Source organism: Babylonia areolata, chromosome 25, assembly GCF_041734735.1.
Source record: "Babylonia areolata isolate BAREFJ2019XMU chromosome 25, ASM4173473v1, whole genome shotgun sequence".
Classification (NCBI taxonomy): domain Eukaryota; kingdom Metazoa; phylum Mollusca; class Gastropoda; order Neogastropoda; family Buccinidae; genus Babylonia; species Babylonia areolata.
Genome location: NC_134900.1, coordinates 5,702,139 through 5,774,227, shown reverse-complemented (window position 1 = coordinate 5,774,227; position 72,089 = coordinate 5,702,139). Strand labels below are relative to the sequence as shown.

At 41.0% G+C, this 72,089-nt stretch overlaps 2 protein-coding genes across 3 annotated transcripts in view; one reads left to right on the top strand and one right to left on the bottom strand.

The window, feature by feature from the left end:
• The window catches only part of LOC143299693 (uncharacterized), a 55,694-nt gene extending 16,699 nt beyond the window's left edge, over positions 1 to 38,995 (top strand). For both annotated transcript variants that reach the window (XM_076613051.1, XM_076613050.1), the window contains exons 10-20: positions 1,137 to 1,335; positions 1,866 to 2,034; positions 2,984 to 3,959; positions 6,896 to 7,219; positions 21,187 to 21,340; positions 22,426 to 22,575; positions 26,712 to 26,821; positions 28,604 to 28,696; positions 30,190 to 30,846; positions 33,999 to 34,479; positions 36,475 to 38,995. In XM_076613051.1, the coding sequence (XP_076469166.1) occupies positions 1,137 to 1,335; positions 1,866 to 2,034; positions 2,984 to 3,959; positions 6,896 to 7,219; positions 21,187 to 21,340; positions 22,426 to 22,575; positions 26,712 to 26,821; positions 28,604 to 28,696; positions 30,190 to 30,846; positions 33,999 to 34,479; positions 36,475 to 36,766 (3,605 nt within the window). In that variant the 3' untranslated portion in view covers positions 36,767 to 38,995. The remainder of the gene's footprint in view (positions 1 to 1,136; positions 1,336 to 1,865; positions 2,035 to 2,983; positions 3,960 to 6,895; positions 7,220 to 21,186; positions 21,341 to 22,425; positions 22,576 to 26,711; positions 26,822 to 28,603; positions 28,697 to 30,189; positions 30,847 to 33,998; positions 34,480 to 36,474) is intronic.
• A 5,984-nt stretch (positions 38,996 to 44,979) lies between these two features.
• LOC143299435 (EGF domain-specific O-linked N-acetylglucosamine transferase-like) lies at positions 44,980 to 71,641 on the bottom strand. The gene is made up of 17 exons (XM_076612631.1): positions 71,503 to 71,641; positions 66,344 to 66,563; positions 65,747 to 65,844; positions 64,936 to 65,044; positions 64,104 to 64,204; positions 62,694 to 62,798; positions 60,942 to 61,048; positions 58,897 to 59,000; positions 57,538 to 57,630; positions 56,880 to 56,951; positions 56,224 to 56,310; positions 55,502 to 55,570; positions 53,383 to 53,441; positions 52,761 to 52,788; positions 51,953 to 52,044; positions 51,413 to 51,515; positions 44,980 to 48,755 (listed from the first exon to the last, which is right to left on the bottom strand). The coding sequence occupies exons 2-17, from the start codon at positions 66,497 to 66,499 to the stop codon at positions 48,501 to 48,503; spliced, it is 1,638 nt and encodes a 545-aa protein (XP_076468746.1). The 5' UTR covers positions 66,500 to 66,563; positions 71,503 to 71,641; the 3' UTR covers positions 44,980 to 48,500.
• Positions 71,642 to 72,089: the final 448 nt, after the last annotated feature.

Below are 72,089 nucleotides of genomic sequence, written 5' to 3'. Positions count from 1 at the left end.
AGTTTATGTGATAAGAAACTCTAGGGAGAGCTGGACAGTACCAAGTCTTCAGAGAAGAAGCCCCCCTCAGACAAGTGTTTTGTCCTTTAACTCCTTACACTGTAAGGGGGCCGGGCCGCACCCAGGTCATGACTCCTGGATGCCCTTGTATTGCCACATTTTCTTTTTTCTGTTTTCCTGGTCCTCATCAGGTTCAAACCCACACCTTCAAGGTGGTCACCACTTCAGGACTAAGTCACCTTTTCTGGCAGACATTTTAACCACTGAGCCATAGTACGCCTAGTTTCAGTAGGGAAATTTAATCCTTATGAAGTGTACTTTCATTCCTCCTCGACCAGATCCAGCTGGAAGTCTTTTCTGCTGCTTCTGCCATTACCTTGAGAGCCCGTGTCCTCTCTCTGCCAGAAATCGACAGCTGTTTCATGAGGCTGTGGGCAGATGCGCCCACAAACCCTCTTGCACCAATCTCTATGGCGAGGACTTTGGCTTGGAAGCCAGATTCTCTCAGGTTGCTGGCTAGGCTAACATACTTCTCTGTCTTGTAGATGTGGGCTTCCTCCATTCTGCTTTTGTATGGCACAGTGAGCTCAATCAGAATCACTTGTTTTGTTGCCTTGGAGTGGAGTACTATGTCAGGTCTCATGCCGCTCTTGCTGATGATTTCCGGGTGTTTCTCCCCCTCTGGAAGGTCAGCTGTGCATTCCCAATCTTCGGCACCATCAAGCAGCCCACGTTTCCATGCTTTGGAAACTTTGGATGCTGTTCCTGGCCAGACTTTATTGCCTTCTGCCGAGTGGAACTCTACTGGAACTTCTGGTGGGGTTGGTGCTCCTTGGACAGTGCTCACCATGTGTGCAATTTCTTTTAGGACTTGGTTGTGCCTCCATGTGTACCGTCCTTGGCTCAACACCACTTTGCATGAGCTGAGGACATGTTTGTCTGCCACTGTTTGTTTGCCATGGCAGAGTGGGTACGCAGGGTCATCTGTACTCACTGAAATAGTGATGGCCTATTGAAAAAGACATGGAAGAGGAAGTTTATAACTTACATGTGTGTGTGATATTTGAAACCAGAATAAAGAAGATGACTTCTTGTCGCTGACGACTGTGTCCAGCCATAACCCTGTGTGTGTGCAGGGTCTGTATCCTTCACCTCCAGTGACCTTGACCCCAACTGCCAACTGCCCCACCAAAGCAGCAAGCGCAAAGTGCACCAGCAACTGGCCAGCTTCTTCGCCCAGCAACCGTTGTCGTGGAGACAGGCCCAGGAGTTGCCATGGCACATGATGATGTGTGGTGACCTTCAGGGCCTCCTGTCCTACGTCACACACAGCAGGTCAGTCATTGTATTGTGTTGTGGTGTGTTGTGTTGTGTTGTGGTGTGTTGTGTTGTGTTGTTTTGAATTACTCTTTGTCACAACACATTTCTCTGTGTGAATTTTGGGCTGCTCTCTTCTGCCCCCCCCCCCCCCCCCCCCCCCCCCCCCCCCCCTCACCCCTCCCAACCCTTTTTTCTGCCTGCAAGTTATTCGCTTACCCATCAAAGTGGATATCTTTGTACATAATTCTCCCAGGGAAAACCCTTTTGTTGTCTTGGGTTCTTTTACATGCACTAAGTGCATGTTGCACACAGGACCTTGGTTCATTGTCTCATCCAAATGGCCAGTGTCTGTTAATTCTGTTCTTTACATTTTTGCATTGTGCCTCATATTTAGTGGATATGGTGCATAATGTAAAAGAAATGAAAAAAAAAAAAATCTGAACATAAAACATAGTTATACATAATACATAAAATCCTACATATTAACTGAAATGAGGAAATCTATTGTGACGCAACATTCACCAGTATGTTTGAACGTGGCACAGGGTGGTCCACCTGTTTCTAGCCAGACAGAGCCAGTACCCCGACGCCCACCATGATCTGCAGATGTACTGGAACATTCTGGAAAAACACAGCATGAATGCCGGAGTTCAAAACATACAGATGCTGAAAGACCTGGGGCTCTACACTCTGCCAGCTTCCTTCACACTGTCGGTAAGTCCTGCGTGTGAAGGTGCTCTTTTACACAGTTTTACAGTTTGACTAGGAGAATGATAAGTCAGTCACATGTTGTTCTGGACTTTTAGCAAAACATTACTTCTTGATTCCAGAAAGAAGCTTTTCCGTTGGCAGTTTTGCCTTCATTAGACATATTTGCCTGTGGAATTTTGCTGTCCAGTCCTTACTTTGGTATGTCAGGCCTAGCCAGAATGTGTGTGTGTGTGTGTGTGTGTGTGTGTGTGTGTGTGTGTGTGCGTGTGTGTGTGAGTTTGTTTGTGTGTGTGTGCGTGTGTTTGTGTGTGTGTGTGTGTGTGTGCATGTGTTTGTGTGTGTGTGTGTGTGTGTGAGACCTGTCTTTATAGCGGCGGGTTGGCGTTGTTGAGAGGGCCAGATGTAGAGGGCCCAGAGTGTCCGCGAATCGATAGCAATCACGCCTTAATTTTAGCCCTATCTCTCAATCAAACCATATAATTATGTGACCTGGTTGAAGACATAATTTGACAAAAAACAAGAGAATCGACAGACAGACAGAAAATACGAAAAACTTAGCCGCATGAAGAGCACAGGAACAGGAGTCATAATGGCTGCTGGAAAAAGAGGGCGCTAGTCAGGGGGGCAAAGGGGAGGTTACCTACTTCCGGGAGGTTATCGGCCATAGCTACTTTCTTTTCTCCGCATAGGCAGATAGTAGTTTGCACAGGACAGAAATGTCAGACCCCTGCCCGAGTCTGCACTAGTGGTTCATGGTTAAGTATGTGTAATTAAAATATTTTTTTTCTGTTTGTTTTCATTCCTGTTTGCCCTTAATGTGAGTCTGCACTGTGTGTGTGTGCGCATGTGTGCTTGCGTGAGATCTGTGTTTACATATATTCCGTCTGTCTTCATTCCTGTTTTCCATGTAACATGAGTGTGCACTGTGTTTGTGGGGGGGGTACTATGACAGGATGGCTATCCAGAAGACGGGCCAGTAGAGGCCTGGCTTCACACCAATCCCGGCATCACCATCACCGACCAGACAGACAGTGCTGCGACACTGGATGTCAAGCCTTCCATCACCTTCAGCACCACACAAGCTGACAGCGACGCTGCAGCACCGCAAGGCACTGGCAGAAGTGATGACGATGGTTCCACCCCAGCCCCCAAACTGTCTGCATCATCCAGACACGGCCTGACCCTCAACATGACCTCAGGGGGGGAGACCACTCCCAGAGTGAAACTGTCCTCAGACACACCCAGGACTCCCAGCACGGGGCGAATGGGATCAGGCAGACTGCAGACAGCCCAGGAATCACACTCTGCAGCACCACTGCGAAAGACTTCCAGGCATTCACGAAAGACCAGCTGGTCTCCACGGCGAGAGCCCGCCTCAGACACCGCCGGTCTTCAGCCGCCAGAGGAATCAGAGTCCAGCGAAGACAGGGTGTACGGGCGACGACCTTTGTCCTCCCCTTGCACCTATCGCTTGAGCATGCAGCTGGCTGTGAAAAAGGAGGCGACAGTCAGAGAGCCGTCGTCAAAAACGCACGGTAGTGTACTAGCCAAGAGAAAAGTGTCGTCTGCTCCTGGTAGACGCCAGTCATCGGCCACTCAGAAACAGTCAGTTCTGAAGTATCGTAGCGCTGCCAGTACTGTGCAGCAGTGTGAGGAGAGCACCAGACCCACCACCCGATTCACAGCATCCCCTTCCAAGCCGATGAGCAGACCCATGTCAGCCTCCAACAATCCCAAGACGGTCACAGTGACCCACACACAGAAGGGTGTGAACAGAGGCCTTGGTCAAGGGGTCAGACCTGTGTCTGCTCCCCAGCACCGATCGTCGGTTGCGGGTGCCGGTAGAAAAGGAGTGTTGGGGTCCTCTGGCTTTGTGGGCTTCTTCCTTACAGCAGCTGATGTGCACTTCTCTTGTCCTAACCTTCTGGGTAAGCAACTTTTTTTTTTCTTTTTTCTTTTTTTCCTTTTTTTTTCTGAGTAAGCAACTTCATATAGCAGATTATTTGTCAGATGTTTATGGTATGCTGCACTGAAACAGCAGAGAACCCTTTTCCTGCACAATCAGAGAATTAAAGATGAGGAGGGTGGCATGGAGGGATTGAAAGGAACAAGGCCATGGCCCCATTTGAAGGGGTGATTACATATTTTGTATCAGTTGATTTGCATAAGGATATAATCTTACTACAAATATGCTCAAACAAAGGTCTGTTCTGTTTAACTCTCTCCGGACAAAGGAATGCATGAGCATTCCTACATAAAATGTATTCGGTTTCAGACGACGGAATGGAATAGCATTTTCAAGAAATAAAAATCCATCACGCACTGTACACGTGATTTTGTGATCAGCTAAGCAGAGTGTGCTATTCTGGGTCACTCCACAATCGAATGGTATGATTGGCCAGCCTGCCATATGTTGCCCATCTCGCACACACTCTGACAAAGTCACTGACCGGTCGTCTGCTCACGTTCCAGCCTGTTAGCAAAGCGGGCTCCTCTCAAATGTTGTGGAGCGAACAAGGCAGCGACGGCAATGTTTTTAGTGTTGCCGAAGTACTTGAAATGCTACAAACTGAAGGGTCGGACATTGAAGAGGTGGATGATGATGAAGAAGAAAGTGAATTTAATGCAGAAAGCGAGCATGGGTATGGTGATTTGGGGTGAAAAATTGGCATTATTTTCTACATATGGCAAAACTGTAAAAATAAGATGAGAAATTTGATTTTTTTTAATATGTAATAGCTCAACATGTAATAAACCAGTTCTGAAAGTTTCATTTTCTTACTCTGTATTTTGTATTTTTTGTAATTTTTTTCCAAACCCTTACAAGTGGGCCGTCTGTGGGGAAAAGCAAGGGAGAAAACTTGTCGTCCCGAGTGAGTTAACCAATCATGAAACTACGTATTTTTAATGACTTGTAAATAAATACAGCAAGATTCGAAAAAACATTATCATTTGTAGAAGACAGGAGTAGTACTAACTGAAAATTACTTGGTCTGCTGTAGTATCTCATCGGAATATATCTTTGTCTTAAGTCATCTAATACAGGACAACATAATACGAAATGGACTTCATCTTCTTTTCAGATCTACAAAACGGACATACCATATCATTTACAGTGCCAGTCTTGTATCTTTTACTGCATACATTGATATCAGATGCACCAAAATGAAACCTTGTTAAAGCACATCTAATGACTGCATGGAGGGATTGAAGAAAGGTAAAAAAAAAAAAAAAAAAAAAAAAGAAAATGTCATGAAAAATAAAAACCCTGAAAATTAGTCTTTCAAATGATTTATACTATGTTACTTGTGTTTTGTTTTTTTCCATTAATCATTCATTCAAAATGTATGGGGGGCTGGGGTGGGGGGTAGGGATCTTATTTGTGAATGTTTGTAGTTGGGTGCATGTCACATCCAACAACTAAATGAAGGGCCTGCTTTAAAGTGTTGCCTTTTACTACCGGAGAGCAACAAGTAACTTCAAATGAAGTACAAAGCTGTAAAGTATGATGCTAAAGTTGTGTTGTATTATGTAGTATTACTTTTTGCCACAACAGATTTTTCTGTGTGAAATTTGGGGTGCTCTCCGCTGGAAGAACACATTGCCAGAGTGCATCACCACCTTTTTTTTTTTTTTTTATCATGTGAGTATATTTGGTATTCTGTCAGTGTGTATTTTTCACATCATTTTCTTTTTCCCAGGGACAATGCTTTTGTTGTTAGGGGTTCTTTTACACATGCTTAACTCTCTCCATACGAACAGCGAAAGAGACGACGTTAACAGCGTTTCACCCCAATTACCATCATCAAAATATTGCAAGCGGAAGGCTCTTATACTGAAGACGTGAATGTTGACAAAGAATACCACAATTCTGACGACGGAAGCTAAAGGTTGGGTCATTCAAACACCCACTGGACATCCGAGGGGTCTGTGTAGAGGAGAAGAGAGGACTGGCCGTACTGAGTGAGTTAATGCACAAGGGACCTTGGTTTATCATAATTATCATCCAAACTTTATGATGAGTCACACAGCTGTGAGAGGAAAGAATATAAAGAGGAAATTTCTCCAAATTTGATACAACACTTGTCAGAGTATTTTGAGAAGAGAATGCAAGGAAGAACACCATGCCAGTAGGTGACCTCTCCTTGCTCTTCTTCTTCTTCTTCTTCTTCTTCTTCTCCCTCAACTCTGTGAAGAGTCAGTCATTGGGGCACCGCACAGAAGAACTGTTCACCAGATACCTCCAGGTCTGATGGTTGTGTCCCAAAGCCTGGGTCTCTGTAAATGGTTTTTCTGTCCCTTCTGCAATGCTGTCAGTCCATTGGGGTCCCCCCCACCCCCCCACCCCCCACCCCCGTCTCCCTCCTTGCAGCACAATGAAATCCAGAACTGTAGACACCAGACGTTCAGTCTCAGTCTCAGTATGGAGTGTGGAGTGAGTGTTGGCCTAGAGGTAATGCGTCCACGTAGGAAGCCAGAGAATCTGAGTTGCACTGGTTTGAATCACACCGGAAACTTCCAGTATTTTCTCCCCCTCCACTAGATCTTGAGTGGTGGTCTGGGTGCTAGTCATTTGGATGAGATGATAAACTGAGGTCCCGTATGCAGCGTGCACTTAGCACATGTAAAAGAACCCACAGCAACAAGAGTTGTCCCTTGCAAAATTCTGTATAAAAATCCACTTCAATAGGAAAACAAATAAAATTGCAGGTGGATAAAAAAAAAAAAAAAGGGGGGGGGGGTGGTGCTGTCAGTGTAGTGACGCGCTGTCCCTGGGGAGAGCGGCCTGAATTTCACACCAAGAAATCTGTTGTGACAAAAAGAGTAATACAAACACAAATACAGTCTCTGTCCTCTCCAACAGATGGCGTGGAAGTGGAGCGGAGAAAGGACCTGATGGCGGAGGTGGGCAGCGCCGTGGGGCTCTTCCTTCAGCAGAGGGGCCAGGCCCGCTGTGCCTTCATCGTCTACTCCTCCCTCCTCTCCTTCCTGCAGGCCACCTACCCACTCAGCGTGGCCACCCAGCTGTTGGTGGTGCGGGTACTGGAGAGGCTGGGGCGGCTGAACCAGGCGCGGGGTGATGAGGACGCCGCCAGGGAGAACTACCACCACGCCCTCCGCATCACCTTCCATCTGGACACCCTGGACGAGGACCTCGTTGATCACCGGCAGGTGGACACCTTTAAAGGTAAGGGGTCGGGGATAGGGGGTGGGAGTGTTCTTCTTCTTCTTCTTCTTCTCATTGGTTCTCTGTCTGTAAACTCATATTCAAAACTGTATGGATCTAAACCAAGATCCATTCAAACAGAGTCCTTGCACAGTTTTTTGGGAGAGTCCTTGCACAGTATTTTTCAGTGAATTTGTTTGGACCTGCTTCACTGACAAGTCAGCCAAAAGTGAGTCTCCTGGACTGTTTGATGATTCACATTTCAATAAAGTTTTTCCTCTCAGGATACACATTTATTTGTTTTAACAAGTATTGAATAAGCCATCATAACCTAAAATCTATTTATGTAAGCCATAAAGCCAATGGACTATGTGTCCCCTTAAAGGCAGATAAGAATAGGCTGTGCTGAGGACATGAGCCCTTCTGCATAATACATCATCTCCAGATTACAACAAATCATTACAAAAGGATTAAAAAAACACAAAAAACTTCAAAGCCACACAAAAAATACACACAAAAAGGTCACAAAGGCAGATAACATTGCAGAATGGACAGCCAGTGCCCATCCCAGTTTTTTTTTTCAATATCACTACCTAACCACCAGAGCAAAACAGCACAGACAGTACATCACAGACTGGAGAAGAGAGAGAAGAAAGTGTCAAGACTTGCCGGGAAAAAAAGAAATGGGGATGGACAGGGGAGGCAGAAAAAGCAGACAATCGTGGAAAAAAGGCTGAAACAAAGAGAGCAATAGAAAAGAGGAAATTTCAAGCACAGAATTTCCAGAAGGTGTGGAAAATACTGATACTGAAAAAGCACCCAGCATTCTGCATTGGGATTCATTTTACATACGCTGCATATTCAGTCTTACCTACCAGTAAGGCCGTTTCATTTAGTGAAGAGATAAGTGTGAGCAAAATTACAGGCGTGCATGTTTGCTGCTTACACTCTAAGCAGTCAGAAAGAATGTGTCTTTTTCTGAAGATATGTGTGATCAAATTCACTTACATGTATGCTGCTTACAGTCAAACCTACCTTAAACATTGTCAGATCTGGACTGTTCAGAAGCACAAGAGTGAGAAAGATGTGTTTTTATCAACATGGTGACTCATTTCAACAAACAGTGTGGCCATTAATCCCTTTCTGCTGTTCCATGTCCACACCACCATCTCACTGTTCTCTTAAAAAAAAAAAAAAAGAACTACAGCAACAGTGACAAAGCAAAGGAAATCTGATCTTGCCAGATACATTTATAGTTTGTCTGCATTGACCAAATGGCTATAGATCTCAGTTATAACTTACCAAATAGACTTGCAGCACGTTCGGTTTTTTATGCCTTGTCATGGGAAAGCAATTTCACCTGAGCGTTTTCAACTGCAACAAGAAAAACATGATATAAAATTGCTGCAAAGCATTTAAATGATGACGACAACTCTTATAATGAAATATGAAGTGACAATAATAAAGATGATAATAACAATAACGATGACATTATAATAATAATGACTATGTATGATTAAAAAAACAAACAAACCAACAACATGTTTATACTGGATTTGGATGTATACACATGCTAAGATGAAGCATTAGGTCAGAAGGCCTTGATTCATGCTGGACATAATTGTTTGATGTCTGGTTTTATCACTCACCAAAGTAACAGTCAATGGGAAACAACCCAGGTTGTATGCACTCCTCAAAGTGTGAGGATGGATTGCCTACCTTTAATAATTTTATTTTATTTATTTATTTTATTTTATTATTTTCTTATTATTATTTTTTGTACACTTATAGTTGACTTCATTAATTTTTTGTGCCTTATAAATATTATTATAGTAGTAGTAGTTCTTTTTTATGTATTTATCTTCTTTTTTTTTCTTCTTATATATATATATATATATATATATATATATATATATATATACTTTTTTTTTTTTTTTTTTCTCAAGGCCTGACTAAGCGCGTTGGGTTACGTTGCTGGTCAGGCGTCTGCTTGGCAGATGTGGTGTAGCGTATATGGATTTGTTCAAACGCAGTGACGCCTCCTTGAGCTACTGAAACTGAAACTGAAACTAATAATTTTCTCATTTTGGCAGATGATAGGCAAATGCATGAAGGGAAAACTCTTTTTTTTTTTCTTTTTTTTTTTCCTTTTAATGTTTGACATGATCCACTGCCACTCTTGCCACTCTGCCCACTAGCTCATTTGCATTATTCACAGTGTTTCATAAATTACTGCATAAAATGTGGGCAGATTTGGGATTTTTTTCTTTGAATATTTGTATAAAAAACTATTGTTTTGTTTTGTTTTTCACAATCATTATTATCATTATTTCAAGGATTGGACTCCACAGCTACCTGAAGTCCACAATCAGATGAGCAGTGCAAGCTGTCATCATCAAAACCGATGGACTTCCAAGAGGAAGTCAATCATCATTCATTCATTCATTCAGTGTCCAACAGTACATACCCATGAAAGAAATATAAAATTATGACATTTGATATTGCTGCTAACAGAATCAGCCGACAACACAGGGTTATATCAGAACTGCTCAACTAAAGAAACATTTCAACCATGGTCAGTGATGTCCACCTTGCTGCTTTCTGTCCCATATGTTTCCATAGAAACATGAGAGTTGGCTATCAGTCAATGACTTCAAAATCTCACTCCCTGCACTTGCGAGAGTGTCCACAAGTATGCGTGCATTCGCGAACTGGTTTCCTTCAGTATGTTCGTGAGTGTTTCTGTGAATGTGTGCCCAAGAGCCTGTGGCGTGAGTGTTTGTCACCGCTTATGTGTGTGTGTGTGTGTGTGTGTGTGTGTGTGTGCGTGCGCGCGCGCGTGCATTCATGTGTGGATGGACATGAAAATGTGTTGAGGAAACTAACTATCCTGCAGAACTGAATCAAACATGCTACTGGTGCTCCTCTGTGCTGGTCAATGCCCAGAAAACATGACCATAACATAGCAACGGTTAGCATCATGTCAAAAATGATGCTTTCGATAAACTGTTCATTCACCTGACAACAATTTAAATGGAAACAAAAGACTACAGTTAACAGAGTTTTGTACGCACAGAGTTGTTTGTATTTACTGTGGTCTGATGAGCACAGGCTTTGGATGATAATGCATCATTCCTCACAGTTCTGGCAGCTCAGTTCGGGAGATTTTTGGGCTGATTGGTTGCCTGCAGAATGTTTGCGATGCCTAGGGGAGACAAATAGGGAAAGCATAAAGCGTCTGATCATTTTGGGCGTGACAACGAGAATTCAAGAATTATAATTATGCGTACTCTTGAGTTGCAGTTGAAAAAAAAAGTACCAGGACATATAATACCGGGTGTTGTTAGATCGGCTGATCAAAGCCACAAAGTATGAATGAAACCTCAAAAATCTACTCGTTGAAGGCTCTAGAATACTAGAATACTTTATCATCTCAATAAGAGAAATTCATGTGGGGTGTATTTTACGTAAAGAATACACGAAAATCACAGTCAGTGTAAACACATAAAAGACATAAAATGCTGAAATGCTAATTTGATAAGGATCTTTCGTACAATGATCACAATCATACACATGTTATGATTACATACTTTCACGGTCATTCATCACTAATGCATAAAAGAACATAATATGCATAGATACAAAGTTAATGCTAAGTTATTACAAAGTTAATGCTAATCAGTCTCATACAATAATCACAAATCAACCAGTGCGATAAGCACTGTAAGACAACAGATGAAAATGTCATTCTATAATTAAAACAGTAGCGTACATGATTAAACTCGCAACTTCAGCCATGCTTTTCCGGCCCCAAACTGCAATCCCAAAAGACACTTCCGAAGAGGAGGAGGGGAGGGTGGGATGGAAGAATTGAAAATGCTGACGGTAATCATATTGGATTACAAGTCTCTCTCTCTCTCTCTCTCTCTCTCTCTCTCTCTCTCTCTCTGACATTAAAAAAACTATCAGTGAAGCCACTGTGGGATGGGGGACGGGGTGGGGGGTGGGGACAGGGGATAGAAGAAGGAAACTGCTATTGCAGATGGAGGAACGTGTTATAGATACCTGGAGAACGAAACATCTTTGTAGTTGTTAAGCAGAGTATAAAGGTCTTCGGTGAAGTGACTGTCCTGCATAACGAGCGGGGTTAGATTGAATGAGGATAGAACTGGCAGATGTTGATGATGACGGGTGGTGATAAAAAGATATTGAGGGAAAAGTTAGAGATGGATGAGGGGGAAGAGGGATGGAGAGAGGAAGGTGGGGAGGAACATGACAACTGGGGGTGAGGGTGATGGTAGAGGGTAAAGAGGAGGTAAACAGAGGGAGGGGAGGGGGAAAGGAAGAATAGTTAAAGGATAGTTACGGTGGAGAATGGAATATCATATGTGGATGGGTATGAACAGAACAATGTTTTTGAAATTGGAAACAAGTAAGTAAATTAGCTTAAACCCACGAGAATAATTATAAATGACGAATCGGATAAAACATAATTTATAAGCAATGGTTAGACTAAACTTAAAATCGTAATGTTGTAAGCATGTACCTTACATATCTGTTGGTGAATCTAACACTGATCAGATATAGTTCTATGTTTTGACTGATTTTGAATTTTCTGTCCTCCGAAAACCTATTGCTGTTATTACTGTAACTGTTCCAGTTTTGCCAAGCACAAGCAACACGTCATTGGTTGAACATCGTAATATAATCTTCATAAGAGTTTCAAGCAGTATTGAATAACAGATCAATGCCCGAGTTGATTATTCAGTTCTGGAAACCTGTCTAATTCAGTCGCGGCCATAAAAAATGGATTATTTGTTGTTCGCGGCATGCAGAAACACATGTGTTTATTCACGATAGAACGCTATACCTTGCAGCCACTCGACATGACACAGAGGATTTCAGCTCTCTGTTCCGAAGCCTTCCACTTGATCAGTCCGAGGGATTTGGATCGGTCAACCAGGTAGATTAATGAATTGCAGTACAGCAGTGAACGGGTGTCAGAGCAGACGGTGACATGGAGTTAATTCCTGTATTAGAGATTAGCGACCTTGCGGCGCGTTCACCTGTAATGGTGTGAGTGGATTTGTGTGTTGCTGGCCGATCGTGGTTTTTTTGGGTGTTTTTTTTTCTTGTGGTCGTTTTCCTGACTGGTTCTTGGGATAGGCGTGTTGTCTGTGGCATAGATACTGACATGTCGTTGATACCAGTCCCGTCCATGTCTGTGAGTGGGTGGGAGTGGCGGACAGAGCTGAGTTCAAACCGTATGGATAGATGGATGGATGGATGTATCCGGAACCCCCCTTCCACCTTTGTCTACTGGCCCGACAGCATTAAAATAAAGGTGTATTTATCCCCCGAACCCCCCCGGCCCCCCCCCCCCTGCCCCCCAACACACACACACACCCTCCCCCAATATTCGGAAATGCAAATGTGCAAGTGTGTACTGCACGATTGGCGTAGAAACACGCATGCATCAACGTGCAAACACGTGCACACACACACACACACACACACACAGAGTCACGGACTGGACCAAGGTACCGTAATTTGTCGCACCTGCCACAGCACCACTCCATAACCCCCGCCCCCCTCAATCCCTGCCTTTCTTCACGGTTTGAATCCATATCTACTCCAAAGTGCCATCTACCCAGGTGACGCTGTGATAAATGCACCCATGAGGCCTACTATCACGAACAAAGTCATCAGGGGCTGAGGCAGCCCACGAACGCGTGTATGGATGTGTGGTGAACAACTAGAGATAGTGGGGAACTGTTGACCAAAATGAACTGTCGGATTTTTGGAATTGTTTATTCTCTCTCTCTCGGCACATGACTGAAAATTACAACCGAAGAAAAACCATTAAATGATGATACTAAAAATGAAGTCGTCAGGGGAGAAGGGGAGTGTATCATGTGGTGAATTTGGGGAGCCAGGGTTAACAGAGGGTGGAATCAAATGTGAACAGTCGAAATAAATAGAAGGAAATAAATGGAAGGTGTGAGTACAATTTAAGAAAATTACATAATGGACTTGGTAAAAAAAAAAAAAAAAAAAAAAAAAAGGAAGTCATCCCATTTCGTGACACATTCACCATATCGACCTTTCAAGTTTGGTTATGTATTTTCAACACTGTATTCAGCACGATCCCAAGAGAGCTCGCCAAGGAGGATGTTGGGGAACTTAAGGGACTGGATCCACATAAGGTTCCCAACTGCTGGAGGTGTCTTCAACCTCTGAAGATTGCTTACCAACACAGAGACAATCAAGCAGAACTAGCTCGTTGGAGCTGAGCTTGTATGTGTGTGTGTGTGTGTGTGTGTGTGTGTGTGTGTGTGTGCTGACGACTGCGCGCTTTTAGCACATTTTAGCACACACGCAAAGGAAGCTCTGTTGGATGAGATCAGCCACTTTGCGAAGGCAGCCTGATAAAATATTATTCTTATTCTGATCTTCTTCCACATCGTAGAAGACTGTCTCATTATTTGTGATCCAGGTGTGGCACTGTTGGTTGGCATGTTCTTTTCTATGTGTACGTTGCGGATGGTGGTGCAACTCTGTCCTGTGTTGACAAATTTCTGGCTTTCGTTGCTGAGCTCAAAATATAAAGTAAATCTCACTCAGCCTAGCTTCCTCGACAACTTATTATCGTCGTAATGTACAGGAGGATTGGAAAGTGCAGTGTCTTGGGCATTTCGCCCCGGAACAGCCACCACTGGACATGACTAAAGCGACTCATCAGCAGTCCATTGTCTCTCCTGCTGGGTGGGCTGGTGGCCATCGAAATTGAATTGTCTGTGGCACTGAGACTGGGACATAGCGAGCCTGTGTGTCAAGGAGCCAGAATAAGCTGTGACTGACGATGTGGGAGTATTGCCTCTAACAGGATACGGAAAATGGGCAGATAATGTTGTGTGTGTTTTACAGATTTGGTCGATGACAGTGCAACTCATCAATAATAACATTTCTAACCTATGAGTCTTGACCTAAAAACAACAACCAAAAAACCCAACTTAAGTCACCAAAACCCTATGTCCAACTGATAACACATTTTATTACCAGTATCCCGGCCATTTCAATTACAGCATAAAGGGGATATGTTGTCGCGTGTTTTGCTCGAGCAAGTTGCTCTTCTAAGTTCACATCGATCAAATACATAGGATTCTGTATCAAAACACATTAACAGGTTCTTTTAAAACTGCGCAAACACTGACGCGGCTTTGCGCTGGCTGATAACCGAACTGAAGAACTGCCCAGCTTCCAATGGCATGTTGGGTGTAGTCAGTGTATATAATTATCACCCAACCCCCCCAGCCCGCACTGTATGCGCTCCGTCAACATGAATACCTTATCTCAAATATTGATCCGCTGCCCGAGCCCCTCGTTCCTGCCGCCTCTTGGCGTCACTGAGCACACACAGGGGTCTGAAATATTGACCGCCCTCTTGTCCCCTGGCCCCCCCTACACCCCCACCTCACCCACCCCGGCTCCTATAATCGAGTCCTGATTGAGGCTGTAAATAAACACCGAGGGTCGTTGAAGATCAGACAGACACAGGTGTGCCTCAGGAAGCACCGATTCGTGTGCTGCTGCCTTGAGGACCTGGACTGAAGGGGGTCAGCGATCTTAACGGTTTCACGCTTGGCGGGGAAAGAAAAAGGGGGTGATCAGTGGAGCGCGAAATGAACAGCCACTGATCGCCGTTGAAGGGTGCCATGCCAGCACACATAGAGCACGGACTGCGGGCTCCCGTGACTGGTCGCAGTTGAAGGGCATTGCCAGCAAGTGTGTGTGGTGGTGTGTGGTGGTGTGAGCACTACCTCTCATTGTTGTGGGCTTCGGGAGAGACGAGATGTGTGTGCATGTGTGTGTGCAAGTGTAAGGGGATGATACTGTAAAAGGTGTGGCGTCACCTGTGATACCAGATTGTTGCCTCCACATACGGTGCAGAATTTTACTTTCTTGGGTGGGTATACTCTCTGTCTTCCTCTCTCTGCCTCCTCCCTTTCCTAAACTCTCTCCCCCCTCCCTATTCTCCTCATCCCTCTTAGTACTCTCTGTCTTCCTCTCTCTGCCTCCTCCCTTTCCTAAACTCCCCCCCCCCACCGCCCCCCATATTCACCTCTTCCCTCTTAGTACTGTCTGTCTTCCTCTCTCTGCCTCCTCCCTTTCCTAAACTCTTCCCCCCCCCCCTATATTCACCTCTTCCCTCTTAGTACTCTCTGTCTTCCTCTCTCTGCCCCCCCCCCTTTCCTAAACTCCCCCCACCCCACATATTCTCCTCTTCCCTCTTAGTACTCTCTGTCTTCCTCTCTCTGTCTCCTCCCTTTCCTAAACTCTCCCCCCCCCTCCCTATTCTCCTCATCCCTCTTAGTACTCTCTGTCTTCCTCTCTCTGTCTCCCCCTTTCCTATACTCTCTCCCCCCCCCCACCCCCCCGGCCCCCCATATTCTCCTCTTCCCTCTTAGTACTCTCTGTCTTCCTCTCTCTGCCTCCTCCCTTTCCTAAACTCTTCCCCCCCCCCCCCCCCGCCCCCCATATTCTCCTCTTCCCTCTTAGTACTCTCTGTCTTCCTCTCTCTGCCTCCCCCCTTTCCTAAACTCTCCCCCCCCCCCGCCCCCCATATTCTCCTCTTCCCTCTTAGTACTCTCTGTCTTCCTCTCTCTTCTTCCCTCCTTCACTCCTTCACCACTCTCACTGACTCAATGGCTTTACAGCTGTCACTCGAATAACACTTGAACAATTCACATCTCATGTAAAAATGAAAATGAATTTTCTCAAGCCCGATCTTTCAAATACTCTCGTGCAATCACACACACACACACACACACACACACACACACACACAATAACAATAATAATAATAATTAAACGAAAATTCTGAATTAGGCTTCAAAGCCTCTCAATACACTGGCAGTTCGCAAATAATGATAAATACTTATAGTATTCTACTCACCAGCATGGAAAATTTCGACATAATCCATATTTCTTTTCTTGTTTTTTGTTTGTTTGTTTGTTTGTTTTGTGGGTTTTTTTTCAAATGACTGTTTGCCGCAAGCTTTGGTTTCATTTTTTTAAAAATTCTGGTTCGATAAATTCATGAAAGATGTTTTGTTGGTGACGAATAAAAACAACGTACGATTCAAATTCAGTTCGCACAAACGCAGGAAGGATACACATACAGCCCTTTGTTTATCCCATGACGATTAACAATCGAATAAGTTTATACACTGGCCAAATTATCGATATTTTTCTATATCAGCAACACTTCAGTTCCCACATTGATGATGTTACGTTCACTGTTCAATATTATAATTGGTTCTAATCAGTCTCTTTTCATAATACTGTGGAAGAGCGTTTTCTGTGATTGTAAAATTGCTATTGCATCTTGGCTATCATTTTAATGATAATATCAATGATAGAATAATAATGATAATATTAATGATCATGATAATAATAATAATAATAAGAAGAAAAAAGAAACTACTTCATGGTTTTCTTACCCATACCCAACGGAACAGAAAGCGCTTTACAAAAGCATGAACAGACTAATTTATACAGAATTACCTGTACACGACGAGAAAAACGCCGTTGTCCAAACGGCATAAACAAGCATAATTGCGTAGTTACGTCATCACTTTTCCGTTATCATCTGTTTTCTTGTTGTTTTTAGGCGGGCGGTGGTGTCCTTTTCAGATTAGAACCGGCAGTGAAAAGAAAATAATCGAGAGAAAGACGTCAGGGGAAAAGAAAGGGGAAATAGAAAAGATCATTTGAGAATTAACAAACGGAAACAACTGAAAGAGAAGGCAGAGAAAAATGATAGAAAGAAAAAGCCCCCCCCACCCCGAAAAAACAACAACAAAAAAACACACACAAAACACACACACATATACACAACCAAAAGACAAGAAACACACACACACACACACACACACACACACACACACAACCAACAACAACAAAAAACAGACCAAAAAAAAAAAAAAAAAACCCAACTTTTTTCCCATACTGTTCACCAGGCACACAGATTATTGCTAATCGACCACTTCTTCTTCTCTCTTCCTCCCCCCAGGCCCCCCCCCTCCCCACCTCCAACATCCCACTCCCCTCCCTTAACTCTGTCAGTGGGGTGCCGCACAAAAGAACTGTTCAACAGATTCTTCCAGCACTGTCGCGGGTTGTGTGTCAAAGCCTGCTAAAGGCCTTCTTTCGTGCGGGTGTGTCCTGGGCAAGTCAGATCTGGCGGAGGAGCCCCCCATCCCTATCCAGACCGAATTTTCTGGAAGAGTTCGTTCCCCATACAGATGCGGCAGGTAGTGACCTACTGGGTGACATGAATTACCAGATGATGGGGACCACTGACGTGGCATGCGTATGCATGTTAGAGATCTATATGGAGATATATTCAGAGATCTACACAGGTTAGAGATCCCGTCATTGAACCAGCTCAGGTGGATTACGGAAACAGGAGCGGCAATTTTTAGCACTAAACAAACACCCACCCTTCAGCAGGGGGAGATTCGCCGGTTCCGCCCAATAGATGTGGTGTGGCGTTTGTGGAGTTTTTTTTCCGAGAACAGTGACGCGGCCTCCTTGAGAAACTGGAACTGAAATAAAAAACGGTCGTATACACCGTGTGATATAAAAACCTGGGAAACCTACTTCCCAGGGAGGAAAGAAGCAGTTGCTGTCCGCGAACACAGAACCACCATGGACGGATTTGGGCATGGATCCCCAATGCTCTTACCATTTTGGCTTGCCGGGTCTTACACACACACTCTGTGTGTGTGTGTGTGTGTGTGTGTGTGTGTGTGTGTGATCAATCTTTCCTTTTACGTCTGTTCACTGAGAGTATTGTTAAACGGGGGAAAAAAGGAAAAGAAAAGAAAAAAAAAAAAGAAAAAAAAAAGAAAATGAAAAGGTGGCGCGATGTAGGTGTGAGAGTGTATGGATTGATGGGATTGGGGGATTTTGAGGTTAAAGGGGAGTGGAATAAGAGTCCCACCCCCTCTCTCTTTCACTCGAGAGAGAGAGAGAGAGAGAGAGAGTAGTACGCGCGCGCGTGTGTGTATGCGTGTGTGTGTGTGTGTGTGTGTGTGTGTGTGTGTGTGTGTGATTGTTTTAATGTGAAAACATTTAAGGCTATGTGAATGAAAGAATGATATGGACACTTATATAGCGCCTATCCTCGGTCGGAGATGAAGCTCTAAGCGCTTTACAAACACGGTGCCATTTGCACAACAGGCTGCCTATCTGGGTAGAGCCAACTGACAGCTGCCATTGGGCGCTCATCATTCGTTTCCTGTGCCGTGTAATTCAATCATGTTTCAGTCATACACACATACATACTCATAAAGACATGTAGCATTTTACGGGTATGATCATTTTGTTTATTTACCCCGCCATGCAGGCAGCCATACTCCGTTTTCGGGGGTGTGCATGCTGGGTATGTTCTTTTTTCCGTAACCGACCTAACGCTGACATAGATTACAGGATCTTTAACGTGCGTATTAATTTTGACCTTTTGCGTACGTGTACACACGAAGAGGGTTTAGGTACTAACAGGTCTGCACATATGTTGACCTGGGAGATCAGAAACAGTCTCCACCATTTACCCACCAGGCGCCGTTACCGAGATTCCGAGCGAACCCCAGGACCCTCAGATTGAAAGTCCAACGCTTTGACCACACGGCTATTGTGCCCGTGTGTGTGTGTGTGTGTGTGTGTGTGTGTGTGTGTGTGTGTGTGTTTGATATGGTTTGTCTTTGTTTTAATATGAAAGCGTTTCAGGCTATCTGGGGGGAAAAAAAACACAATATAAATCTGCAGGGTACCCAGCTACGGCGTTGCTTGACTCTGATAAGGCGGCGGACACTCATGGATTAGTGTTCAATGGTGAATCAAAAGATACACTGAATATCGTGTGTTATGGGAATAAACCACTTTACGTCGGTGTGTGTGTGTGTGTGTGTGTGTGTGTGTGTGTGTGCACGCGCGCGCGCGTGGTGTAAGGGAGACGAAGTAGAGGTTTAAGTTTTTACATCACAGAAAGAGGGGGAGAGAAGGGGTAGGGGCGGGAATTTAGTTACACGTAGTAATAAAATTCCCATTGTGAAGCCAAAGCACTTAATTTCTGGCAACACTAAGCTAGAAGTGTCCCACACTGAGAGAGAGAGAGAGAGAGAGAGAGAGAGAAGAAACATAATAAGTCTTTTCAGTCCGAATACACACGTTCTACTGTCTGGCTTCCAGTCAATTGACTCAATCAGCTTGTACTTTTTTTTTTCTTTTTCCTTTTTTTTTCTGTTGCTGGTTGCACCCAGTGTATTATACCCTCTCACCCCGTTCCCAGGGCCGATCTCCATTGCACGTATACCCACGGTGGGCTTTCTCACCTGTTTGAACCGTTGATTGACTTGTTCTCTTACAGCACGCACACCTTTTGGCCCCAGTGCCGCACCTGCATGACGTTTCAATGCTGTCTGCACACTGGTTCAGTTACCTCAGGGGTTTTTGGTTTTGTTGTTGTTGTTGTTGTTGTTTCTTCTTATCCTGTTGCTGATTGCGTGACTGCACCAATCTATCGACTGTCTGTCTCGTGGAGAGAGAGCGAAGGAGAGATAAACACACACACACACACGCACACACGCACGCACGCACACACATACACAGGTGCGCGCACGCACACACACACACAGATAGACGCGCGCGTGCACACACACACACACACAGAGATAATTATACGCGTGCGCACACACACACACACATACACGCGCGTGCACACACACACACACACACACACACACACCTCACTCCCTTCCCATTTTTCTTTTTACCTTAGAGTGGTAAATAACAGTCTTTGTGAACAGAGTGGAAAGACGTAAAATTGAAGACAACCACAACTAACTACTACTACTACTGCCAACACCAACACCAACACCGCTTGAACGCACTTAAGCGCACATGTGCACGCTCGAGAGTTAAAATGACAAGGAAAGCTAAAAAAGCTACAGTGAAGAACTCAAACCACTGCAGTCGCGATTGCCACGGTGCCGCGCGAAGGTCGAACATTAAACAAACCAATCTGGAACATTATGCGGTCGGTTTGAATTACTACAACCGACGGAAAAGGTCGTCGATCGATTGATAGGTTTTCAAGCCGGGTCATTAGGATTGTGTTTAACCTCGAGGGTTTTTTTTTATGTTATATCTTTTTTTTATTTTTTGTATTGTTTCATGCAGTTTATTCCACGCAGAGGGGAGCTGATAAGAAAGGATATCTGGCCTTGTGTTTTTGAAACGTTGTCTGCTTGTACAGTCAGGTTTTTCGTTTGCTTCGTTTTTCTTGCACAGTGCATTGTTAAGTAGATCTTTATCACCCCCTGCTTACAGCCAACTCAACAAGTGGGCACTCAATCATGGAACGAGACATTCGCGATGTGGATCAAGAACACCGACAAAACACTTTACATGGACACCTCTGAAGGAAAACTGGGTTGATTGATTAATGAGTTGCTCTGACAATTTTCGATTGCTTCAATTTCCGTTGGCCCCACGTTCACTTTCAGACCTTCACGGTCCTCCCCCCCCACCCCCACCCCCGCCTGATTAAGCGCGTTGGGTTACGCTGCTGGTCAGGCATCTGCTTGGCGTATATGGATTAGTCCGTGTGCAGTGACTCCTCCTTGAGTAACTGAACTGAACTGAACTGAACTGACCTTCAGACTTGGTACAAAAGGTTTGCTTTATTCAGACGTTCAGACACTATTTTTCTTTCTTTCTTTTCTTTTTGTTTTGAAATGATGTAACTAATCTCGGTCATTCCATCAGCCTTATCTGTCTCCCCTGTCAGTTGAATTGTCTCTTATTTCCACTCTTGATTTAGGTTTTGGTATCATAATCAACGCTCTTAAATTTACAGCAGTGAGGGAATCATTAACGAACTTTCTAAAACACATGTGTGTGTGTATGTGTGTGTGTGACAGGCGTGTTGCTGGGTCACCATGGGTACCAACACCTGGTGGAGGGGGACGTCGCGGAGGGGGGAGAGCTGCTGAAGGAAGCCACAGAGAGCATCTCTCACCTGACCGGTAACCACGTGCTGCGGGCCTCGCTGCTCTTCCACCTTGGGCTGTACAGGTATGCAGGACGGCCGACGGAGTGGAGCGGCCACTGAGTTCTCTGCTCTCTCTTTCTCTTCCAGTCATCGCTTGGCCTATACTGCTACCTGCGCTGTTGAATTGTGGCTGTGTGTGTGTGTGTGTGTGTGTTTTGTCTAGGACTATGCATGTAATATACTACTACTACTATTGATAATAATAATAATAATTGATGCATTTATGCAGCGCCGAACTTTCGTGTTAAGGCAGATCAAAGCGCTTTCAGCATTCATCCAAAAGCTCCCTGTAGACTGCCAGCACCGGGACTGTGGGAGCAAACAAGCCTGGGTGTGGCTGTGTTTGGGATGACTGGCACTGGTGGATCGTCAGTGAAACAGAGCAGACAAAGTTCCTGGCTGCCTTAACTCTTCCACTACCCCCAGTCCTCCAACCAGAGAAGAAGAAGGAGGAGGAGGAGGAGAAGAAGGGAGGAGGAGCAGAAGAAGAAGGAGAAGGGAGGAGGAGCAGAAGGAGGAGGAGGAGCGGAAGGAGGAGGAGCAGAAGGAGGAGGGAGGAGGAGAAGAAGAAGAAGAAGGGAGGAGGAGCATAAGGAGGAGGAGGAGGAGAAGAAGGGAGGAGGAGCAGAAGAAGAAGGAGAAGGGAGGAGGAGCAGAAGGAGGAGGAGGAGCGGAAGAAGAAGGAGAAGGGAGGAGGAGGAGAAGAAGAAGAAGGGAGGAGGAGCAGAAGGAGGAGGAGCAGAAGAAGAAGGAGAAGGGAGGAGGAGAAGAAGAAGAAGAAGAAGAAGGGAGGAGGAGCATAAGGAGGAGGAGGAGAAGAAGAAGGGAGGAGGAGCAGAAGGAGGAGGAGCAGAAGGAGAAGGGATGAGGAGCATAAGGAGGAGGAGAAGAAGAAGGGAGGAGGAGCAGAAGAAGAAGGAGAAGGGAGGAGGAGGAGGAGAAGAGAAGAAGGGAGGAGAAGAAGAAGGGAGGAGGAGGAGCAGAAGAAGAAGGAGAAGGGAGGAGGAGGAGAAGAGAAGAAGGAGAAGGGAGGAGAAGGGAGAAAGAGGAATGTACAGTGACATATTCAAGATTCCAAGAACTCACAATGCTTGTACGTCTTCATCAGGGGACAGCTGGGAGAGCTGACGCGATCGGAGGTGGGCTTACGTCAGTGCCTGGCATTACGGAAGCAGTGGCACGGGCAACAGCATCCGGAGGTGGCCGCGGTGCTGCTGGCTTTGGCCCGCCTGGTCACCACCGTGTACAGATATAAACAGTGGGTATTTCTGTGATGTCACTGTGTAGTGATATAAACAGTGGGTATTTCTGATGGGGTTTGTGCTGTCACTCTGTAGTGATATAAACAGTGGGTATTTCTGATTGGGTTTGTGCTGTCACTGTGTAGTGATATAAACAGTGGGTATTTCTGACTGGGTTTCTGCTGTCACTGTGTAGTGATATAAACAGTGGGTATTTCTGACGGGGTTTGTGCTGTCACTGTGGAGTGATATAAACAGTGGGTATTTCTGACGGGGTTTGTGCTGTCACTGTGTAGTGATATAAACAGTGGGTATTTCAGATGGGGTTTGTGCTGTCACTGTACAGATATAAACAGTGGGTGTTTCTGATTGGGTTTGTGCTGTCACTGTGTAGTGATATAAACAGTGGGTATTTCTGACAGGGTTTCTTCTGTCACTGTGTAGTGATATAAACAGTGGGTATTTCTGACTGGGTTTGTGCTGTCACTGTGTAGTGATATAAACAGTGGGTATTTCTGACGGGGTTTCTTCTGTCACTGTGTAGTGATATAAACAGTGGGTATTTCTGACTGGGTTTGTGCTGTCACTGTGTAGTGATATAAACAGTGGGTATTTCTGACGGGGTTTCTGCTGTCACTCTGTAGTGATATAAACAGTGGGTATTTCTGATTGGGTTTGTGCTGTCACTGTGTAGTGATATAAACAGTGGGTATTTCTGACTGGGTTTGTGCTGTCACTGTGTAGTGATATAAACAGTGGGTATTTCTGATTTGGTTCGTGCTGTCACTGTGTAGTGATATAAACAGTGGGTATTTCTGATTGGGTTTGTGCTGTCACTGTGTAGTGATATAAACAGTGGGTATTTCTGATTGGGTTTGTGCTGTCACTGTGTAGTGATATAAACAGTGGGTATTTCTGACGGGGTTTGTGCTGTCACTGTGTAGTGATATAAACAGTGGGTATTTCTGATTGGGTTTGTGCTGTCACTCTGTAGTGATATAAAGTTGGTATTTCTGACTGGGTTTGTGCTGTCACTGTACAGATATAAACAGTGGGTATTTCTGACGGGGTTTCTGCTGTCACTGTGTAGTGATATAAACAGTGGGTATTTCTGACTGGGTTTCTGCTGTCACTGTGTAGTGATATAAACAGTGGGTATTTCTGACGGGGTTTCTGCTGTCACTGTGTAGTGATATAAACAGTGGGTATTTCTGATTGGGTTTGTGCTGTCACCCTGTAGTGATATAAACAGTGGGTATTTCTGACGGGGTTTGTGCTGTCACTCTGTAGTGATATAAACAGTGGGTATTTCTGATTGGGTTTGTGCTGTCACTGTGTAGTGATATAAACAGTGGGTATTTCTGACTGGGTTTGTGCTGTCACTCTGTAGTGATATAAACAGTGGGTATTTCTGACTGGGTTTGTGCTGTCACTGTGTAGTGATATAAACAGTGGGTATTTCTGACAGGGTTTGTGCTGTCACTGTGTAGTGATATAAACAGTGGGTATTTCTGATTTGGTTCGTGCTGTCACTGTGTACAGATATAAATAGTGGGTATTTCTGATAGGGTTTCTCTAGTCACTCTGTAGTGATATAAACAGTGGGTATTTCTGACTGGGTTTGTGCTGTCACTCTGTAACGATATGAGTTGTATGTTTTTCAGCATGTTATTGTGCAGTCACTCTGTAGCCTACATATATAATAAACAATGCGTATTTCTGCACGGGTGTGTGCTGTCACAATGTATTGATATAAGTAATAACTTTTTCCTACATGTGATTGTGCTGTCATTCTGTAGCCTACAGGTATGATAAACAGTGTGTATTTCTGTGTGGGTTTGTGCTGTCACTCACTTTGCATGAATATTAGTACGTTTTCCTACATGGGTTTGTGCTGTCACTCTCTTTAGAAATAAGTAGTAACTTTTCCTGTCTGTCACTCTGTAGCCTACAGATATAAATAGTATGGATTTCTGACTGGGTTTGTGCCGTCACTCTGTACAGATATAAACCGTACGTCTTTCTGTATAGATTTTTGCTGTCACTCTGTACAGATATAAGCAGTGTGTTTTTCTATTTGGGTTTGCGTTGTCATTCTGTACAGACATAAACAGTACGTTTTTGTGTGTGTGTTTTTAAAAAAAATTTATTTATGTATTTGTGCTGTCACTATGTACAGATGTAAACAGTACGTTTTCTACATGGATTTTCGCAGTCACTCTGTACAGATTAAACAGTATGTTTTTCTGTATGTTTTTTTGCTGTCTTGCCATGATACACATGCATTTTACATGGGTAAAAACAAGTGCTGGCCTACACACACACTTTCATTCTGATTTATATATATTCACATGTACAGACACATCGTCAGATATGTGCATAGAGACACACATGCACATAAACACATGCATGTGCACTGATGCGTGAGTGTTACAGAATTATAAATGTTTATATCCAAAAGTTATGTGTTTGTATATCTATTATGTCTCACCAAAAACAGGTGCACATGTTTATTTTGTATCAACAGTTATTACAGGTTTTTAAATGATAAGTGGGTTAGTGAGTAAGTGAGTGAGTGTGTGCATGTGTGTGATTCGGATTAGATGATGAATCGAGGTCCCGTCTGCAGCATGCACTTGGCGCACTGAAAAAAGAACCCATGGCAATAACGGGTTGTCTTCTGGCAAAATTCTGCGAAGGAAATCCACTCCAATGGGTACACAAATATATATGCATACACTCAAGGCATGACAAAGTGCATTGGGTTATGCTGCGGGGCAGGCATCTGCCCAGCATGTGTGGTGTAGTGTAATGGATTTTGCTGTGACGCCCCCTTGGGAAACAAATTGTGTGTGTGTGTGTGTGTGTGTGTGTGTGTGTGCAAGTGTGCATGCATGCACATTGTGTATATCTACACTGAGAGGCATACCACAGTGGCCTGGAAATAGCAGGGGGAGCAGCTGTATGTACACAGTGTCCACACGACACAGTTGGTGTAAACACAGTGCTGAGAGACTTTTTGTGAAGAGGTCTCAGGAAGCTAGTGTTGGCATTTCTACTTCAACAGTTTGTGTAAACACAGTGCTGAGAGACTTTTTGTGAAGAGGTCTCAGGAAGATAGTGTTGGCATTTCTACTTCAACAGTTTGTGTAAACACAGTGCTGAGAGACTTTTTGTGAAGAGGTCTCAGGAAGCTAGTGTTGGCATTTCTACTTCAACAGTTTGTGTAAACACAGTGCTGAGAGACTTTTTGTGAAGAGGTCTCAGGAAGATAAGTGTTGGCATTTCTATTTCAGAGGGCAAACAATTGCATTGTCATAATTATCATAAACAAACAAACAACAACAAAAAATCATAAAAAGCATATATATAATATATATATATATGTGTGTGTGTGTGTGTGTGTGTGTGTGTGTGTGTGTTACACCTCCTTACCCACAAGCACAGACAAATGAAATAATTGACTAAGAGACTACACTGTGCAATGTGTGGGTACAGACGAACACTGTGTACATGTATATCCCACCCTCTACAGCTCTGCAAGTCTGACAGCACTAAATACCAATTACACTGACATAAACTCATCAATCATAGCAACTGAAATTTAAGCTGCAGAAATGGTTCCCATAAAAAAAGGACTCGAAAGGCCACATATAGAGTATTTTTTGCATTCAACTTTTTTGCTATTTAAACAAAATAACAAAAAAGGAAAAAAAGAAGAAGAAGAAGAAAAAAAAAAAATATATATAAAACCATTGCTGACGATAAGACTATTGCTAATATTTTTCTTGAGGTGTGTTTAAAACTCTCCAGACATGATTTTCACGGCTTAAGTTTGGTTATATTTTACCTCTGGAGTTTCCAGGATGGCTAAGAGTTAAAAAAAAAAAAAACATAAAGGGGACTAAATATGTGAATTTTTTTTTTATGAAACGCAAGACTCAAACATTCTCTCTGTCTCTCTGTGTGATAAAAAAACCCCATATTAATACAGAAATACTAGCATTAACAGAACATTATAAATGACTCAATCTCTTTGCTTGTTTCGGACTCACTGTCCTTCCTCTTTCCAGCCATGTCACACACACACACGCACACATAACAAAACATACAAATATCACATCATGATTATAAGCGTTGTGGTCTGTAACAGCACTGATCAGCGCCAAGAAGCAGAGTCACTGTACCGCAAGGCACTCGCTGTCAGCGAACAGTGTCTGGGCTCTACGCATCTCCAGGTTGCCGATATTCTGGCAGAGTTAGGTGGGTCAGCAATAGTCTTCTTTCTTTGTCATTTGTGGGCTGCAACTCTCGCAATGTTCACGACTGTTGGTTATTAATTTTGACTTTGAACACAGACTGCATGGTGGTGACCTTTATCAAAGTAATGGGTTATTAGTTTGTTTATTCTGTGCATAAAATCTGACACACATATCTGTTGAAATAACCTGACATTGTGGTCTGTGGGTTTGGGAAAGATTGTAATATAAAAATATTTTGCTTAACTATATACAGTGAAGTCCGGCTGTAGTGATAGACCCATGTAGTGACAGTCCGGCTGTAGTAATAGAATTTCTGGGTCCCGGTCCCAGTTGTTCATGTTCTTTGTTAACTTAGTCCGGTTGTAGTGATATTTTTCAGGCCGGATATAGTGATAGTCCGCTTGTAGTGATACTATTTTCAAGTCCCGGGGAAGCTAAAGTCCGGCTGTAGTGATAATGTTCGAGAGTAATCTCCCTTTACCAAAATGGCGAGCAAACGCCAGCAACGCAATGTGCTTACCCTGAAGCGGAAGATTGATCTCTTGAAAGACATTGAAACAAAACAACGTACACAGACGGAAATAGCGAAGAAGTACAAGGTTGCACAGTCAACAGCATGCACTATTGTGAAAAATGGTGAACAATTAAAGCAGAAGTTTTATAGTGGTGAGACGAGTGCGAAGAGGAAGCGCGAGAGATGCCCTGGGGAACCGAAAGTAGACAGTGCACTGTTGGATTGGTTTCGAATGGCAAGGGCCAACAACATGCCAGTCAATGGCTCTGTGTTGCGGTTGAAGGCAGAACAGTTTGCCAAGGAAATTGGGTTGAGTGACTGGACATGTTCCGAAAGTTGGGTTAAGCGCTTCACTACTCGACACGGCATGACGTTCAGAAAAATCAGCGGTGAGAGAAACAGCGTTGATGAGTGTGCCACAGATAGTTGGGTCAGTGATGTCCTTTTGCCTCTTCTAAGCGAGTATGATGAAAATGACATTTTCAACATGGACGAAAGTGGACTTTTTTGGCGCCTGCTGCCAGACCGCACATTTGAATTCAAAGCAGAAAAATGTCATGGGGGGAAGTTATCCAAAGAAAGAGTCACAATAGCGATGTGCTGCAACATGACAGGGACTGAAAAACGTCCTCTGCTGGTCATTGGAAAATTCCGTTGCCCTCGCTGCTTTAAAGGGATAAAGAATTTACCAGTGACATATGAAGCCAGCCCACGCACGCACGCACACACACACACACACACACACACACCGGCTGTTGAACTGCTAGGACGGGGGTAGGTTAACACAGGACATTTGCAAGCCTGACAAAGACGACAGAAGAAACGTCACAAAACGAAATCAATAGTGGTTCCAAAATCACCTTATTACTGCCTTGAAGCTAGTTTACCAAATGTGCCGCCGCATGTAGCAATAAAAGCTTTGAAGATATCACTACAACTACAAGCGATTGGCCGGATGTAGTGATAAAACCTACAAAAATATCACTATAACCGGACGTCCGGATGTAGTGATAAAACCTGCAAAAATATCACTATAACCGGACATCCGGATGTAGTAATAGTCCGGATGTAGTGATAAAAAAATTTGGTCCCGAGGGCTATCACTACATCCGGACTTCACTGTAAAGCTTCCTTAGCAGACTGACAATGGATACTTGTTTTCGACATGTGTGTGTGTGAGAGAGAGAGAGAGAGAGATACAAAAACTGCACTTGTAGTCCTGTCAGATGTGTTCAGAGACACTTCATGTGATGGCATGAATGATTGCAGGAGGACTGGTAGCAGAGGAAGAACCACGCAGCTCCAAGATGGAGGCTCGGAAGCTGCTGCAACGCTCCTTGGACATACGTACCACGGTTCTGGGTCAGTTTGTTTACTTATCTTTGTTGCTTACATCCCAGCTGACAACACAGGGCCATAATTATCAGGGCTGTTCTGGATCAAGTCCATCCCCTGATTCTCCTTCACCAGCTGAAAGGCATGTTACGTTCTTTTAGCTTGTTCACATGTTTTTGTTTCATTACCTTGCTAAAGATATTGAAATTTATTGTTTCCCTGGTCTCTTCCCACCATGCCTTATACACGCCACATTGATGTTGGGCATTAATACTTATGTTGTACAGAAATCACAGTGAAAATGCATAAATCTGACATGGAAATCCAAAAATTCTGATGGTAAAAAATAATTTGTTAAAACGTATGCATACTTACATGCACATCTGCTCCTGCACATACACACACACACACACACACACTGTCAGGTTTACAGCTGAATACATAAGATATGCAGTTTCTTTGGTTGGACTTCCTACAACAGGTGTCAACTGTCGTTCATGATGGATCCAGAATTTGTAAGACTCAGCAGTACCCACATAATGGTCTTGGATGACTGCAGATTGAATGTCACCCCCTTTATTTTCAGTCAGTTGATGAGCACACACAGTGTCATTATACTGTTGGTATATTTGAGAGAGACTGTGAGAACGTCTGGGAGTGGAGAGGACTCATCGCTACCACCAAGCTGAAGGTCTACTGTGCAGTGGTCCTTAACATCCTCTACGCCAGCAAGACCTGGACTGTCTACAGCAGACACACCAATCAGCTCAATCGCTTCCACCTGAGCTGTCTCTGCAGACTCCTCCACATCAGGTGGCAGGACAAAGTCCCTGACACAGAAGTCTTGGAACCAGCTGGCCTCTGCAGCATCTACACCCTCCTGCAGAAAGCCCAAGCCAGGTAGGCTGGACATGTGGTCAGAATACCAGACAGTTGACTGCCTAAGCAGCTGTTGTACAGAGAACTGTGTCAGAGCAAGCATTCAGTTGGAGGGCAGAAAAAACGCTACAAAGACTGCCTCAAAGGGTCTCTCAAAGACCTGGGCATCAACATCAACACATGGGAGATGCTTGCTCTGGACCATCCAGCTTGGCATAGCAAGGTCACCACAGGAACATGTGCAGCTGAAGCCAGGCACATTACCGAGGTGCAATGAAAGCGTGCTGTGTGCAAGGCCCAAGCAGCATCCTCTGCCACGACAGCACCCACTCACTTGTGTCCCACATGTGGGCAAGCCTTCAGGGCTCGCATTGGCCTCATCAGTCGTCTCCGTACCCACAGCCACTGATCTTCCATCCAAATCTTGAAGCCATGGTCATCTTTGAATCTGAAGGAACAACATCATATTATGCACCGTTTAGCTCACAGCTCCACTGAAGTATACTGTTTATTGTTGATTTTGTTGTGTATTTGTATCCATACTGTAGTTGCAGAGTTAAATCACAACCTTTGTCACATTATTCTGCTGCTGGAGTAACACTGTGCACCCCTACTGAGCCCAAGCCCTGTGTGACCAACAGGTGCAGACGACGCCAGCACGAAGGCGGCCCGAAGCAGTGTGCGTCGTGTGGAACTATCCCTGCAGCTGGGCCAGGGTGACGCCTCGTCCTCACGCTCTGAGCACCCCCAGCACATTGCCCTCATGCCCCAGCGAGACTTGCGGCTCCCCCACATGGGCAGCCGGGCGGGCCAGTACTCCAGAAGTGCGTCCTCCCCGCAGAAGGGAGACCTGGGAGGCCTGGACATCCGCTCCGTCAGCCGGGAGAAGGTCCTCCTACACAACCGACCTGACTCTATGATGTCATCGGCCATGTCCTTGATGACGGCCTCGGAGCGACTGCTGGCGTCGCGACCTGTGTCCTCCAAGGGCAGGGGGTCACGGCTGACCTCAGCTGCATCCTCTGTGGTGGGCGGGCGGGTAGGCAGCATGAGTGTGGGGTGGTCCGCCAAGTCCATGCCGGTGGAGGTCCGCCTGGATCTGGACCAGGAGGACGAGGTGGGGAAGGAGGAGGAGGGGGAGCAGGTGGGAACCCAGCGCCCAGGAACCAGCACCCCCATGGGGGACGAGGCGCGGGGAAGGGGGAGCAGCGGCAACACTCGTACCGTGGTGCTGGACCTGGACCTGGGGGAGGTGGTTGATGGTGACGATGGAAAATTGGAGCCACGCCACGCTGCAGGTTGGTCACTGTGTCAGTCACACACAGTCATGGTCACACCTTATGGTGATGGCTGGGTAGATACACGATTTCCTTTAATGACAACCACACAGTCATGGTCATGGTGATGGCTGGGTAGATACATGAGGATTTTCCATCAATGTTAGCCACACAGAAAATACCTTATCAATACACATGGAAATCAATTTGTGCAATCACTCACGACTCATTATAAACACAAACATGATTCAGATCAGGCATACTATTAAAAGAGATTAAAACAAGTCAAATAAAAATCCACAATAAACAAAAAATCCACAATACATGAAGGTTTTCCTTTGGTGGTTGCTTTCATCCACACAAGGTCATGGTCACATGCTGTAGTAGTGTTGGCTGAGCAGGTCAGATACACACCTCACAAGTTATGTGAAGGTTTTCCATCAACGGTTGTCGGGTAAAGCACATACTGATATTGCCACACATTATAGTGATGGTGGAGTAGGTTTGATACACAACTCACAAGACACTCAAAGGTTTTCCATCAGTATCCCTCTCAATGACAAGTCTACAGGGGGGCAGTTTGGGGGGGTGGGGGTGGGGGGAGTGAGGAAATGAAAGTGTTTAGTTCATGTTATTCTGACACACAACTAATAATGACACATGAAGTGTGTTACAAAAAGGAATTAAACTTCAGTCGCTGTCAATCCCGCATCAGTTTACCAGTTGGAACGATTGACTTGCATAAAGCATCACACAACAGGTGAGACCAAACATACATTCAGTTTGGTCACAGGCAGCATGCTGCAGCATAAGAAACTTTTACAATGAACATGCTGTTACAATCAGAAAGGTGTATTGTGAGGGAAACTTTAACATTGCCATTTTCTCTGCAAATACTTTGTCAGTTGACATCAAATTTGGCATAAAGATAGGAAAAATTCAGTTCTTTCCAGTCATCTTGTTTAAAACAATATTGCACCTCTGGGATGGGCACAAAAAATTTAAAAAAAAGAAGCCAAATTATATGCAAACTGAATTTACAGTTATATATATATATTTTTTTTTATTCTCTAAATTTGGCACTTTGATCTGATATTCTGACACAACAAGAGCAGTCATTTTTATCATTTTTTGTTCAAACAGGAACTTCTTTTGCTAAGCATGGAAGTTATATTTATTTTGCATGTCTTTGGTGCAGATAGTAAAAAAGGGAAATTAATCTCTAATTATTGCTAGGGGGCTTAATTTGCTTTAAACTGATCTTTCTCATCTAAAACATTACATTTTGAAATTATACTCAATACATAAAAAGCTTGTGTGTTTTACTCTCAGTGTACAGGGCTTTCACTATGTTAATTCGCCCAAGTGGTCTTTTTCGGAAAATGCTAAAATCAATACGACGAGTGGACTTTATAGATCTATTGGCTGAGCCCTGAAGGTCATGGGCAAAAATCAATTGCATACACATATTTATACATATTCAAGGCGCGTGCTCAAATTCTTCACGAACGCGAACGACGCCATTTTGTTTCAAGTTGTTGACCTGCCTGTTCAATCGACCATACACGATAACATGTGATGGAAAGTTGGAGAAGGAGACCGTTAAATATTCATTCAGAGAAAGATTTGTGAACACCTCATCACTTACTGGATTATGCCCCAAACTGCCATAAAAATATCCACAGTATCAGTCGGAATTCACAGTTAAAAATAATAAACCATGAGAGTTGATACCCTTGAATTGATGAAACGTAAAAATTTCCAGTCTTGACTTGTCTTCAAAATGAAGTCCTTTTCACTTCATACGATGTTTAGAAGTACTTGTACTTGGCTCTACATGTTATTAGTTTAACAAAATACTCAATTTTCATATCAACTATAAACTATAAAACTAGAATGAACATAAAACAGAAATTGAATCGAGCATATCAACCGGGTGTAACTAAACTTGTACATCTATCTAGATCCAGAGAAAACGGCTAAACGTCGCAGTGTGATTGCGGTGATAGCCATGTCTCCTTTACCGCGGACTTAAAAAGAATTTTTAATTGCCCTTAAAGATTTTTTGAATGCCCAAGATACACCAGAATAATATGATTTAAACAGTGTTCTCACAGCGAATACCGCAATCGATTTATCGCCCTTTAAAAAAGCATGTTTAAATGTTATATTTTTGAACGTCAGTTAAGAAGCCACGATAGTGTAATGGGTAAGACAGTTTCTTCTCACCCGAACACGTGGGGTTTGAATCTGCCGTTAGGACTTTTTTTTTTCTTTTTCTTTTATAAACCCGAAGCTTTATAATAACAAATACAGAACACATTTTAAAGATTAGATTTTTTTTTTTTTTTTTTAAGTGTATCACCAGTGAGTCTTGAAGGCCTTACCTCTCTTGTTTTCCTTTTTAAAATTGTTTTACTATCTTTATAAATAATATGAAAACAGAACAACATTTCCTGTGAGAAATCCTCAGACTTAATCCTTCTGGCCATATTCACAACATGATCCTATGAATGGTGTCATGTTTCCTTTAAGATTATGGAAGAAATAGAATATGTAAAAAAAACACAGAATATTATAGATAGGAAAAAGAGCTCACACTATGAGATTCACATATACCATTGAATCCTTCAGCCAGAACTGTAACTCCAGATCTGTGATATGCATCCAGGTCAACACAATGCCTTTGCTTGTCTATTTCAATCTGCATTCACTGAACTATACACACAAATAAATGTTCAGCATTTGAGTAAATCTTATGCATGTGTGTTTGTGTTTCCAAGCTTGCTCAACACTTTCTTAACTCTGTTTTAGTTTAAGCTGTCTGTGTGCATTCCTGACAGAAAATAAAGACAAAATCTGCTGTTGGCTTCAAGATAGAAACGTGAGATCATGCTATAACCAGTCTTCTCCTTCAGTCTTTGAAATTGCTTCCAGTTTGTTTCCCATCTCTTGGTTATTGTGACGACTCTGTTGTTCTTGTGATGTTGTTAGGTTCATATTGATAATCAGTGGTATCACCTAGATACACAGAGAACCTTTTTGACTGCAGAAAGTAAAATATCAACAATTACAGATCCTGTCCATGAGGTAAACCTTTCTAGCAGCAACATGACACCGAACTTCTATCAGCTGCAGCCAGCCGCTTGAAATCAGTTTCTGATGGTGCCCAGGTGAGGACACAGACGAAGTGGACACCCCTCACCTGGACAGTTTCGCCGTACACCTGCAGGACGGAACCATCATCATCGGAGAGGAGCCCACCCACAGCAAGGCTAAGAAGAACGCAAAGATCCGCCCCCAGTCCACGCCCCACCGCCTCTTCCAGCACTACGCCACCGTTGCCACCAACGGCAGCGGCAGCCCGCAGAAGGCGCGGCCAGGCCGGAGAGGGGGGGAGCGGTGGGAGGACCAGGGCCGACCTTCATGGAGTGCCCGAACCACGGCCAGCAGTGTCGGAAGTCATGTCAGCCGCTGCACGATGCCAGGTCCGTACGACATCGTGCCCAACACAAAGTGCCTCAGCGGGCCACACTCCGACATCCTGTCCCTGGTGGGGCCTCCAGCCTGTCCACGTGAGAACATCCACCCCAAAGTGCACCACAAGTCTGCCTTCTACCATGTGCCAGGCAGATACCCCACCAGTACACACAGGTAAAGTATATCCAACCAAGCCTGACTTCTGCCATGTGCTGGGCAGATACCCCACCAGTATACACAGGTAAAGTATATCCAACCAAGTCTGCCTTCTACCATGTGCCGGGCAGATACCCCACCAGTATACACAGGTAAAGTATATCCAACCAAGTCTGCCTTCTACCATGTGCCGGGCAGATACCCCACCAGTATACACAGGTAAAGTATATCCAACCAAGTCTGCCTTCTACCATGTGCCGGGCAGATACCCCACCAGTATACACAGGTAAAGTATATCCAACCAAGTCTGCCTTCTACCTTGTGCCGGGCAGATACCCCACCAGTATACACAGGTAAAGTATTTCCAACCAGTACACATGTGTATACTCAACTTAATAGTACCCAACTCATATACTTAGGTAACTATACCCAACTAGTACACTTAGGTGCCGATGAGTAATCTCAGCTGGTACACTTCTGTAATTATTCCAGACTAGCACATTTACATGAGTATAAACAACCAGTGCACTTAGTATACCCAACTGATACATAGGCAAGTATACTAACTAGTACATATAGGTAAGTATACCGAACTAACATGCATTGGTAAGTATACCCCACTAGTACACTTAAGTAAGCATACCCAGCTAGTACACTGAGATAAGTATACCCAGCTAGTACACATAGGTAGTATTCCCAACTGGTATGCACATTAAAGTAAACCAAACTTGTTCACTCTGGAAAAAAGTATGTGTACATCAGTATACCCAGCTAATACACAAAGGCAAGTATACCCAACTTGTACACTTAGGAAAAAGTATACACATCTGATACACATAGGCAAATATACCCAGCTGGCACACTTAGTTAAGATACCTCAACTGGGACATAGTTAAGTACACTCAACATGTATGTAAATATTTTTCTAAAAGTGGTGAGATGGCAGCAGCTCACAGACAGACCTCTTACCAAATCCTCAAACTGACTGTTGAGAATTGACCGGACACACAGAGAAGCTGCCCTTCTAACAGCATTGAACAAAATATACATATACACATGTACTCAGTGTGTTTTTTTCCTTATTACTTATGCAGTAAAGGGAGGTTGTGCAGTACAGTACTATACTGATTCCTGTTCGAACTTGAACCCCCTGTACATGATAATGCCTTGATGCAGACTGAATCTATTTCTTTTCAAAACTTTTTGAAAAAAAAAAAATCTTCATCTTTGGAATAACAAAATCTTTTTCTCTCACTTTATATATATATAAAAAAATAAAAAAAAAAAAAAATCCAACCTCCTCTTTTCTGCCTTTGTTTTGCTGTCTTTCACATTATTTTACAGACTGCATCCGAAGTCCTGTCATGACTGTGTGCCGTTCAGTGTTCACAAGATAGACAAGTGAACCAGTCTGTTTTGGTTATTCTTGCAGTAATCATGTATCCTTCATCCTCATTGTACCTCGCATTTGATCAGTTTTAATACATTTACTTATCTGTTTATTTTCCTCTTTTTTTTTTCTTTTTTCATTGTTGGTTGTTTTAGGTTGTATCGTATATTCCTAGAGCAGGTTCTTAACTCAGTTCTACTCCAGGTACGAGTTAACTTGTAACATGATTACTTCTCCTGTGGACCAGGTACACGTCTTCGTGTACCAGCACCCTGTACTAAGTTAGTTTATTCTTGCTTGGTACAGTTGGTGTTCTAAGCTGAACCATTTACAGATGCTAGAAGCATGAAGATGATGCTTTTATCGAGTGGTCAAATCAACAATATTCCATCAATTTTTATTGTTTAAGTGAACCACCCTATTTTAAAAGATTTTTTTTTACTGCAGTAGTCTCATGTAGTGCAGGTCTAGGGGAGTTGTAGCAGGCATGTGGTAGAGTTAAGGACTGACCAGTGTGCTGGGTTTATTGGGATCTGCTCCCGTATTTTCTTAAAGCAGATGTAGTGATGTTTATATGAGTGAGTCCACTCCCTTTGACACCACCTTGAAACTGAAACTTACAGCTACCCGTCTCGCCGCGGCCAGAAGACGGAGGGAGCTCAAGTGTTGGCATCTGTGATTGCGGCCAAGATGGCACGAGCCAATCGCTACCACTCCTACTACGGCATGACCTACCCCAGCAGTGCGACACCCCGGGCCCTCGGGGTCAACCAAGATGACGTCAGTCTGCTGGTGCGACAGACTGCAGACAGCAGGGCTGAGTCACACGGCAACACCATTCTCTCCTCCGCCCGCCACCCAGACCTGGGGAAACCCAATGCCGTCACCTTTAGGGAACCTATTTCTGTGACATAGGTACTGTGTGTGTGTGTGTGCGTGTGTGAGTGTGTGTGTGTGTGTGTGATTGTAAGCGTGTGTTGTGTTGTATGGAAGGTGGGGGGAAGGGGAAGTGGGAAGAGTTCGACTGGTGAGTAAAAAGCTTGCTCTTAGCTGCTGTTCTTTAAGCATGGAAATCGTTCGTTGCTGGGTTGTTGGTTTTTTGTGGGATTGGTTGTCTCCTCTGTTACATAGTTTAACTTCATTGACTCCAGTGTGACGTCGACTTTACTTTGAACACTTTCTTTGAACGACAAGATGATAACTATTTTGTACTGTTGCTCTGCAGTTTTGGATGGTTGCAGCATTCAGTTAAACCATATCACAGTTTTCTACTTGTACATACCTGCCAAGTGAAAACCATGTCTTTGGAGCAAGCATTAAAGCCTCTGTCATTCATCTTTGCATATCTGTTCACAAGATGACTGGTTATTCAGGTTATCAGATGAAGCCCACAATTGTTTTTTTTTGTGTGTGTAAATTAAAAACAAAAATCTGCTCTTGCCCAAGATCTTGGCAGGTTTGCTGACTGGGTTGACATAACTTTTTTTTTTTTTTTTTTTTTTGATGTGTTGAACTGTTCAATTACAGTAGATGCTAATTGTGTAGAAAAATTAAAAGAAAGAAGAGTTGTGAACATAAATCACAAACCATCCTTTGTCATGAACACCACATACCTTTTGACTGAAACCTGCCTGTGTCAGTCATAGGGTTAATTCTGACAGAGAATTATTCACTCTGTGTTTTGATTAATGACGCTGACATTTTACACAGCATTTCCCAGTTTTATGGCTCACAACTATGATGATGTACGCAACGCACTATATCGTTGATCACTGTTGCTGAATATTTTTTTGGCTTCTGAGTAATAGTAATGTTGTCAATGCACTGGTCTGACTCCACATCTTCTTTGAACATCTCTTTCTTTTTTTTCCAGACTGGTTACTCTTTAAAAACAAAGAGAAGAGGTGCATGAGGTTTTTTTGTGCATTGTAAATCGACACAGTGCAGTCTTTTTTGCACTGCTTTTTATAAGACATAGGTGTGTATGTGTTTGTAAGTGTCTGTATGAATGTGTGCACATGCAGTGTGTGAGTCCATGTTATAAATGCACTTCTATGTGAATGCGTATGTCCATGTATAGAGTGTGGGAGGGGCTATTTCACTGCTTTGTGCCTCTTATACATTTGACTTAACATGAAAGTGCTTGGTTAGTGAACACGCAACTGCCTTCTAGTTTTATACATATAAACGAAAGTCTTCCATCTTCCAGGTCACAGAATTTCTGTGTAGTTTTGCTGAGAAATTTATCCTGTACTGTCTTCCAGTTGGTACATTAGATGTTTTTTTATTCTTACAAGTCATCATTGTGATATTGTTTCCTGGATTTTATGATCATATCTGATGTTTTAAGATCTGTTTTGTCCTAGTTAAAACAATGTCTGATATTCCACTTTGACTTTTCTTCACAATCAAAGTTGGCAACATTCAGTATTGAGTTTTTCTCTCAGTTGAGATCTACCAATGTCTCAGTTCTTAGTCTGGTGTCTGTTTCATATATAATCATCACATTTTGGTGTTGAGTGTCAGAATGGTTGCATAGAATAAAGCTGTGTATATTTTTAATCTTGCCGAATCCATTAATATGCAAATACAGTTGTCTGCAGCTGGTGTCCAGTGTGCTGTATCCATTGACTAATATGCAAATGCAGTTGTCTGTACCTAGTGTCCAGTGTTCTGAATTTTATTCCAATAACAAAAGTCTTGAAACCATCTGTGGTTGCTTAAACCACATAAAACTGAATCCATTGAACAAACAGCTTGAAAAACATGGAGTGAATGAATGGGTGTGTGCATTTCTACAAGTAGATATTCAATTTCTTGCAAAGTACAGTAAGAATTCAGCTTCATTCCTCTAAGCAGGAATTATGTGATGTCCTTTTTGGTCAGTATATCTACTACAGTAGTGGGCTTTATTCCTCTAAGCAGGAATTATTGTATGTAACATTTTTCTTTTGTCAGTATATTTACTACAGTAGTGTTGTGCACAGAGACTGTACAAGACACATCAGGGTTCCCCATTCGCTGGCTCCCTTCCTGTGTTGCCTGTGTGCACTGTTTCCTGGTGCATGTCCCAGAACTGCAGGTGTTGGATAGCATCTGTTTCTTGGCATCCAGTCACAGACTGTGTATGTCTGCAGACAGGCATCGATCACTCAGAACCTTACACTCTTAAGTGAGAGCCCTGGGCACTGGCAAGGCAAGGACAACATGGTCAGTCGCATGCATGTTAATGAGCCAGCACATGCTCTTGACAGTGCACGAACCACAACACGAGATACAAGAATACTTCATGATCTCTGAAAGACAAGTTGTTGATACGTTTGCTGGTGCAACTTTTCAATCTCTAAAATGAGAAACTGTTGACATGTTTCCAGATAGAACTATAATACCACTAAAAGAGAAACTGTTGACATGTTTCCAGATAAAACTATAATATCACTAAAAGAGAAACTGATGACATGTTTCCTGATGCTACTGAGTTAGTGCCCAGAACAGCGCATGAACCACAACACAAGATAATGAGAATATTTTATTATCTAAAAAACTTGTTGAATAAAGAACACTTAATAATCTCTAAAAGAAAAATTATTGACATATTTGCTGATACAACTCAAGTGTCTCTAAAAGAGAAATTGTCGACATGTTTGCTGATACAACTTTATTTTCTCCAAAAGAGAAATTGTCAGCACGTTTGCTGATACAACTTTATTTTCTCCAAAAGAGACATTGTTGACATGTTTGCTGATACAACTTTATTTTCTCCAAATGAGACATTGTTGACATGTTTGCTGATTCAGCTTAATCATCTTTACGTGAGAATTTGTTGACCTGTTTGCTGATACAACTTTACTATCTCTATGAGAGAAATTACTGACATGTTTGCCGATACAACTTTATTATCTCCATAAGAGAAACCGTTGACATATTTGCTGATACAACTTTATTATATTGTCTCTAAAAGAGATATTGTTGACTTGTTTGCTAATGCTCCTGAGCTAGTGCCCTGAACAGTGCACGGACCACAACACAACACAAAGAGAATATTATAGTATTATCTAAATGAAAAAGATCATTAAATGAAAAAAAAGGGAAAAATGAAATTGTTGAATACAGGAATACTTATTTTTCTGTAAAAGAGATATTGTTGACATGTTTGCTGATATTATCACCTGTTCTCAAAAGGTGAAGTGGAATGACTGTAAAAAAAAAAAAAAAGAAAAAAAAGAGAGTGTAAATGGCTGCATGGTGCTCTGTTGTTGGGACCCTCAAAGATTGTGATACGTGTGTCCCAGGACACAAGGCAGTGAACAACATGAGCTGAACAGTGTTAAGTCAACTGGTCGTTAAAACTCATCTTGGGCCCCTTGATTAAAGGTTCCTTTGTGGGGCCTGAAACTGCATGGGAGAAAACTGTAGAGAGTGTAGAGAGTCCCACAAATCATCAAATAAATAAAATTGAGTGTTTTATACTCTCACTAAATCACAACAAACCACAACTGTACATACATTTGAAGAGCTGTATATTTAGACTGTAATACTTTGATGGACTGTATCACAGCTAAACTGTTTACTCCTGTCAGTGCCAAATGAAACATGCTAGGAAACGAAAGGTCACAACTGTTTCATGGAATTATTCATTGTCAAAGCTGACCCAATTTATCTTGTGACATATTCACCAGAAGTCCTGTCAGAATTGTAACTTAGCTGGTTTACATGGCAACGACTAAAGGAATGTTCATAAAAAGAAACCTACATGCCAAGAAAACAGAAGAGACTGATAGTAGAAATGGTGAGAGAACAGTAATCACATATGCAAGAGATTTTTTTTTTTTTTTTTTTTTTGAGGGGGGGGTGGGAGGGGGTTTGCTTTATATTATGTGACTAGAAAAGATAAAATCTGCTGTAACATGATGTTTGTCTGCGTTGTTTTATGTGAAAATGAATAGTCTAAGAAATCTAACCTCAGTTTTTTACTTTTTCTGTATTATTATATCATATTAGTTCAGAAACTATAAATTATTAATCAAAATAGATGTCATATTCATAGCAGAAACATAAATAATTCTGTATATATTCTGTGTTTGAGAATATAGATCAATAGAAAATAATGTCGAACTGATCCAAACATTACAAGCCAGATGCATGATCCTACTTTGATATAATCATTGATTATGAGATAAACATGGAGATGTGTGAATAGGTAGAAGTCTGTCTTCCTCAGTATAGAGACATTTATGTTGTTCAGGAACTAAAGTTACCATTGTTTGGACACTCCTTGCACCCTCTAGAAAGAAGAATTAACAGACTTAAGTCTTCCTTCAAGGTGTTTCTGTATTTAAAAAAAATTGAACAGGGTTTTAAGTTACTGTTTAAATCATTGGATCACAATTGCGTAACAGTGAGAGGCCAAGTAATCATCTTTCAACCTTGACAAGACCCTTCATGGTAAGCTGGGCAGTAACCATGACTACATTTTAATAATGGTGATACTATGGCTGCAAAGCTGCTTTGATAATAAACAACTAAGAAATGCCTCAAACACAAAGGCCATCAATAGCATTACAGTAGCCTGACAAAAACGAGAACATAAAATAATGTGTTGTATTTGTAGATTAGCTAGGAATCTGAATGAAGCCTGGATATTGAAATGTATTAACGCAGTATTATCATTGCATATTAAGTCGTAAGGAATGTTCAGTAGGTTCATCAGTGCAAACAATCAACATTGAACAATCACTGTAAAATATATAAAACCAATGATATTAATTAATATTCATTTCTTGAAGATAGTTGCAGATAGTACTGATACATTACAGTATGATAGCTTTTTGCTTTGTAATTGCTGAGTCTGAAAATAATAGTTTTAGCTTTTGCTGTGATGCGATTACCTCCACAAAGGAGCAACAACTGAAACAGTCTGCAGGTTTTCCAGACATTTAAAGATACCCATCAACCTGTAATTTTTCTTAAAATGCTGTCTGTAATTCATACTAGGACCATTGGATACATTATTATTTATATCTAGATAATTTTGAATACTTGGATCATTGATACATAAATATTGGGATACAGATGGCATTAAAAAATATAACATTATTATGCCAATTAAATTCAACTGTAGGAACAGCATTTAAAAGAACACTGCCCCCAGTTTAATATAAAGTAGCAAAGAATCAAGACCACTGAAAGCAGTATGAATGCAGATACACTGTGAACTGAAAGAGGCCAAAGGCCATTATAACCCTGACAGCAGAGTCTTTTCTGTGGTTTGGTTCTACATGGGAATCCAGTCTTGCCCAGTTTTGGCCATCAGAAAAAGCATGCTGTTTTTGAATGTGTACAGGAGGTACAATATACCTCTGAATACAAGTGTCATCAAGCTGTCTTGCACATTTAACCACATGTTGAAATGATTACTAACAGCCACTTTGTTTTTGGAAGCTTTTATTTGACTTTTTTTTTTTTACTCTGAAGGCCTTTGTCATTTTTTTTCTCTGACTGCCAAGATATACAATGAACATTGTGTTTGTCATGTGAAAAAAACTATACTTTTTATACAATAAACATTCTAATCCTTTCAACATGAAAAAGATATACTTTTTTGTATGTTTGTATTGCCAACATGTACAATAAACTCCCCCCCGCCCCCTTCCCATCCAGTGTCCTTTCAGTAGGGTTACCCCCAACATGACCAAGTGGGTCATCACTGCAGTAAGATCCAATGATCACAAGTGATCACAGTTTGGGGCAACATTTCTGCTAAGTGCTGTGTTAAAAGGAAAGGCACTTTACTCTTTGCTTTATTTCACCTCAGCCAGGTGTAAATGGTTACCTGACTTGGGCTGGGGGAAGGCCAAAGCAGCAGAAGGAGAGATGTGGGCCCTGCTTTCCTATGCTGAGCCCTGGACACTCTAATTAATATCATCAGTTTCAAGAAAACACTCACGTGAAAGCAAGCATGCACGCTTTGTCACTCATGTTGTGTGCGTGTGTGCTGATGATCATACTTGGTAATATTCTTTCGGGTGATTTTCTTCTACTTGCCTTCACACTCTCTGCCCCATTTGGGAAAATTCACAGCAAAACACCTCGGTTGTGATTTTAGTATTTGGAAGAAATGAAAACAGTGATATATAATGCATGACACAATGTAATATTTTGTTAGACTAGATTGTTCTTTGAAGAATTTTGTTGCTGTTGTTGTTGGAGAACAAAATAAATAGGCTGAGTAAGAAAACTTGACTTTTCAGTTTTCCGAAAACATCAAAGATTTGAGCTTGATGTATGTGAGAATGTGTGTGTGTGTGTGTGTTGTTGTGTGAAGGGGAGGTATGTTGTAAGAAAAGTGAAGTACAGCATGTATGCGCGCACACACATCTGTGATAATCTGTGATCACATGAAATCCTTTCCTTTAACTGAGGAGCTGTTGTTTTGGCTTTTTTTCTGCAACATTAAACCAACCTCTTTTGTCTTCTTTGCTGTTTGTTTTTCAAAGCAATGTACATGGACAGCTGTGTACATTTAGGACAGGTCTTCACACACTCCACAAAAAGATGAAGTCTGCCTTGTGTCAATGAGAGACTCCATCATGTATGTACATATTATGCAGGTATACAGACAGGTTGGAAGGTTGATAGGTAGGTAGGTATGAATGTATGGATATGGATGGATAGGTAAAAGTATGGATGGATGGGTGGATGGATAATAGTTGTATGTTTGCATGCATGCATGAATGCACATATGTACCTATGTAACGTATGTAAAGTGTGTTTATACCTCCAACAACATTTACATCAAATGAAAATAAAATGTATAATAAACCCCAAACAACTATAACCAACTAACCCTCCCCCCCCCCAAAACAAAAACCCTGTGATGAACAACACTCTACTTACTACACCTCTCAGCCAGCTACCCCCACTCTGTGTGGTGTCAGTGACGCTGTTCAGTCTTCCTCCTGTCTTCCTCCTCCAACCTGACACTGCTGCCTGAAAGCACACTTCACACACACGTCAGGGTGCCAGTCTGCCATTGGAACAGGAGGGATGAGGGGGAGGGGGGGGGAGAGTGAGAGAGGGGAAGGGGGGGGGAGACACTGACACTGATGAAAATTTAATTATGAGGCCATTGGTCTGTACGCAGCTGGGAATGGGGATGTGTGTGGGCCGAGGTGGGGTTCCTTGCTCAGAGCCCAGCCGATCACATACGGCCATAACTTAGGACAAATAAAAAATATAAGAAGGTAAGGAATTAGCAAAGTGATTTGAGTGGAGTTTGATCATTTAACAGTTTGCCTGGAGTTCAGTGATAAAGGCCATAACCTTGGAAAAAAAATAATAAAAAGGTAAGGAATTGGGAAATGTCAATCAGGAAAGTGATCATTTAACAGTATGCCTTGAGTTCAGTGACAGAGACAGTTCTACAGTAACAACTCTACTTATCAGAGGAGATCTAGACATGAACATAATATATAATCCTGTTGTGTTCATAGACAGACTCTCACATATGCGACGGAGGCAATTACACAGTTACAATTCTACTTGCCCAGAAAGGTCCAGATATTGATATGTAATATATAACCCTGTGGCACTTGTGTGGTGAACCCCAACTGGTCTTGTACCTTAACACGCAGGTACATGGGAATTAATACCACTGTGCCTCACATTTGGTACAGCTGTCGATTGTGATTTGTTGTGATTTATTTTCTTTATTGCCTTTTATGGCTAACTGTATTACTGGTGGTGGTTTTGGTGATTTATGATTTGGATTTGGATTCAATTTGAACAAATGTACAGAGCATGCTGGTATGGAGTATGCGTATTTGTACACTGGTGGACAGAAAGAGAAAGTGTGTATGTATGCAAGTGTGCACGTGTGTGTGTGTGTGTGTGTGCATGTGTGTGTGTGTGTGTGTGTGTGTGTATGATGAACATGGACTACAACTCCACTTTCATCAGTTTCCACTAGAGTGCTTTGATATATGTGGCTGATTTTTCACTCCACATGTCAGCAAACTATTCTCCTTTTTTATGTAGGTTGGGTATTTTTTGTTTCCATCTAATGTCAGCTCACCAAACACGCTGATGATAAGATCATTATGTATTTTCATATAATCAAGGATACAGAAGGAGAAGGGGTGTAAGACACCTGTAGCGTTCCATATACAATGACCTTAGAGAATAAAGCCATCCCTGTCCTTCACACAAACTGTTGACAGGATTTGAACCCGACCTTGCAGATAAACAGGTGATGAATTTTTTACAAGGCCACGGCATGTCGTAATGTGTGAATGAATGAGAAACACATATGAAGAAAAAAAAAAAAAAAGAACTAGAGAGAGCACCAGGATGAATGGAATATATCACTATATCTTTATTCCAGAGTAAGGCAGTTTGGTCCCATCAAAACACTGATAATATGCACAATTCTTGATAAAACATGCAGATAAAATGCATAACATTAACAGCAAAAAAATCACAAAGCAACAAAAAAACATAACATCAAATAATGCCAGAACACCCAGTGACTGTAAACTTTCATTTGAACAAACTGACTGCAAAATGTTTTTATCAAATTCAGATACAGTAAAAACTTGCTCAAACAGCACCTCTCAAAATTAAAGCCATATCCTTTTTTCTTCTTCTTCTTCAAATATCTGAAACTTTTCCTACACAACCGACTATCAATGAAGGCACTTCACTAATGTAACACTGTTTTGAACTGGTGAACTGTTCAAACACAATTCTAACAAGATTCGGGATTAAGCTTTTTAAAAAAACAACAACCCTGGTTGCATATTCCAAACAAAGTGAACCTGAACGATCTAAGGTCTCCCTTTAAGGCAAAGTGTATACAGTTAATCAAAGACATATCCTGGCGGATACCGCTCATGATTAACCAAAAGAGTTTCTCGAGGACAGACTCCAGAGGCAAATAAATTGAATCCACAGAGAGTGATTCCAGATGCCTTTGAGAGCTGACAATCAACCTGTTCAGGAGATGTGTCCCTGGACACTTCCTCTTTTAAATGTGCCATGTAGCACTGAACAAGTCTTGACGAGTCTCTTGGTATGCGTATGCATGCATGTGGATATGTACTTGATGTTTGGATGCCCTTAATTAATTTCTAAGGCCACCCTTTGTAGTTTGTGTCAGGCCCTTGGATAAAATTGTTCGCTGTTTCACTGTACATGATACAGATACTGAGAATGTTTTCCAACACAAACACAAATGATCGTCTTTGCCAGTCAAAAACAGGAAAAAGAAACTGATCGTCTCTGCCAATCACAAATGAGAAAACAAAATGATCTTTTGCAGAGTGTGTGGCACTTTGTATCACCAGTCTATGACCCACTGTCAGACACTGTCATCCATGCAGTAAATGGAAAGTGTTCCTGGTCTCACTGGATCAAACCTTCATGGTTTCAGACAGAAAGACTGTCAAGTTAGACATTCAATATAAGGATGATAATGTCATGTTGGTTTAGTCAGTGCACTTTTTTTTTTATGGCAAGGCACTTTGTGTCTTGCTTTACCTGTAGCATGTCACTGTTTTCAGCTGTCATGACTGACACATCCACTGACAAAGTCTATCACCTTTGTTTTGCCATTTCAAGCAGGATTATCATGGTAAATGAGGATAATTGTTCTTTTACTCGTTTCAATATTTCATTGAATGTCTCCTCCAGTTACAACCTCTCATCCTTTTCCCTTTTTCTTTTAAAAACAATTTTTAGGCCTGGGACTATGCTTTTTTGACATCACTGATAAAAACATACTAAAGAAAACTTTTTATCAAGGCAGGCAAATGATAGTTTCACAATTGGGCAACATGATATTTCCATGTGGGTCCACCTACAGTGTGTGGTTCAGTCCCACTATTTGATCCCAGGCATGAACGACATGCTGCAGGCAACACTGTGCCAGACTTCACACAGTCCCTGGATTCACACTGGTTGCAAAGGACGTGGCACAGGGCCACTAACTGGTGAGACAACATGCAACACACTCAGCAGTGATCAGTTATGCTGTTAACAATAAAAGTGGAATTCCATGGACCTGAAAAACTGGTGCAAAATTTGCGTGTGAAACATTCAAGCAGAATTTGCATGTAAAGGAGAAAAAAAATCCATCCATTCAAAACAAAATTTACATGCCAGTTTTGACCGAAACCATGGTGCCAGCACATTCAAAGCAAGCATTCTGTGGTGAAAATAAGAGAATTTTAAAAGTAGTCCTGTCACCAGGTAAGAAGAGATATGAAGAAAAGAGGAAGAATCAAAATTGGGTGAACAACATTTTGAAGCTCAGACAGCAGCATGGTGCTTATAACAACCTGATCAAGGAGCTTGGTTTTAAAGAAGAACTCTTCAAACAGTACATGTGGCTATTAAGGGAGTAATTTGCTCAAGAACCCTGGTAGAAGGGAATCTTACCAAATTTTCAGCGAAGAAGTTATCTGTCAAAACACTGGCAAAATTCACATGTGAAGTCAAAAGTTTCCCACTCTTGTGCAAAAGTAAAGGTTTGCAGCAAAGTTGGAGCAAAATTAATGTGGAATTTTGGGTCAATGAATTTACGCTATGAAAAAAAAAATTTGATACTATTCATTTTCTTTCAGTGTGAAGTTCACAAGCAAGTTTTGCATCAGTTTTTTTTTCCGGGGTGATGAATTTCACCTTAAAAATTACATGCACAGTGTCTGACAAAACCAATATACAGAACTGCATAGAACAGGCATCAAATCACAATGTACAGGCAGCACTATCTTGACGTGGCTCATGATGCTTGTCATTGTGAATCGAAGACTGAAAATAAGATGCTGAGACATTCAGTCATTCCTCCCTTCAGAATCATTGCTAATCCACAGGCAGGAATGTGCACAGAAAATGGAAGACGTAAGGAACTTTCTGTTCATTCAGCTGCTTTCCATTTTTTGTAATTGTTCCTTGTTATTATCTTGCTATTGTTATGCCTCCTAAAACACATTTTAAAATATGGTTTTATGTACTCCCCCCCCCCCACCCCACTCTCCCACACACACATTATTGGTAAATGCACTAAGAAACAGGCTCTAATGTTTTTCCACAATCAGCTGTTCCCCTCCCGCCCTATCACCCAATATCTTCGTCAACACCTGCTTCAAGAACCAAAACATTTGACACAATGTTCTCCAGTTGCCAGTGTACATATTTTATTGACTACTTCTGCAAACACACACACACACACAATGTGGGATCAGAGTGACATGTGTCAGCATAAGCTTCCTCTCACCTCCACCCCTCACAGTGAATGACCAGTGTGTGTGACTGCCATACAGAGGCATGCCACAATGTTTGTGTACAGTCCACACCATCCCCCCTCCCACTTCTTGAAATCAAAGGTCAGTATGTGTGTGTGTGTGTGTGTGTGTGTGTGTGTATGACAATATTCTGCAACAGTCCAGTCTGGTCCCCCATAACCCCATTTCTTTTCACTTCCCTGCCAACTACTTCCCTCACCCCCAGCTATATAGCACTGGTATTCTGTGTAAAAATCCAAATCCACTCTCCCCCTTCTTTCCCTTGAATCCACCAGATAACAATAAATTTTCAGTCAGACTATGTGACTCATATACAATCAAACAAATCCCTCTTGCTACTCTGACACTTACAAGTCAGTGTGTGTATGATGCTTGCTGTCAGTCTGTGACGATTCTGCGAAGTCCAGATCTGAGTCTAGCTGCGAAGCGTTGGCATCCACCAGGGTCGCATCTTGCTGAACAAACCGTTTGTTTCGGGCTGCTATGAAGTCTGGGTGAGAACGGACATGCTCAGCAGCCTTGCGCATCAATCGCATGAACTCCTCCACATCAAAGGCATAGTTGGTGAACTTGGCATGGGCACCAAGCGTTGGGTGATGGCCCTGAAAAATCAGTCGCAAAAATTAAATACTGACAGTAAAGAGTCAACAAAAAGAGAAGATCACATTTTAGCGCTGAAGATGTGGAGTGAGATATCCAGAGTTTGAATCAAACAAGGATGATTTCCCCCACTTCTTTTTCTCTCAAATTTGTGTCATGAAAAGACAAGAAACCAACCTTGAGGATGAAGGAAATGTTCCCACACCATGTCAGAAAGCATGGAATTGCTAGTAAGCATGGGTTAACACCCCAAAGACCTAAAGTGGTGGTGTGGGTGGTGGTCTCCTGTGCAGCATGTATTTGGCACACATAAAAGAATCCATGGCAATAAAAGATTGTCCTTGGATAAATTTCACAGAAAGATCTACTTTGATAGTAAAATAGATACAATTTTAGACAAAACAAAAACAACAAAAAACAAAAAAGAAGAAAAAAAGAGTAAAAAAAAAAAAAAAAAGCTGTGCTGCGCTGTGCCAATGCACTCTCCCCAGAGAGCTTGAATTTCACACAGAAAAATCTGTTGTGTGTTTCAGTTTCAGTTTCAAGGTTTGGAAGAGATTGATCCATATGAATTTCACCAGATCCACTGTTAAAAACTTAGAATAATGAAAAAAAAAGAAAAAAAAGAAAAAGAAAAGAAAATGAAACAGGAGCAGATGCCTGACCTTCCCAACACACTGATTAGGCCTTGAGAACTTACCCTAGATTTATAAAAAGTATTAACATAAAATGATAAAAACAACAACAACAATTAGACAAAATAAAGTGAATATATTAAAATATGGTCAAATGAAAGATTAGTAGAAGACAAACGATTAAAATAAAACAAGAACTAAATGAGCCAGTGACAGTGAACCCTTGCATACCCATACATGTGCACACACTGACACAAGCATTCAAATGCACACACACAAACACACACACACACACATGCAACAATCTGCAGTCTCAGAGACACCAAGGCTGAACTCACAACTGATAAATATATGTACACACAAATACGTGTCTCATTGTAAGAATGATAAATATGATCTCTGTTTGTTTTCATATTTCTGTCTTGTTTCATTTTGTTTTAATAATTTTCACCCTCTTACTCTCTCCTGTTTCTTCTCTAGGTATGTGTCTTTTTTCTTCTTCTTTTTTTCTCAGATGCCAAATATATAACAAATGAATAGAAATATTTTCTTTTTTGAGAGAAACAAAGAACAGCTGCTGTTCATACACGTATATCTGCTAAAAACTGAACAGCAATTGTACATATTGGTATAAATAATTCACACACAAACACATATCTACTGTACACATATCCAGGAAAAATAATCAGATACTGTATATATAAGCGGTAAAAATGAACAGCTGCTTTACACATATGCAAGAAATGTGAACAGCTGCTGTGCACATACACAGAAAATTGAACAGCTGCTGTACATATATGCAGAAAAAAATTGAAAAGCTGCATTTCACGTACACTTAAAAAAAAAAAAAAAAAAAAAAACCAAAGGAAAAAACCAACTACCCCCCGCCCCCCCATCTCAAAAAACCAGCTGCTGCACAACTAAAAATGAATTGCGGGTGTTCGTGAGGGCCACAGAGAATATTTTATCTGCCCCAGTAAGACAAAAGAAAAAAAAAATGGTAGAAAGAAAATCAGTACCTATCAGAGATAAATTCTCTACCAAAGAACCTGCAGGTCTGTAACTCATTGTGAGGCAGGTCCATGTCTTACTCTGCTGATGTTGTGAGAAACATTTAACAACAAACACACATAAGCTTTCCACTTGGTTAGAAAAAGACGCAAATTGAAGCCAGTGCTGCTTGGCACTTATCAGCTTACATGCTGGCCAGTAAATAGTACAGAGAAATAGGCTATCTGTCTCAATCCCATCTTTTCTTAACCTTATCAATTTCTGTATCACATCCATACTGTGCACAAATGCATTATGTGAAGTGAAAACATTTTAAATCAAGTACAAAAAAACATACATTAATGAACAGAACCCTTGACTCCTCAACCATGTACAGCCTTTTCATGTGGCAGGGTATACAGTAGGTCATCTTTTCTTTCTTGATTTCTGCATTCATGTGGGTCAACTTCCACTTGAATCTACTGAGCGGGGTTTTTATGCCTACCTAAAACCCTTTTTACCTTGTCATTAGGTTTTTGAGGGTTAAGGTTAAGGTAACATGATTTAACTCGACAAAGTCAGACAGGCACCATAGCCGAATGGTTAAAGCGTTGGACTTTCGATCTGAGGGTCTCGGGTTCGAATCACGGTGACGGCGCCTGGTGGGTAAAGGGTGGAGATTTTTACGATCTCCCAGGTCAACATATATGCAGACCTGCCAGTGCCTGAACCCCCTTCATGTGTATGCGCAAGCATAAGATCAAATACGCACGTTAAAGATCCAGTAATCCATGTCAGCGTTCGGTGGGTTATGGAAACAAGAACATACCCAGCATGCACACCCCCGGAAACGGAGTATGGCTGCCTACATGGCGGGGTAAAAACGGTCATACATGTAACAGCCCACTCGCGTATATACGAGTGAACGTGGGAGTTGAAGCCCACGAACGCAGAAGAAGAAGAAGAACTCTACAAAGGACAAAGCAATAAAACAGAACAAAGCAATAAAACAGAACTAAGACGAATCACCTCACCTCATCTTCTTGATGCAGCTTCTTCTTGTTCTCCCAGGTCATGTAGTGGATGCCTCGCAAGCGAGCCAGGTCACAGTAGCAGTCTGTGTCCTCACAGTTGTACCTGGCAATCAGATTGGCCCTGACCGTAACTACACCTGATTCTCACAGTCAGCAGTGCTAGTCCTTAACTTCAGTTCTGTACCTAGACGAGTGAAGGGTTGGGGGTACGGGGGAAGAGAGAAGGGGAAGAGAGAGAGAGAGAGAGAGAGAGAGAGAGAGAAGAGAGGGAGAGACAGACAGACACACAAAGAAAGACAGAAGAGACAGAGACAGAAAAAGAGAAACAGATACACAGAGAGAGAGAGAGAGAGGGGGGGGCATGGGGGGGGGGGGAAGACTGACAGAAAGACATATACATACAGAGAAAGGGAGAGAGACAAAGAGACAGAAACACAGAGACACACGCTCAAAGACAAAAAGAAAGAGACATTTTTCTCAGAGAGAGAGAGACAGAAACGGGGACAGCCAGGCAGTCAGAGAGAAAGAAAGTTCACTTACAGCTCTATGACCACAGCCCAGTCAGGCTGAAACAGCATGTGAGTCAGACCTGCCCCGTGCATTCCAATGAAAATGTCACTGTTGTGGGAAATCTGCAACAGCACAAAGGTTCTTTTGTTCATTGGTTGCTTGTTTCTCTTCCATCTTCTTAAGAAATGTTTTTTTCCATAAAAATAAAAACTTACACAAAAAACAGAACAGGCTTCAATGAAATAAGACAGGTGGACAAAAGAGGAGAATATATATATACCATTCACAAACTAGCATGCACACATACAAATGTACACAAACAGCAGAAGTTCAATAAGCACAGTAGTCGATATGATGGCATGCAGAACAGAAGAGGTGTGTTCTTGAGAGCCTTTAAACTGAACTGATAGATATATAAAGTGGAGGCACATCAACTGAATGTATTCTATTTTCTATTGTTATCAAATTTTCAAATTTCAAAAAGCCGAACTCAGTAAATTGACTCTAAAATTGTGTTGGACACACACAAAAAAAATGCTTGCATACACACAAACAAAAAGAAAGGGGGGGGGAATCAAAACAAAAAAGCCACAGAGGCAACACAGATGATGTCTTCATTAATGTCAATTGTACCATGTTATTTCATCCAACACTGGAGATTAAGTTTCTGTTTTATTGACATAATTATGACAGTGTGTATATCGAGAGAAAAACATGATTTACACACAGAAATATGATCTAAACTATGAAAACAAAAAGGATTTTTACCTATTTTTTTCTTTTTACTAAAATGTTTTACCTATTTTTGAAAGCAGAGCTTTAAGGAAAAAGTGTTTACCTCAATCTGTTCCAGAAATGGCATGGTCCTGGAATATACAGACAGAAAACCAAGTGTATAAAAATTTAAAAAATGCCTTTCCTCTCTCTTTCCAGTAATTAATTAAAAAATAAAACATGCACATGAATACAGAGAATATGCTGTGCTATAATGCTGTACAAATTGTATCTTTCTGAAGCAAAATTATGTGCTCTGCATGTATAAGGAAATAATAATTTCAAAATATGCACATGAAAAAAGAAAAGAAAACAGAAACGGATTTGAACATTTAAAGAAAACTTAACTCACTCTCTCTGTCACACTCACACACACACTCCCTCACACACTTTCCATAACACAATCTGAACTATTTAACCATAAGTGCTCTGGTCTGATTATCACAGAGCAGAGACTGTATTAATATGCCAAACTCCACCTTCTCCCAGCAAAGGCTTTGTGATGTCTACTATCATGGTCCCTCCTTATTGATATATCCATCTGTTGTGTCTGCCTGCATGTGTATTTGTATCAATGGTGATGTTAATCTCTCTGTCCGTCTGTCCCTCTCTCTCTCTATCTGTGCCTCTTTCTCTCTCATATTTAATGATCATGACAATGATCTTCCACAACCGACAAAACATACCTGACAAAATCCACGACGCGTACATCAAACTCAAAATCTGTTTGCAGGGCGCGCACCAGCTGTAAACAGAAGCAGCCCAGCCAGAGATATAGTAGAATCTTCATAAATCAAACCAATTCTAACTGTACTTAATGTAAAAAACAGTGTAGAATTCTAGCTGTAAACAGAAACAGCCCAGTCAGAGATATAGTACAATCTTCATAAATCAAACCAATTCTAACTGTATTTAATGTTAAAAAACAGTGTAGAATTCTAGCTGTAAACAGAAGCAGCCCAGTCAGAGATATAGTACAATCTTCATAAATCAAACCAATTCTAACTGTACTTAATGTAAAAAACAGTGTAGAATTCTTAATGTAAAAAACAGTGTAGAATTCTAGCTGTAAACAGAAGCAGCCCAGTCAGAGATATAGTAGAATCTTCATAAATCAAACCAATTCTAACTGTACTTAATGTTAAAAAACAGTGTAGAATTCTAGCTGTAAACAGAAGCAGCCCAGTCAGAGATATAGTACAATCTTCATAAATCAAACCAATTCTAACTGTACTTAATGTAAAAACAAGTGTAGAATTGTAACAGAATTCTGCTTTTGACACTTGAGGAGAAGCCTTATTTATGACTTAATTTCTAAAAATAACAAGTTACAGCTGTTGTTTAAAATCTCTTAATTTAGTGGATCAAGAAAATAAATTTAATGTGCACATGGGCAGGAATGGGTATCATATGTCATCAGCATTATTGCAATCACTATCACAATCATTATCATTATAATAATCAGTATTCTAACAATCAAGTAAATTAGGCTTCTAAGCCCAGTCAACAGTGAAAGTGATCTCAAGACTGAAAGCACATCTATAACTGGCATATTATGTGTGCCACTGTCTGTGTCTAGCATATGAGTGAGTAACTGTCATCTCTCTCCTTTATACTTTGTACTCCCCGAGTACTGATTTATCCATAATATGTGGTTGCTGCCCTTGAACCAAGTACGGACATTATGGGTGGGTGTGTTCAATTTTGCTTCCTCAACCAGTTGTTTACTCACTTGGTATTTTTATCTTGCTCATCTAAACCTCTACGTTGTTCGCCAATGTTTTCACAGGAATAGAACGTGTTTTGGATGACATGTGCGTCCTTTGACAGTGCACTCAGCTACTTTGGGGCTGATCAACAGAAATTCACTGCAGCACACTGATGGCGTACAAAGTATTAACATCCCATAATTCCTAAATATAAAAGGTCAAGCGAGGTCAAGGAGGGTAATGTTGTACCGATTTGTACTTTGTTGTGATATGTGCTGTGGTTGTTGTGGTGTGTCGCACTGTCTGTAGTGACATGGTGTCACACGACTATCACTGTGTGAAGTGACGTGGTGTCACATGACACTGTGTGTTGTGACGTGGTGTCACATGACATGTCACTATGTGTAGTGATGTGGTATCACACAACATGTCAATGTGTGTAGTGAGTGGTGTCACATGTCACTGTGTGTAGTGATGCAGTGTCACATGACATGTCATTATGTGTAGTGATGTGGTATTACACAACATGTCACTGTGTGTAGTGAGTGGTGTCACACAACATGTCACTGTGTGTAGTGATGCAGTGTCACATGACATGTCATTATGTGTAGTGATGTGGTATTACACAACATGTCACTGTGTGTAGTGAGTGGTGTCACACAACATGTCACTGTGTGTAGTGATGCAGTGTCACATGACATGTCATTATGTGTAGTGATGTGGTATTACACATGTCACTGTGTGTAGTGAGTGGTGTCACACAACATGTCACTGTGTGTAGTAACGTTGTGTCACACGACATGTCACTATGTGTAGTGATGTGGTATCACATGACATGTCACTGTGTGTAGTGAAATGGTGTCACAAGACGTGTTACTGTGATGTGATGTGCTCTACTCTGCAGTCTGTTAAGAGTGCTTTACTCAGGGCGACTGGACGGGTTTTGTTGACCAGCAAATTTATTGAGCATGATCAAACTCTGTGTTTTTCTGTGGATGTAATGCCAATTTCAAAAGTCTCTTTTATCAGCTAATGTGTCAACAATTTCTCTTTTGCAGATAATACAGTATTATTTTATCTTGTGTTTCGTCTTTACCTCCACCTGGTTCAGGATCTGTCTGTACTTGGTAGAGCGTGCCAACATGGTCACACGGATCTTGTTTTGCTGAATGAAACAAGAAATATACAAATAAAATTAGCATGAATGAGAAAGAGCATACAGGTACACATCTTTTTTTTATGAAAAAAAAACCCACAAACAAACAAAAAACTCATGAAAAGAGCCAAAGGTGCAAAGGATGACATCAAAATGCCAGTCAAATTCTAACAAAAGGGAGACATGCTTATTGGCATTTGTTTTTCTTTGATGATATTCCAAAGACATAAACTTTTGTTTCATACATTATAAGACTTTGTGACTTTGTCAAAAGAAAAAAAAAGGATTGTCTTTGTAGAACAAACTTAACTTTTTCAGCAAAACCTTTTTTTTTTTTTTTATTTCAATTTTTAGTTTTACCTAACTTCAGCAAAAAACAACCAATCCCTGTTAATTTGTACATCACCGCATCAGTAACTATGACATACATGCACAGCAAAATTTTATAAATGATATATTTTTGAAAAAAAAAGAATAAAAAGAAATGAAGAAGAACATATAAATGACTTAAAACATACACATGGAGTATCATCACGCAATGATTATATGATATAAAAGCTGAAATCAATTCGTAATTCCTTTCTTCCATACATGAACAAGGAATCATATCAAATCATCTCAGCCATATCCACATGTGCAAAGTTGACCATTCCTGTCCTTACCAAGGGCCCGTGTTGAGGTAACTTCAAGCGGTGGACAAGGTAATGTGAGAAAGCTTTCATCATACTGCTGCCATGGCAACCAGGTATCTACAAGTAAAAAAAATTTTTTTTTAAAGCTGGTTTCTTTTATTCTGTTTCCATTGGCACATAGCAGCCAGAACTAATGACCACAAACAGCTATTTCATTTTCAACGAGTTCACTATATTACAGAGAATTAAAATCAAATAAAGCATGACTGATTTAGTGTGTTTTCATAACCAGATTTGAATTGCAGTAACAGAGAGGACATTCAATGTACTCACTTTCTCTTACTTCCAGCACAGTGTTAAAGCTAAAGCAGAACAGTCAAAATGTACTCTTCATCATTTCATGTATTTCATCAGAACTGGAAATCATCACAGTATATGTTTGAATGTTGCTGTCAAAATATATCTCATGACAGATGAAGTCTGAATGCTGTTGTTCAAAATAATTCATTTCACAAACAGAAGTTTTCTGTAAATTAACATATACTCTCAAAAATCAAAGTATGCATGCATGTGCACGCGCACACACACACACACACACACACACACACACACACACACACACAGAGTTTCAACAAATACTGACAGTAAACGAAGAACTGCCATAAAAAAACAGAGAAGTGACTAACCAATGGCATATTATAATACAGTCCACCCCTCATGCGAGCCAGGAAGGAGAAGACTGCTTGCTTGAAACACACCTGTAAGCACACAGAAAAAAACAACAACTGTGATGTTCAACATTGAAATATCTGTCACCATCACATGCAAATACAGCTTCCCAATATGCACAAACACAGCCTTCCAACAAGCACCAACACTTCCTTATGTACAGAAATGCATGAGTATTCAACATAAATGCATCTTTTCAACATAATAATAAGATCATTTCATACTGCAGCATCCTGACTGTGTTATGATTTCAGACTGTAGTATCTTGTCAATAACTTCAGACTGTAGCGTCTTGTCTACAATTTCAGACTGCAGTATTCTGACTATGAAATGACAACTTCAGACTGTAGTATCTTGACCATAATATGACCAGTCAACTCACACAGTATTCTAGCACACACAGAGAGACGAGCTGACACATGCATTGACCTGCCCAACACCCCCACCCATCGACATAAACACACACATACTCTCTCACCACGGTATAAGTAAGGTTTGTTTTTGTTTTTAACACCAGACCACAAACCTACTTTTACTGCACGTTTTACATGCTATACAACAAATGTTTCCAATGGAACACCAATATAAAAACTTGAAAAAATGAAGAACACTGACTGTTTTTCCATCATACTGGTTCAGACGCAATGGCGTGTGGTCAGAGAAAGCCTTCCAGGTATCTGCGAACATTGTGCTCATCCTGTGGCCACTCTGAAAGAACACAAAAAGGCAACTGCCTTCAAAGGAGAACATCCCATCAATGCATGTGTCAGTCACTCATAAGTTACTGAACCGTGCAAAGAACAGAGGCTGATGAACAAATCTCAAATCAGTAGCTCATCATCGATTTTTATGGAAAAAAAAAACAACGTTCCTTGAAAGCAAGACATTATCATCACAGAAATGGATCTGAAACACAAGTACACATCCAACATGCACACACAAACACAAACATGCACACACAAGAACAAAATAACAGTATTATTGAGGGCAGATCTGACAGAAGCAATCTGGTGTGGAACATCAAATCTTCCTGAAGAATCCCTGAGCCCATGTTATCTGTGTACATGTATGCATACATGTGCATGCATGAATGTTTATGTGCACATATGTTCAATATGAACATACATGTGAATGTGAATAAGCATCTCTGATTAACTTTGTGAGGCAGAAGCATTAACACCTGTGCACCCCCCCCCCCCCTCCCTTGCTTGCAATATCTATTTGGAATTGATTATTGGTCAAGATTACAGTCATACACATTAAATACAGCTGACAAAACTCCTTCACCTATCAGAAGACAGTGTCAGCAAAGCCATTTTCCAGTTTGTTTCCAATGATAAAATGCGTCTGGAAACATTATTCACTGCCAATGTTACTCCAATCCATTCTAGAAACTGTAGAGTAATTCCTCATTTTCACCTCCATATTTTTTGCAGCATTCTAGTCATTGACATCTAAAAATCAGATTCAAGTTAAAACTGGGTACTATGTCATGCTGAGTATGTAGAGAGGATAACAAAAGTAGTGGACAATTTTTTCCAATGATTTACCTTTCTTTTGCAGTATTAGCAACAACAACAAAAAAAGTTTGCTTTTAGCACGACATAACACTGTATAATGAATGGAACACATGGCACCAGATCTAAGACCTTGACAGTCCCATGTAAAGGCAGTGAACAAATATTCATACAGAGAACACATATGCGTACACATTATAAACAAATAACCAAATTCAGATGGAGATTCTGACTGTGACACACAGAAATAAAAGTATATCAAATGCACCCACACTTAAAAACGTGCACACATCTGGATATTCTACTCAATAGATTCATTCTCTAACACAAAAATATACAGAGACACAAGACACAAAATCACACACACACATACACACACACACACAAACATGCTTTCTACAAGGAAATTTCCCATGACAATAATGCTGATAAACATCACTATTGAAAACAATCTCACCGTGTCCCAGATGAAGATGTTGACATTGGTAGAGAAGGAATTATTGAGATGTTGGGAGATGTACAGGTTGACGTAGTCACAGAAATGGTGGTACATGTTCACCGCTGACAGAATTTAAACAGTACGGGTTGAAGAAGTCACTACCACCACCACTGCGTTAACCAACACCATTGTAAAGCTGTAAAAAACAAAAGAACAGGAGACAGAGGTAAAAAAGCAAACTTGATCCTTTGTTTCTGGCACAAAAGTTTATTCATAGTACACTTTTATCATCAATATTATAAACTGTAATAAAGTCTGATGTAACTACATTCTGATCATTTACTGACCAAATGCACACAAAACAAAGAAAGTATGTATTAAAACTGTTTAGATTCTGCCCACCTCATTTCCTCAATCAATATTTCGTTTTTGTTGGTGATCTGAGATTTTGGAGGAAAAGATCTCAGTACTGAAATATTGACACAGACCACTGTCGAAAAAAACACACACGAAAAAACAATGTTTTGTGGACATTCATTTGTTTGTGTTATCATCTGACCAGAAACAGAGTTTGTTTGTTTTTTACTTCTCCTTTCTGCATCACTGACACCATTCACCACAAAATCATATATCACCACAGTAACTGAACAATAATTCTTCATTTCAAGTGCCACAGAATAAAAGGAAAGAAACAAAAACAACAACAAAACACACACAATGAAAAGGGGGTAAATTTGTTCTTTCAAACAAAAATTTTGAAGGGCTCATGCTGTAGCCAGAAACGGCCTCTTATTCACATGCAAAGAGAGCAAGTGTGAAATAAAACCAAAATGGAATATATTCATTATCATGTCATTCAATTAAAAATTCAATGTATCCCTTACAAATACCACAAAAAATAAAACCAAAGAAAATACAACTCAACCAGACATGCTCACTTGCTTGTAAAAACTCTGAAGGGCCATTGTCAGTATTTTCAGGACAGGTGTCAGATTTCAGAAAACATGAGCATCATCAATGTTATACTGTCTATGGTGTAAGCCAGTAATTAGGAGTCGGTAAAGAGTGGAGTCCTCAGCAGTAGAAGTTGTACCTTTAACCAAAATAAAAATATAACCAACAGGAAATGTTCCAAGTGACACAGCTCTTGTTGACAAAGAGCCGACTAAGAACACTGACCACCATCATGACACAACATAGGCAAGTCATCAGGCTACAACCGACACAGAAAGCCACAGGCTTGTGTATCAATCCAGCAAACTGCTGACACTGTCATCAGTTCTATAAGAGTGATACAGGAGCAGACAATAGTTGTGACAGCTGCCTATCAAATCATCAATTCTGCCAAAGCTCTGTGCCACACAACACCCCAAATCGTCCTGACAGCAGCATGGGAAATCTCTTTCTTCACAATGAGGAAAGGTGGAAAGGCTACTGAGACTGCCAGTGTGTAACTGCTGACACTGACAATAAACCTGATTTATGTCTAATGTATGAGTTGTACCCCAATAAACTGATGCCCAAATCAAACTAACTATATATATGGCACACTGGATTATACAGTAATCTGATCAGAAATAAGTATTAACAAAAAAACTGTCACTAGAAAATCATTCACTGTTCACTGAAGAATCATTATATCAAATAGAAATCACCTTTATACTATACTGTGAAATCTGAAATATAAGCTGACTATATATATATAGGTTTATCTATTCATTTTTTAATGAACACTCAACTTCTAGGCTTTCAAATATAAATACAACATTGAAGGCAACCAGTTTCATATATGTCAACACCAGCAACTTACAAAATAGAATTTAAAACTAAAAAATAATCATATGTTTGAGTCATACAGTTTCGTGATACATTACAACATCTGCACGACAGTCATTCCACTCGGTCTATAAGACCCATTCTCAGTACATATTCAAGGCAAAAAGGAACATAAAATAACACATTACCACAACACTTAAAACTGGAATAAATAAAATGAAAAAAATATGTTGAAAAAATCTACATAATCTACACATCTTGAAGTCAAATTTTGATCAAGCACTCACTGGCATCCAGTTTGATGATAAAGGTAGGTCTGGAAATGATGACATCACACTTTCTGCTCTTTAAGGGCTCCTCTGGAACTGACACAAAGTGCTCCATCTCTGCTGCCCTGCCAGGAAAAAGCAGCTTAGTCACTTTGGCAAGTTTGAGATTCTGATAGATCTAGTGGAGAGGCAGATATCAGATTAAAATATCTATAAAATACACTTGCCTATAAAGGCTGGCCAGCAGAAACATGTTTCATAATCATACATCACAGTCATGCACCTTTCTTGCTGTTTCTCAGGCTATTGGCCACTGAACTTTTGCGTTCTTCACCCCCTCAACACTGTCACATGGTCCTCTGCAGGCAACCAACCCTATTACCATTATCTTCTTGTTAAACACAATAACAGGAAATAAATCATAATATTTCCCCTTCTATTCTTTTTGATTTATTATCAGAATCAACAACACCGACAAACCAAAAAAAAACAAAACTAAAAAACAAAACAACCCAAACTACTACTACTAATATATATGTAATAATAATAACAAACAATTAAATAAAATTGCGATCGCGCCTTAATTTTAGCGCGATTGCCCAATCGCGCTATATAATTATGTGACCTGGTTGGAGACATAATTTGACAAAAAACAAGAACGCCAGAGAATCAACAGACAGAAAATACGAAAAAAGCCGTATGAAGAGCACAGGAACAGGAGTCATGATGGCTGCCGGAAAAAGAGGGCGTTAGTCAGAGGGGCAGAGGGGAGGTTACCTACTTCCGGGAGGTTATCGGCCGTAGCTACTTTCGTTTTCTCCGCATAGGTGGATAGTAGTTTGCACAGGACAGGAATGTCAGACCCCTGCTGGAGTCTGCACTAGTGGGTCACGGTTAAGTATATGTAATTAAAATACACTTGCCTAAAAAGGCTGGCCAGCAGAAACATGTTTCATAATCGTACATTGAAGTCATTTATTTACAAAGGGTGGGCTGCTACATAAAAGTATTTATCACTTGCCTGCTCTGTGACATGCATTAATCTCATAAGAAAATGCCTCCTTTGAATGTAAATCAGCACACGCTATGTTCTATGTATTTTACTGTAACTCCTATTGTTATGTCAAACACAACTGGTTAATATACAATTAAACAAGTGAGTAAAGCAATAAATCGTATTGAAGTCCAGACCAAAAAACAACAACAAAAAAACAAACAAAAAACAAAACAAAAAAACAACCATAAATAAAAACAACTGTCAGACAGATCAATGACATTTATTATAAGGCATATCTGCATATCTTTTCATTAAGCATTTACCGAACTTAAACAACTAAGTAATAAATTATACTGAAGTCCCCCTCCCACCCCACCCCCCATCCAAAAAAAAAAACATGACTGCCAGGCAGATCAATGACATTTACACCATGAGCCTATCTTTTCATTGAGCATTTACCAAAAATTCTTAAAATCAAGGCAAAAGCCACTCATATGTGGAGGTTTACAGGAAATCTGAGAATACATACAAAGAATGACAGAACATCAAAACTAGAGACTTTTTGCTCCTTTTCCTTAATTTAATTCTATTCAAAATACTAAATTATCAAGACCTCACTTGTGGAAGACACAATATTCACTCGACAAGGCCACAATGGAAAGAATCAAATATATAAACATGATTGACTGCAACTGTCTTTTGAAACAATATCCCACATGCTGTTCACAGGCACCCGACTGCACAGCAGAAATAAGGCAAAACATTTTACTTGCCATGACTGCAGTGGACTCTTGTGGTCCAGCTGAGAGGAAAGAGCTGCTCTGTCCACCCGACACTTGCCTCCAATCTGTCCAGAGCTTAGCACATCTTCACGGTAACTGAAACCACAGGGTTTTGTTCTTGTTTTTGCACATCCTTTATGCTGATAAAATTTTGCTCTTGATTTGCTTATATATACTGCAAGATTTGAAAATGAATGATGAATGAATGAATGATATGGATACTTATATAATGCCTATCCTCGGTTGGAGACCAAGCTCTATGCGCTTTACAAACTTGGGGTCATTTGCGTAACATGCTGCCTCCCTGGTTAGAGCCGACTGATGGCTGCCACTGGCCACTCATCATTCGTTTCCTGTGTCATCCAGTCAGGTTTAAGCCATGCACGCATACACACTCCGACATGTAACATTTAATAAGTCTGATGTTTAATGTTCACTGCCTGGTCAGCTGTGGCTTCTTCTCTTTTTGTTGTCCGTTTTGCAACTCTAACTTCTATGCTGGCACTGCATTTTCAAAGGTACAACTCCCATACTGTTACCCCAATACATAAACAGACTCACACATCCCATCTTCCTGCTATCCCAGAACCCTCATGGAGCTATATCCATGTGTAGTTGCCACAGGACCAAGAATAAGTTTCTCCTAGTCTATTGTCCTAGTTCAGGGCTTGGTGCAAGTAAAATTATATTGAAGGACCAGACAAGTATCAGACCAACTGCTTCTTTTTGTGTGTTTGAAATCAAAGAGGGACCAAGTCTGTAACAGATGGCAGAAAAAGCCTACTTTCATGCAACCAGTTGTTTATGACTCTCAAACATCAATTTTCCAGGCCAGATACCAACTATCCTTTTCTCATTATTGATGGTGCAGGTCTTAAAGAATAGGAACTGTCACTGTTCAAACTTATGTGTGCCTTGAAATATATCCTGCTACCGCCAAATCGGAATTGTATCTAATCAAGCTGTTGCTTCCACAAGCATATGTGACCCATACCTGTAAAAAAAGCAGCATCGAGCATGTGTTTTGACCTCTGCTGACTCAAAAATAAATTTGATAACAAAGGGTACTCAAGCACACAAAAGAAGTTTTGAACATCATGACAGCAGTGAGAACAGAGGATGTGGTGGCTAGGAGCAAGGGGAGATGTTACCACAAAAAGGAAACCATAATGATGACACAATCATACCTTCAAACAGGAGTAAAATATCAAAGCATACATATATTAAAAAAAAAAAGAAAAAAAAAAGGGAACTGCATTCATTTGCAATATGCTGATGATGAAGAGCAACTGACAGAGAAAGTGAGGGGGGGGGAAGAGTGAGAGAGAGGGAGAAGCGGGTGGGGGGATGGGGGGGCAAGCAGATGGGCAAAAGTACATAAAGAAGAAAACAAAATCTTACGGATTAGTGGAAGTCGCCAGTTTAGCTGTGCTGAGATCAATGAAAATATTGGTAGCTTGGCAGTATCGCAAGTGATCCACACACAACAAACTAGAGTCATCCTGTAAGAAAAAGAATAGCAGATAATTGTGTTTGCTTACAACTAAAGAAAAATAGTCAAGTCTCTCTCTGTCTTTTGCACTTAAACTGCCACGCCCTGTGTGTGTGTGTGTGTGTGTGTGTGTGTGTGTGTGTGTGTGTGTGTGTGTGCGTGTGTGAGAGATAATGTGCAGGTGTGTATGTATATGTGTAAAAATGTGTAGACCTGCACAATACATCTTTATTCATCCATTTGGAAATTAAATTGTAGGTGTGCATGTGTGTGTCAAGGGGCAGATGCACAAGCGAAGTGATCCTTGTATATTTTTTGTGTGGATATGTTCAATTCATCTGTTGCTGTGGTTAATCATTATCATATTGGCAACTTTTTTTGTAGTGAATGCATGATCCAAAGAAACTAATAAAACAGTAAATTCCTAATGACCTAAATGTCTGGTTGACAAATGTAGTTACTGTTAATCAGATCTAATAATGGAGATCAGTCATTGAAATCCTCCAATTTCAGTGATTCAGTTTGACTTCTAAATAATTTCATTTCAAGTTTTCTAAAAACAATTTTGTATAATGTTCTTATCACTAACTGTTTCTTAAAGTGGCAATCATTATAAAAAAAAAACCTGTCTTCACTCCTGATTCTTGAACTTCCATCCTACAAAAGAAGATCCAATTTTCTTTTCATCAGTTTTAATGGACACCTAATACATATATATACGAAAGAGTCCAAGGTATATACAGGTTTTGAGGGATGGCAGTAAGCTTTCAGTTCTTTCCGTCTTTGCCGAACGTAACCAAAGTCAGCAGAATCCCAGAACTTTTGCTTCTGGCTTTCCTTGTCGTTTGCCCTGCAAATCACACAGAATAATCATAATCATAATAATAATGGACATTTATATAGCATGTTTCTCCAGAAATACTGCTCAAAGCGCTTTACATTTTGTTTCCCACTCCTTGCCTCCCCTATCAATACTTCATCCCCACACCCCCACACACGGAAGCATGTGCCAGGAAACACTCACACAACTGAACACTGGAAACCATCCACCCACCCATGACACACTCCAGAAAATGCATCCCTGCAACACACACTCAGGCACGCACACAAACACGAACACATGGACACTTGCCAGTACCCCACCTTGAAAAAGCTTTTGTTTCCCATTCATGAACTCCTGCTCTCTCGCATAACTGCACTTGCCATGAGATCAAGGACTTGTAAAGTTATGTTGCATATTTTCTTTGTGTTGTGTTAGTTTTTCCTTCCTTGTGACTTAATAACAGGGTTACATGAATGCAAGTTCCTTGATCTCTTTTATCTTTTTTAAGTTCCTTGATCTCTTTTATCTTTTGTAATTCTGTCAAAAACAACAACAACAACAACAAAAAAAGCATTCCATGACAAATCTGAGCAAGAAAAAAAACTCCCCAAAAGTATTTCTTTTCTACATTTGTTACCTCTCAAACTCAAACCAATTTACTGTAAGTAAATTCAAGCCACTGTTTGTGCTTTCCTCATGAGTTTCACTAATGCCTGGGCAAGTACTTACCAGTATCTGCTGTCACCAGGGCACTGAGGCAGTCTGGGAGCTTCGGGGCAGTTCTCCTCATGACCCCAGCACTGGGCACTGAACGACTCCAAGGAAGTCTGGTACAGTTATAAACATTCATGCACTTTTGTCAACACTTTTGTCAACATTTCACCCCCCCATACTCAGCCAACATTTTTTTTGTGCATGATTTTAAATTCCAAACTTTAAGTAGTACAAATTACCCTGTTTCAACATACTCCTGTCAGTTACAGTATATGTCTTATTTCAAATCTTATTCTCAACTGTGCATTTGAAGGTCTAACTACAATGTCGGTAACATTTGCAATTCAAACTTAAGCATGACCATGAACACACACAAAGAACAGAGTGCTTAACTGCCAACACATTCCTCAATGTCCAAAACTTAAAACCACAGGAACAATGTAGGATCAATGGGGATGAGATTAACAATGACATGTAGTCCTTAAAGATCAATGAACACGAAGTACCAGTCACTGAACCTTCAACCTATTGTATCAGTCCACTAACTGTGTGGTCTGTATCCTGTAAACAATGGCAGGGTCACAACCTGACAAGCATGCATCAGACTGGTACCTTAAAAGGGCAGGCGGGGTCCTGCAAACACTGCTGGTGAGACTGGGGGTGGCTGTACAGATAGTTCACCCCATGGTCAACGGGCAGGTTGAGCTCTGTCCAGTCTGCTGCCCACACTGCTGCCAGAAAGCTCACAACCCACACTGCCTCCATCATAGCCACGTTGTGAATCTGGCTCGATGAGGCAACGCCGCTGGTGGCTGTCTTATGCAAAACCCCACTGCGTAAATAAAAGGATAAGATGACAATGACAGTGTTTATCTTTTCTTGCGTCATTGCCAGCTGCTGTCAACCATGAATGTCTATAAATGGAATGGGAGTGAATAGCAGGATGCATTAAGGCATGTGACATGTGGGACAACTGTCACATAATGTGTGTTTAATGTGTGTGTGTGTGCATGTGTGTGCGTGTGTGAGAGAGAGGGAGAGAGTGGGGTGGGAAGGTGGGAAGGAGGGAGGAGAAGGGGAGAGAGAAACAGCATAAGAGAGAAAGGGAGAGAAAGACTAATGATGGATAGAGAATAGAGGGGGGAGAGAGAGAGGGGGGGGCAGGGCGGGGGGTGGGCGGGTGGGGGTGGGGGTGGGGGCTGCGGGAGGAGAAAGAGACACACACACAGAGAAAGAGACAGACAGACAGGCAGACAGAAACAGAGTCAGACAGAGAAAGAGTTTCTGTTTTTCAGTTTATGAGGGACAGTCTGGCACAATTTGTGGAAACTGAAAAAGGGAAACAAAGTTCAGAAACTGAATAAAAAATAAACTTAAAAAAACATTCACATGAAAAGAAGTTGTCCATTCTGTTGCATAGTCAGTAACACAAAGAAACACAGTTTTAACTTTGATATGTATGTATACATTACCTACCTACCAATTATGAGGGGGAAAAAAAGGAGAAATCAATGAATAATTTAGTAGAAAGAACAACAAAACAAACAAACACAAAAAGGGTGAGAAAAGTTAACAACACAATCAGAATCATCCACACATTATTTATAGATTATGATCAGAAACAAAGGAAACCACTGAATACTGACACTGACAGAAAATCAAAACAAATTATCAATAGTTTTTGCCCCTGGAAACCAAGAGGCCTGCAAAAATGATAGGGTAAAAACCACTGAAGTCAAGTTACAGATATATGTGAATGGTCAAGCCAAATTCTATTCCAGGAATACAAACAATACAGAAGAATTTGCTTTTTTCTGCTCTTTTTTTTAAATTAAAAAAAAATCTATTCACTAATTCAGTTTTTCATTAAAAAAAACAACACAACAAACAAAAAAGAAACAATGATAAATGGGTGACACAAGTTAACTGTATCCAAAACTGCCAGAGATGACTTCACATACCTATAAGATCCCATTCAACACTTATTCTGCAGAAACTGACTTCAGTGCTGACACTTTGACAGCCAATTACAGATCAATGTGTTGATGGAATCTGTTTCACCAGATGTTGTGCCTCTGCATGTCACTGTTTGGCGTGTACTGTTTGGTGTGGACATCAATATATAACACACCCTTGAATGAGTGATATAACAAGTCTTTGAAGTTAACAACACTAACACACTAACAGATCTCTGACCAATGTGGCTCAGAGGATTGGTAGGCTTGTGCATGCAAACTTTGAGAGATTCCCAAAATGGTTGTCCTTGTGTTTGGGGGCACAAAGGATGGGGCTGTCAGTGGGAACATTTGTTTTATGGAAATATTTCTGAGTGCTGGGGATGCTAATGTTGACAGGTCAATGGTGATCAATTTGTGAGGTGAAACAGGGCTATTTGGTATATAAACAATACACATGAAAACAGCTGAAATAGACACCTTCACAAAAATGAGTAACGACTAGCACGACATCGTCATGATTCCTCATAATTTGCATATTTTTCATATACTCTGGTAATTTGGCTGTGAAGATTACGCAGTTCAATTTTCTTTTTTGAATTTAACAATCATTGAACAAAGACTAAATACAGTCTAAGTCACAAGACAGTTCATTAAACAAGAACCTGTGTGTAAGTCACCAATTATTTTGGAAAGAAAGAAAGAAAGAAAGAAAAAAAAAAGATGAGGTCATGAAAATGACAGAAAATGAATTCTTACAGTTTAATGTTGTGGAGTCAAAGACTGAGAGAGAGAGAGAGAGAGAGAGAGAGAGAGAGAGAGAGAGAGAGAGAGAGAGAGAGAGAGAGAGAGAGAGAATCTGAAAGGGAAGAGGAAAAAACTTACCCATGCATTTTTTAAATTTTTTTTTAATTTTTATATATAATCCAGTCCTCAAACACAAAGTATAAAGAAACAAGAAATGAAAATGATCACAAATAATACAGCATTACTCATTATTATCAAGTACAGGCAGGGCACAATCAAGTACATGGAAATACCAATGCAAAGACTGTAATACTTATCATTAACATCATGTGCACAACAAATGGTTAAATTCATATCATGTATGCATACAAATACACGTGTACAGATATGAAGAGATCTGACTGTGCAAATGGATACATATTCTACATGTATTGAAACATCAAGCAAAATAATAACTGTGAACAGAATTCTATAACACTGACTGAGGAAAAACATTTGGGGATAGAGTATGGGTGTGGGGAGGGGGAGGAGGGGGGGGGGGGAGAGGGTACTTCAATATGAGCAATAATCTATTTTACTGGTTTAATTTTTCTAATTTGTAGCTTTCTGTACAAATAAGCTTTCCCACTGATTAAATGTCAAAAGAAAATAATCAGAGAGACAGACTGAGAGACAGAGAGAAAGAGAGAGAGAGAGACAGACAGACAGAGTTTATGTGTGTGTCTGTGTGTATGTCACGTGTGTGTGTGTGTGTGTGTGTGTGTGTGTGTGTGTGTGTTTTCTTTCGTTGGTTGAATGTCTTTTCACTATTAAAAAACAAAAACAAAAACAAAAAACCAGAGAGATTAAAAAAAAAAAGATTCAAAAACTTTATTACTCAAGGATAAAGATTTTAGGCATTGCCTAGTCTTCCAATCTGTCCTTGTGACAACAAAAACAGTAACGATAAGACACAACAATAATAACAATAGTAAATACTACCACTACCACTACCACTACTACTACTACTAATTATAATACTAATCAACGGACCATCATCATCACAAAAAATATAATGAAGGGAACACTGTCACACACTCACACCCACCCAATCACACACATATGCACACACTCATCCCCAAACACACACACCCTTATGCATATACATATTTGCACATATACCCACATGCATGCATATGTCTACATGTACATACAGATATGTATGCATACGTATACATAAACATAATTAGGTATCAAATCATATTGTAGTACATTACAAATCATATTGTAGTACAATAGCAAATATTGAACAAAAAAAGGAAAAAAAATCAAAAAGTAAAGGGATTATTAAGACTGTCAAATTAATCACCACACAGAATACAGGAAAGAGGCACGACTGAAATGAAAATATATAAACATAGCAGAGAAATATAGTTATATCACTGTACATATACAACAGTGATGAGAAACCTGACGCTGATGTGGCAGGCAATAACATCCAATCAATAGCTTGCATGTAATACATAAAAAACACAAAAGGTTGAAAATAAGATGAAACACGTTTGTGTATGTATAGGAACAGACAGCGCATACATTTCACAAAGGGCATGATGTGTTTAGGCCGGTTATATTTGGTTTGGGGGTCTATTGTTTGTGGAGCAGAGAGAGAGAGAGAGAGAGAGAGAGAGAGAGAGAGAGAGAGAGTGTGTGTGTGTGTGAGAGAGAGAGAGAGAGAGAGAGAGAGAGAGAGAGAGAGAGAGAGAGAGAATGACAATGCTTTTTATTGGCAGATAGTGTTTTACAGCTCTAGTGCCAAGGGGGATTATTCAGCATATTTAGCATGCAACAGAAAGAAAAAGAAAAACAAAAAATAGGGGGAAACAAGCAACTTAAGTGCATATATTCATAAACGCAGAAACACTCATACATTCACACCCATGACATTAATATAACATTCCATACTACTCAGTGTATGAGAGAAAGAGAGAGAGAGAAAGAGAGAGACAGACAGACAGAGACAGAGACAGAGCGAGAGAGAGAGAGAGAGAGAGAGACAGCATGTGTCATGTTGTGTATTAACAAAATTAAGTTAGAAAATATCATTTATATGTGTTGTGTGTTCACAAAATTAAGTTAGAAAATATGAAATACTAGCAAAATGTTTGTTGTTGTTGTTGTTACAAACAAAAAAACATCAAACTATAACAAACTATTTGCAATAACAGATAAACTGAAATTGTTAAAAATACAACCAGGAGAGTGCTGATATAAAACTAAAGAAAAAAGATACAGCATAAGTGTAGAAATGTTATAAACAATTTCCCATATTTAATCTTTGTCTTGTTTTATAAAGTGTGCACCTGCAATTTTCGCTGAAACCATTTACAATGGTTTTAGCCTTTATTCTGGGAGGTTATTCTACTTAATTTTTAGACAGATTTACTATTTAGTCGCCAGTCATGTGGTGAAGTCCCTAAAATCGTCTGCAAATGTCACTTGTCGCATGCCTGTAATGCACAATCAGCAGTAGTAGTATAGGGACTGGCAGTCATCTGCCTAGTCCTCTCAGCCTTTTTATGTCCCCATCGAATCTTCATCTTCACTTCTTCCATTTTATTTTATTTATTTATTTTCTTCTTTTGTTTGTTGTAGTTGGTCGGTGTACGCATGTACACTTCCGCAAGAAACTTTGTTTTATTATCCTAGTCATTTTTTTTTTCTAAGATGGTGTTGGTGTCAAGGAGATTTTTTATTTAAGTTAATGTTTAGCGTGAATACGATCCAGGATTTAGGATTCAAAAATAGAAAACAACCAAGTATGTGTGTTATATATTTCTCATGTTTTATATGTAATAAAATGTTTCCATGTATTCATTTATTTGTTACCAAGCATCAGTCGTCTGCCACTTCTTTTGGAATCTACTTTCAAAATCCATTGATAAACTTTAGGTGGTCCACACGTCAAGATCGGCGGAGCACTTGTTTACTGGGGAAACGATTAAATTGCACTACATAAAATCTGGACATACTTTGCTGTGCAAATGAAATGTTACAAATACAGACAATACAAAAACTTTGCTGAAAACTTACTTGAAGTTTTGCCTAGAGGTTTTCTTTTTCTCAGAGTTATTACGCGTGGTGGAAATCGCGCAAACTCTCGTGTTAGGAACCGAGATTCAATATTTGACGTAACTTTTAGCCAATGAGATCGTTTTATCCTTTGCGTCCGTTCGACATAGGTCACAACCTCTGACCTTTATTTCTGTCTGTGAAAGATTTGGCATATTTTTGACGAAACATCTGGTTGATTTCATGTTTAATCGACTAAAGGTATGGTTTAATCTGTTTTACTACTGTGTCTAGTGTTAAATGTTGTTCATATATTGTTAAATAAGTGAATATTTCAGTGAACCACCATTTTCCAAACTGAACTGCGCTAAGGCCGCCATTTCCTGAATCCAGTTGCGCGGAGAAACGGGAAGATATTGTGCTTCCAGCCGTTTCGTGGCTTTCGTTTATTCTTTGGAAGAGTCAGCAGAGTTTGGCTAGACTTTTGAAATAATATTTTTGGTTGAGCGTTAACCGAGTTTTTACTGATCGCTGTGCACCCTAAAGCTCAGACCTAACCTCCAGTAGACAGTCATCCACATGGGCTAAGTGCATGACCTCTGCCTGTT

Bases quoted from the DNA above. Each gene is read 5' to 3' on its own strand.
- LOC143299435 (XM_076612631.1), bottom strand. From the start codon at position 66,499: ATGATGGAGGCAGTGTGGGTTGTGAGCTTTCTGGCAGCAGTGTGGGCA. The intron at 65,845-66,343 runs GTACCAGTCTGA...TAACTGTACCAG, and splicing joins ACCCCGCCTGCCCTTTTAAG to ACTTCCTTGGAGTCGTTCAG. The intron at 62,799-64,103 runs GTAAGATTTTGT...CTGTGGTTTCAG, and splicing joins CTGGCGACTTCCACTAATCC to TTACCGTGAAGATGTGCTAA.